This window comes from Odontesthes bonariensis, chromosome 19 (assembly GCF_027942865.1).
Source record: "Odontesthes bonariensis isolate fOdoBon6 chromosome 19, fOdoBon6.hap1, whole genome shotgun sequence".
In the NCBI taxonomy this organism is placed as follows: domain Eukaryota; kingdom Metazoa; phylum Chordata; class Actinopteri; order Atheriniformes; family Atherinopsidae; genus Odontesthes; species Odontesthes bonariensis.
In genome coordinates this window covers 16,779,355-16,851,443 of record NC_134524.1, presented here as the reverse complement: position 1 = coordinate 16,851,443, position 72,089 = coordinate 16,779,355, and the positions used below count along the sequence as shown (strand labels likewise).

At 41.4% G+C, this 72,089-nt stretch overlaps 1 protein-coding gene across 1 annotated transcript; it reads left to right on the top strand.

Annotated features, from left to right (window-relative positions):
- The first annotated feature begins 44,584 nt into the window (after positions 1–44,584).
- On the top strand, positions 44,585–66,672 carry serpinh2 (serine (or cysteine) peptidase inhibitor, clade H, member 2). Its single transcript, XM_075451555.1, has 5 exons — positions 44,585–44,663; positions 45,272–45,903; positions 50,616–50,708; positions 51,286–51,518; positions 62,801–66,672. The coding sequence occupies exons 2-5, from the start codon at positions 45,279–45,281 to the stop codon at positions 63,104–63,106; spliced, it is 1,257 nt and encodes a 418-aa protein (XP_075307670.1). The 5' UTR covers positions 44,585–44,663; positions 45,272–45,278; the 3' UTR covers positions 63,107–66,672.
- The last annotated feature ends 5,417 nt before the right edge of the window (positions 66,673–72,089 follow it).

Sequence of the window (72,089 nt, the reverse complement as noted above, 5' to 3'; positions counted from 1 at the left end):
GCGCCTTCTACAACACCTTGCTCAGACGGAGACCTCGGCAATAATAGTCACAAAAGACTATATTCTCTTCCATTCATTCTGGTACAAACCTCCTTGATCGTTCAGTTCTCCGTCTGCCTCTCAGAGTGTCAGCAACGATGTCTCAGCAGCTGCGCTCATTAATTCCCGAATGTGCCGCAGGTAAAAGTGCTCACTGGAACTGTTGTGGGAAACCACAGGCATGCATGTACAGTGAACACAGGTACACAAAGCTTTTAAAAACTCTCAAAGAAACAAGGAAAAGAAATATCTCCCCTTTAAAGTGTTTAAGTAATACGATTACAATAAGTAGTGCCTTGGTTAAGTAGTTTTCTAATTGGAATAAGATGGATGACATGGCTTTTGGAGGTGAGCACAAAATGCAACCTAAGCCATTACATACCGTCGACTTGAAAATCTTCACCAGACTACACAGAGAAAGTAATACACTCAAAACATGCTTAGACACTCTCATCCTCAGGTACACATACGCACCACCATCCACACCCAGGAGGAAGTGGTTGTGAATTCACCATGTGTCCAGTAAGTGCTGATAATGAAGCTGTCTGTGGTGATCAATAGAGATCAGCTCTCGTCACTTCTTGCTGGTCTGGCCCTCACTGCCTCCCTCACCGGTCTTATCTCAGTCCTCCCTCTCCATTCTCCTCTGCCGCTTCTGGCTTCTCTACTGATTTGTGGATGCTCTATCATGCCTCACTCTCCTCCTCCAATCTCCAGCAACACCATCATCCTAGAAATTTGTGCGTCTGCGAGGCTTAAACGGAGAGCTCATGTCAGGGTATTGCCTTTTGAGCTGCCCACACAGGCCTGAAAAATGAGCACATTATGCCAAGAGTTAACTTGATTTTTATGTATTCATATTTGATGTCACAAAACATCTAAAAGAAGTGTTGGGATGGGGGCAATAAAAAGAAACTAAAAACAGCAAGAGGAACATTTTGCAACTAAGTTAACGGACATCAGGTCAGTCAAATGATTTGGTATAAAAAGAGCACCTCAAAGAGGCAAAGTCTCTCACAAGTAAAAATGGGCAAAAAAAATCAGGAATCTGAAAAAAACTGTCTAAAAATTATGGAGCAATATCAGGGTAATGTTCCTCTAAGTAACATTGTGAAGACCTTGAATATTACATCATCTACTGTACAAAATATGATCAAAAAAGTCTTGTAGGCGACAATTTAGGAGAAATCTCTGCGCAAGAGATGTGGCTGAAAGTCAATATAGGATGCACATGACCTTTGGGCACACTGTGTTACAAGCAGGCAGAATTTTGTCATGGAAACTAATGCATGCTCTCAGGAACACTTTCAGAAAGCATAGTCCGTGAACACAGTTAATTGTGCCATCCACAATTGTAGGTTAAGGCTCTATCGTGCAAAGAAGAAGCTACGCGTGAACATGATCCACAAAAGCTGCTGTCATCTCTTGGCCAAAGCTAATTTTCAATGGACTGAAAAAAAGAAAAAAACTGTTGGATGAATCGAAATTTGGCATATTTTTGGGGAACCGCCATGTCCTCCAGACCAAAGAGCGGAGGCACCATCCAGCTTATTATCAACCTAGGCATGTAGAGTCTGAGATGTTGATCTTGCAAGATTGTCAGCTGTCTTGAATGCTTTTCACTTATTAATAATCTTTCTCACTTGAATGGTGGACTAAATTGTTCGGAAATGACCTCCTCAACCTTCACAGACTGATGGGCAGCAACAATTACTTCTATAAGATCATTGCTGCCTTCTTTCCGCCTTGGCATTGTGTTAACACACACAGACCAGAAAACTGCCAGAACTTCAGCTTTTATAGACGTGCTAATACTTGCTGATGATCAGCTAATCAAGTGCATTTCATTAGCAGCCCTAAGCTGCTACTTACCTGGTTTATTCCAATGGAAGCAGCAAAGATGTACTTAGTTTTTCACACACTGCCTCACCATTTTGGCTTAGTTTTTGTTAAATAAATAGTGATACAATGAATCCATCCTATCCCAGCAGTCATCGGGCGAGAGGCGGGGTACACCCTGGACAGGCCTAGTGATACAATGTGATATGTAATTTGTTGTTGTTCATCTGAGGTTGTATTTACATAATTCTAAGACCTGGTAAGAATCAGATGCTGTTTTTTTTATTACGTTCTGATAGATTAAACCTTGGAATTGGAGGGAGGTTTATTTTCTATTCACATGATTGTCAATATATAGATAATCTTCCATTTTTTAGTTTGTTTTGTGTTTAGTCTGCTGCACAGATATCACACCAAACCAAAACTCCATTAACAAGGTACTCTCTGAACCACAACCCTACTGATCTGTTACTATTGATATTTCAAAACTGTTGCAGAGCATCACATTAATAATGCTGTCGTGTTTACAAGTGTGACCAGCAAATCTTAAACAAGCCTGATTAAAATCGATGCCATCAGTACCCAGAAAGGACAGTCAGTTCTGGGCTCTAATGTCAAGCAGCTGCACTCTTACATCTGTTTCCTTAATCTTTCTTCCTCTCTCCTCCTCTTCATGCTCTCTGCACCAACCCTCTCAGCACTCAGTAAAGATCGTGGCTGATTGCTGTGGTTGATGACTGTGAGGAGAGATGGAAGATGATCGGGTGCGGCAGAGAAATGACGGGGTGTTGTTTGCCCCTCGTGAAAATTCAGGATATTTCCTGGTGTTTGGTTTTTCTGATGTTCACACGAAGGCAGCTGCAAAAGGGATGAAAGTGAGCGAAACTTTAGAGAGAAAAAGAGAAGCAGAGTGTAACAACAGAGGAGAAATTAACTGAGATGAAACCGAGAGTAATAACAACTGCCGACTCTGAAATAGTTGGAGATGGTTTTAGAGGCTGGGGGTGTGTTTGGCTGCTGCTTTCGGTGTGTTTCTACTTGAAGCAATCAGTGCTATTTTGTGGACGACATTTTTGCTGCTAGGATTGCTGCTGTGTAGGTGGTTGTTATTAGTGATGTCTTAGAAGAAGAACGCTCAGTTCCTGTCGTCGTAGGAAGTGTAATTCTTCTTCCTGGATTTATAATTGGGGAAATCTTTGTTCATGATGTCGTATCATGTACTTGTAGTTGACAGTCTTTTCTTTTTCATGAATGTCTTAGCTGTTGATATTTGTTTTCAGTCGAGTGACTATTGCCAAAATGGTGCTTATTGTTGCTGCTGTTTCTATTTGTCATCCATGTTGATCCAGTCTGCAGCCTGCTCGCTCTGTGCCCCAGAGTTAACAGATAGGCCTGAGATGGATGCCCACTGGTCTTTTGTTGAGAAAAAAAATACAGACCTTCACTAATGCGCCCCCCCCCCCCGAAGGTTTTTCTGTTTCTCCCTTTTTTTACTGTCTCCCTCTGTCCTCTCAGTCTTTCTGCTGCTGTGATTTGTGGTGGCAGACGGTGATAGGGGAGGAGGTAACTCCAGGGTAGACTTCTATTAAAGGAGGGGAAGAGATGGAAAGAGAGGCGGGGAGGGACACAGGGCACAGCGCTTGGTAAATAAAGGGATGTGAGTTGGGGAGCAGCAGTTTGTCAAGCCAGACACACTGTGCCAGCATGTGTGTACATGAGCGTGTTTGTGCCTGGGTTTGTGTATCTGGGCGCAAACGTGCTAAGTCAGTAAATCTGCATCATGTGTATGGGTGCGGTGTGTGTGTTTGTTAGTTTGTGCACATGAAGCATAACTGACATGCTCTGCAGTGAATCTGCTCACAGATGGACTGTTGCAAACACACAACAGACCTCATTCATATTAATGAGCCAAATCTTTACAATTAAAATTTAACGCCAACAATTTGTGACACAAGGCCCAGTGTACATCAAAGTGCACAATTAGTGAAGAAATGGGTATGGATGAGTTTTTAGGGAAGACACAGATGGGTGACGAATTAAAGGCAAATCCATCATGAAGCGTCTTTGTCAGGTGTTGGCCCACGTGCAGCTTTCAAAACAGTTTCAATGCTCCTTGTCATGTTCTCTCTGCAGTTGCACTGCAGTTTCTTTGGAGGGATGAAGAGCATTCCTCCAGAAGATATTGTGCTCATTTGGCTTTTTACTGATGGTTGCGGGATGCACAACTAATTCCACAAGTGCCCAGGCGTTTTGGGATGCATATAGAATATAACAGGAATGTATAAGTCATATAATACAAGTAAAAACACAAGTAAAAACACTTACTCAAACACTAAATTTAAGATTTAGTGTTTTATGGTGCTATATCTATCTTAACTATTATTATAAAACAACTTTTTTCTTTTGTTGTTGTGTTTCAGATTTGCAATTCATATGATCAATTTATTTAATAAAATGTAATAGCTTGGATTAAATTATTCAACAAAATATCAAGCAGCTCAGTGTTGCTTTTCACAAACCAACTGTAGTATTAAAATATTGCAAATGAGATAATCCATCACTAAAAACAGCTTTTGTGGTTACATTGTAGCACTGACTTGTTTTAAAGAACATAAAAATGATCTGCAATGTCTATAAGTTAGTTTAACATTGTTATCACACACAAAGAGTGAGAGATGAGTTTTTAAAAAAAAGAGGGAAGAGGAGGGAATGGAAGGATATACCTTACCTTGAAAAGGATACTATGCATGTCTGAAGCCTACACCAGCCTATAGAAACCATGAATTCTGTTCAGGAAAAAAAAGGCTGGGAGATTTAGTCGCACATGTTTGACCCCCATTCAAACCCAGACTCAAATGAAAAGTCTACACGTCAAAAGGAAAAAAAGACATTGTATCATAGGCAATGTATGACAGTGCTAAAAGTAGTTAGCATCTTCTTAGCAGCTTCTAGTTCTACAGTGAGGAACCTTGGAGTTATTTTTGACCAGAACTTATCATTTGACTCGCATATAAAACAGGTTTCTAGGACTGCCTTCTTTCACCTTCGTAATATTGTTAAAATCAGGAACATCCTGTCTCAGAGTGATGCAGAAAAACTAATTCATGCATTTGTTACTTCAAGATTGGACTACTGTAATTCTTTATTATTGGGCTGTCCCACATATTCTCTGAAAAGCCTTCAGTTGATCCAAAATGCTGCAGCCAGAGTTTTGATGAGAACTAGCAGGAGAGATCATATTTCTCCAGTTTTAGCTTCTCTTCATTGGCTCCCTGTTAAATTCAGAATAGAATTTAAGATTCTTCTCCTTACATATAAAGCTCTTAATGACCGAGCTCCATCATATCTTAAAGATCTCATTGTAAGATATTTTCCTAACAGAGCACTTCGTTCCCAAACTGCAGGTTTACTTGAGGTTCCCAGAGTTTCTAAAAGTAGAATGGGAGGCAGAGCCTTCAGTTATCAGGCCCCTCTATTGTGGAATAAGCTGCCAGTAAATGTCCGGGAAGCAGACACCCTTTCCACTTTTAAGACCAGGCTTAAAACTTTCCTTTTTGATAAAGCTTATAGTTAGGGATGGCTCAGGTGATCCTGAAACATCCCATAGTTAAGCTGCTATAGGCCTAGACTGCTGGGGGGCCTCATCTGTCACACATTTCCTCACTTTACTCTCTTTATGCATATGTGATATTATTATGGTCATTAACTCGTGTTTCCCTGTTCCAACAGATATCCTTTGAATGGTGTTACAGTGCCGCCGTCGCGGTGGCCCCCTGCCCCCCTCCCCCCCCCCCTCTCTTTCTGTCTTCTCAAACCCCAGCTGGTGGAGGCGGATGGCCACCCTTCCTGAGTCTGGTTCTGCCAGAGGTTTCTTCCTGTTAAAAGGGAGTCGTTTCTCTCCACAGTCGCCTCAGGCACGCTCAGGCCGGGAGATTGGACCGAAAAACAAAAAGTTTTCAGTGCAATCTGTTGGTTTTCTTAGCTAGGAAATTGTTTTTGAATTGGCTCTATATGAACGAATTGGATTATTTTATGAATTATGATTATTATTAATTAATTGAATTCCAATTGGCTTGAATTGGACTTACTATCTAAGTGCCTTGAGATGACATTTGTTGTATTTGGCGCTATATAAATAAAAATGAATTGAATTGAATCTTCTGTGTGCCCTTTGTTAAGAGTCATAGGCTGATCCACCATTGATGATTTAAGATTTGCTTTATTTCACTAATGCAAACTTTTGCTGTGTACACTCTCTGCTAGAGTTTCATGTTTGTTGTATGGGAACAAACTGGACAGAAATTGGGTTTTCAAATTTGTGACATACTAACTCAGGTTTACCTGGTATATGTTTGAATATATGATTTCAAGGGAGTGCACAGACATCAAAACCTTGGTTGATGATGTGTAGGTCGCAGGTTTTTAAAGAATTTCATCAGTATGGTTACAAGCACTGTTGAGTCCAGCTACAGTTTCGGCTTGACTTGGACAGTTAATTGGACCGCCGTCTTTGTCCCAGTATACATGCAAACATGGACTGAGTCATTGAGGTATGTCTGATGACACAATGCAGTGGCCTTTGTGAAAAAACACTATAGACATTGCTGTGCTTCTAACTTTCTCTGTGGGTGATCATCATATATGTAAGTGTAACTGAATTCCCTGGAAAGCCGTTGTCTTTCAGTCACTTGAATTGTAATTTTGTCAAATAATGCTGTGGATATAGAATCAGGATTTGCAGTCTGGAAATGCTTTGCTGAGATCAAATACCATAAATAACTATTAGTGTTCGAAGAACTTAATATTGATATTTCATTCACACACACAGGCACAATTATACTCCCATCCGAATTACACATTAATTCATTGTTACTTTGCAGCTTTCTTTTCTATTCAAATCCCTATTCACTGTAATGGTTTGTCAATTTAATGTTTTGGCTCTTTTATGCTATCATAATGCTACTGCTATGGTTAATGCTGCCACTGAATAGTATTGATTTCTAACCCCAACCAAGGGATGAAAATGACAAACTTTTGTTTTATTGTGTTTTCACATAAGCTAAGTGACTGGAAAAATGGCATCCATTTGTAAATATAATCTATTTCAGTCCTAAGCATGATGGGTTTTTTTTCCTAACCCTAACCAAATAGTTTGGATTTCTATCACTAGCCAAGTGTGGTTATTGCACAAAGCCAACCAGGAAGTGAGAAAAAGGTTCTGGTGAGATGTTGTTTTGTTTTGTTTTGTTTTTGACTGAATGTACCTCAGAAGAGGAAAAAAAAGGATAGCCTTGAACACACATCGTGAATGTATGAATGACTCAAAGCGCTGCCATCCCACCCTCCCTCATGCCTTGTCATGCTGATGTTGTGGCTTCTTAAAGGAAACACTTGAGAATTACAACTGCTCTGATGTGGAAATTATCATATGAGTGGTGTTTCCCACCTGCTGCTTGTACAAGTGCCTGGTAACTTATGGTGATATTAGCATCACTAATACTGAGTAGCAAACAGCAGAAGAGTCACTAAATTAGTGCTTAACTTGTTGTGTTTAGATCCCCATAACCTTTATAAATAATTTTGCAAGAATTAATTCAATTAGCTACCAAAAAGTGACAGAATAATGTAGAAATGAGGATAAGTGACCTAATGACCTCCAATAACGTCACAGTTTAGCATGGTTGGTAAATGTACATTATATTATGTTAGCACATAAGTCGCAGTGGCAAGAAACACGGACTTTTGCTTGCAGTTTGCGGATTTGTTGCCAAACTTGTTGTGATTTATTTTTTTTTTTTCTAGCACTTTAAATTTTGGAGTTATTGTGGTCCACAGACCATATCCAGCCCTATTTACGTATAGGTTGTGCATCTTTTTGTGTGTGCGTGTGTACGTAGTTAAAGTTTGTGTGCAGTTTTAGTACATTTCCCTGCTTGTTTCCTTAAGCCCTCAGCTACATGTCACTCAATCGCCATTTCTCCGCATCTCTATGCAACAAAAATAAACTGTCAGGAAGTTGCTCAGATTAAGGAATATGAACTGAAATTATATTGTGTGTGAGTGCATGTGTGCGTGTGTGTGTGTGAGATTGTGTAAGCGTCCCACCTGTGTATGTTCTTCCCATCGTGTCACACTGCAGTACGCTTATGCAGCTATTTGGCAAATGCAGCTCCAGTGTCAAAACACACGCACACACACACATATGCACGCCTGATACAGAGTCCAATATCAGTGTAAATGAGACGAGAGGACCACTCTTACTCTGCGCACAGCACTCCGTGTCACTGTCACTGCAGAAGGAGAGAAAGTAAGGAAGTAAAGTCAACAGGATAGAAAAGGGAAAATAAGGAGTGTAGGATAGAAGCAGAGAGAAAAGGTAGGGCAGAGGAGTGGATACTGCTCATTGCCATTGTTATTTCCCCCAGAAGAAAATGGCTACCTCCATTAAGTCACTAATGGTCCCTGAATCTGCCACGGTAGTGTCGAAGAGAGGCACCAAAATGTCTGAGCTGGGGGGTGATGCAGAGAAGAGGTGAAATTATGGAGTGAGTGATGGAGAAGAAAAGAAACAGGGTAAGACAGGAAAGGAAAAAAGAGGTAAAAAAGGAAGCAGCAGAAAAGTAAGTGAATAAAGGATGAAGAGAAGGTAAATGGGGAAAATAAATAGTGTAGAGTGAAGGATGGCACTACTGGTGAACTGAGTGACCATCCGTGTAACGTGCATTTTCCATAATAACAACTTCCGAACATGGCTTCTTTTCCTTGGTGCCATTACCAACACCAGCTTCTAATTCATCATGTGGCACTCGCTGCCACTGGAGCATGACATGAATGGACATGCATGGTACATCTAGGCACATGAGATCAGATTCAGACGCATCCTCAGTCACACCTCTAGTCAGAACCACTGAGGCGCTCTATGGACGGACATGAAAATGCATTTTTTAGACAGAGTACAGGCAAATTCACTGCCAAAAATGCACACACTGGTTGTAAACGCATGCATCACGATCATGGGGTACCTATTAGAAGAGGCAGCTGTGTCACTAAAGATTACTCTTGAAGATGAAGCAGCATAGGCAAAAAAAAAAAAAGTTAAGGCTGACTTGCATGAGCTCGGCCAAGTTTTGTGCACTCAAGTGCTCACAAGCTCACCTGTGTGTGTGCGTCTCCCCAACGTATCCTCAAACTAATCTCCTCCCTCCATGGCTCAATGAACACTGCTATCACACAGCCCATCCTCAAGCCAATCACTGCAGAGATCTGCTTATTGAGGAGTGGGCAAATGCCATAGCTCATTGTTTGGTTTGAATTTGAATTTTAAAACATGTCGCCCATTACATTTTCCATTATTTAATAAATTATTCATTAAATCCACAAAGGAGCAAGGGTGCTCGGATGCTGAGCAAACACTTGGACAGTCCTGAACACAGTTTCTCCTAAATAACCTCCAAGTATATGAGCCCCTGCCTTGTCCACAAGTGTCTCCCATAAGGACACTCAGATGAAGGAGAAGGAGGGGGGAGGAGAGTTTTTTGACAGGAGAGAGGGCAGCCACAGACAAAGAGACACTAAAAGGGAAGGTACCAGAAGCAGAAGGGGAATTCAGAGAGGGGTGGCAGATGGAGGATGATGAGAACAGGGGTGCTTGGGAAAGGCAGAAGGAAGGAGGGGAGAAGAAACGGAGAGGAAAGGAGACACAAAAAGGACGAAAGACAGACGGCAAGACAGAGGGCAAACTGAGTTAAAGCAAGCAGGGCAATCAGTAGCATCTGTGATCAATAATATGCACCCAGTGTTAGATCAGAAGAACAGAGCACCAGCCATAGTCAAACATTGGATATGTTGCATCACTGGCACCCATGGTAAAATATTAGCAGGCTATTGTGCCCAAGTAATAAAAGAAACCACTTATATTCACATGTCTTGTTTTCTCATCCATCTCTCTGAGTCTCTGTGCTGCCAAAGTAAATAAAAGATGTAATGAGAAATCTTACAATGTTGTGAAAAGGAGCTATTGTGCACTTATATTACAAATTGTGAATAGTAAAAGGTCCTTGCTGTCTCACTGTATTCAAGACAAAGTTTGAGCTAGAACAAATAGACACTTGAATGAAATAAAAGATAGGACAAGAGAGCATGAGGGTATTGAAAAAGCAACAAATGACCTTCTCCAAGTTTCATCTCTTCTCTGTCTTTCTCATTCTCTGCCTCTGCCTTGCCATCTCCCTCTTCCCCACTCACTCACCCACTAATGGTTATTTACCTTGTTGGAAAGGGCTTCGCTTTCTCACCGGAGACATCGACAACAGGGCGTGAGCGAAAGCAGGGCAGCCTCGGAAAAAAAACAAGGAGGATGAAAAGGGGAGAAGGAGCGGGATAAGAGAACGAAAAATATATCATTGATGTCAGTCTCCCCGGCGACACCGACTCTGCCTCCATCTCTTCCCTCACAGCTGTAATGGAAGTGAAGGTTTGGGTACAGACAGAGAGGGGGGAGAAGAAAGAATTACGTGTCAATATTTGTTCCCACTGGCTGCCTGGGTAAAACAGATACATTACATGCTTAAGGTCTTTTTTCTCTTAAGCCAATTCAAGAGCTCTACCTCTGTTTGGGATCAGGGGGACTTTAGGGGGTCACCTAGGAATAAGCAGACATGGCAAGAGAGTGAACAAGGCGACTAAGGAAAAAGTATGAGTGTATGAGAGAGTGCGAGAGGATGACTAATGCTGGCAAACAGTAATTTTAAGGCCACAGAACAAGAAGAAGCTGAGAGTGGACATTTTTTCCATAGCAAGTCTTTGGAATACAAACAGTGAGTCAAATCATTGCTCAGGGTCCCTACTCCTCCATTTCATTGACTACAGGCTGTATCATCAGCATGAGCAGTTATTACTCTTGAGACACAGGCTGTCCCTCACCTGGAAATTGTATGAGCTGAAGGAATAATTTATCTATTTATTCATTTATTTTCATTAAGTGTTTATTATGGAGAGTACCAATGACAAGAATGTATGCTTCACTGCATGCTGAACTGAAATAAACAGAGGGAATGCAACTCCAAGAATCTGATTTCTGTAGTTCCAACCCCAGTAGCAAAGTTTGCTATGTTCCATTTTTTTTGTTGTGGTTGACAATACATCATCACCAGTAAGCTGTCCTTGTAAAACAGAATTACTACATTATTTAAAATTTTTCTTGCCATTATTCCTTACCTTCAACCACTTCACCCAAACAGTAATTTGTTAAGCTATTGCACGATTCTGTCTATCTTGTTGAGAACAAGCCACACAAACGTGTAGCTTCTGCATTGGACAGTTTACAGAGGAAAGAGCATAACACAGTTACAGGTTCAAAAACTAGTAGCTGATTCATTTCATATAAAAAGAGTAAAAACTGAAGTTAAAAACTTTTCTCACAGTTTCTCATAGTTCAATATGACCCAAAGTGGTTTCCTCTCAACTGAACCTACAACCATCAGGAGGGAAATATAACCTACATGATTGTTTCTGTGTCAAAGTAGATGTCATTCTCGAATGCTTCCTTCAAGAAGCTACAAAACCCTATAAGGAAGCAGGATGGTATTATCAAACCCTAATAGAAGAGCAGCGGAGTTACGTCGCTATAATAAGGTAAAAGATTACGGCCAAGTCTTTAAAAAAGACAAATGACAACGTAACTTTTGACTTTCTTCTCTTTCATTAATATGGTAGATCTCCCATAGTCGATCCCCTATCCCACAGGTCGAGACCCCCTAGTGGCCTGGTGAACTTCCGTTGTGTTTTGGAGTTTGCAGCGCGCTTCTCTCTTGCACGTGTTTTGGAGTTTGCAGCGCGCTTCTCTCTTGCACGTGTTTTGGGGTTTGCAGCGCGTGTGCTCCGGTCGTTTTTGTTATTGCCACATTTTTCTCTTGCAGCGTTTTACTGTTGGATTTGTTCCAGCGTTTGCAGCGCGTTTGCACGTGTCGGCCACCGTACTAATGCATTCAAGTATGTTGCTGTGTTCTAAGGTCCACAGAGTGTAGCAAAGTTTGCAAAGTGTGAAAGGTAATTTTCAAGTAGCTATCCACCCAGTGCTTCCAGAGTTTGAATGCCACAGATGTAGCAGAACAAAGTGAGAGAGCAAGCAATAAACTTACTGCTTCGGGCTTGTTGAATCCCTTCTCATCATTTAAAACAACATAGTGCAGGACAAAACTGGATAATTCCCTTCTGTGTATAACCAATTGACAGCCTCACTGTGTCACTTTCAGTATTTCATTGTGTTAATACTTCCTGCACAGTAAGAGACACCAAAGTCTCCCTGCCAGACTTTATATGTCGGGATTGATGGCAAGCGAGACACAAAGGAAATTAATTGTCCAGAGGAAAATCCTTCTTTCCTTTCCAACACTATTTTTAAAGTGTCCTTATAAACATCACTTAGAATTCAAAATCGCGCTATCGAACAGAACTTGAAGACTTTGGAACATTGAAGGAGACATATGTTGTTAAGGTCATCCAGAGTTGAACAGCAGGAGCAGTAGCAACAGCAGCCAATGAACACTTTAATTGCATGTCCCTCTCAAACCGAGCAAACATTTAAAAGGGTAGTTAAAGTTATCTCAAGCAAAAGACAACTCCAGGCAAAGTAATAAGATAGGTTGGGAGACCTTTCTGTACATTAGGTTCATTAAAGGAAACTGATATCATATTCTGTTGGACCCTTGTTCAGTTTTATCTTACAACCACCTTCTCGTCAATCAGAGGCTTTTCTTGAAGTCAAATTTTGAGATTCAAATCAAGCCACAATGATGTTGATTGTCAGTGACGTTGATTGGCAATAAGGCAACAATAATCATGTAGTGACAAAAGAATTTGATTGTTACATTAGAATTGTATTCATTCAGCATAATCAGAATTAAGGTTAATTACAGCTGTGCCTAGAAATTAGCACACATTCAGACCAAATGGTTGGAAATACATTTTTTAGTTAGCATCATAATAATTCCCTTTTTGCTCAAGACTTGAGTGCTCCTTTGCAATAATTTGCAATAATTTCCAAAGCTCTCCACGCTCTTCATACCATTATGTTTGCACTGTCTTTACTTTATAAAATCCATCTAAAAAAAACTTTCAAGCTAACACACGAATCATTTCACAAGATCAATCCAATCAAAGGTTTTGGTATATGTTTAATCGGTTTAATTCCATCTATTTTCCACGAGGACATCTTGTTTGTTTCATATTCTTTTCTTTTTCTAACGATTGAACAGATTGCTGTGGAAATTCCTAAACGATAACTTGATAGCAATGGGGCTGCAAATTCTGAGGCTCATCTAGCTGGTCAGCATGAAGGCCCATTATGTTTCTATTGTTGGGGTGAAACACTGACTAGTGCAAACAGGGCCAAAATTCAACATGTGGAAAGTTATGAGATTGTGCTGTAGTTGTGAACTTTTGCTGAAGTGCAATAGCACAGATGTCACTTTCCCAGTTGATGGTAATTCTGATGCTGTTACAGACAGACCTTTTTATGTCTATACCCAGTGAAAGGTGAACTTAAGGGCTTCCTGAAATTACACCTTCAGTATGAGACAGAGTAATTGGTCATGGTCATGCAGAACTGCTGTTTGTGGCACACAGCCCTGAAATACCCTCTTTCTAGGGCAGGGTGCCCTTTTTTAAATCATGTAACCTTCACAATGTGAGAGGTGACTGGTTGTGATATCCACTGTACTCACTTTAAAACGCTCACTTCAAAACATGCCCCAGGGGCTTCGTTTGAGTATCGACAGAACTTCCCAGCCAACATTTGACCTTTAAACCTCAAATGGTTTTTCCTCACATTTTGCTGTTGCATATGCACGTTTTCCCAAAGGATGTGGATTGTAGATAGGGAATAGCGTTTTGGATTGTTTTCATTTAGATTTTGCTCTGCTCCCTGTCCAGTTCAAAACCTGTTCTATAAACTACCATATTTGAAATAAGACAAATCTAACCTCACATGATCAGTTTGGAAGTTTTTATTTGCTGAGAATCCCTGTAGAATGTTTCATTTGTCGTTTCCATGTGTTATTTACACTTTCTCCTACTTCATTTGTTCATGTTATATTTTGTTTTTGTCCAAGGAGATTGCATTTGTTCTAGATAATCATAAAATAAAAAAAGATTTTACACCAAGTACAGAGAGTTACATGCCTGCATGGAAGCTTATACATTTGTTCAAAATTGTACTTTCATAGTGGATGGAAGCTGTAATCGTAAAAGATAATCTTTTTTTTTTTCTGTGAAGGAAGCAGATTGACCTCTGCAACCCTTCCCGGAATTTTAGATACAATAACTTTTATTTTTGGCTTATCACCTCTGTCCTAAAGAGATTTGCACACCACTTCGCCCATGCAGACATATGATTTCAATCTCACTCCATACTCTGATAGGGATCATGCCAAAAGAAAGAAAAGAGAATAAAGTACACTTAATATCCCAGCATGCTGCAGTAATCACAAAACACTATGAGATACACACTTGCAAAAAAAAAAAGCAATCATCACAAGGAGAAAAATAAACTGGTTCTCATAAGTAAGGATTCGAAGGTGTTTATTACAGCCCTGCAAGTAGGAAAATCAATTTATAACATCCACGGCTGGATCTGTATGCTTATTTGTTTCGGAGTGTTAGCATGATGCATTCCTTCAAATTCTGTGAGACAAACATCCACTTCCTCCTTGAGGGCTGAATGGACGATCTACACTGAAACTACAAAAATAGCTACCCTTCACATCCCAGAAAGAGTTCATGAGACGGACACATGGAGGACACGTGGATATGGAAAAGCAGAGACGAATGCAATGCCAGGAGATTTTCAAATACAGAATTAAGTGCATTCCTTTGGTTAAAACGTATTTATGTTTGGTAGAAGCTTTGTACTGCCATACATAGCTGACACACATGTGATTAAGTCTGAGGAAGAAGTGTTGGAGACCCAATAAGCTGTTTTCAGGATGCACCTCAAGTGCAAAGCAATGAGAATGGGTTTAAAGAGTCATCTCATGAAAATGGCTCATGTGTCCTGTCACCCTGACTGGCATGTTTGTTTGGGTTTTTTTTCAGTTCTTTGAGGGAATATTTTGTGATTTATGCTTCAAAGATGTATTGCTGACACACAAAAATGAGAAATGGCATTACAAAGCCACATCTCTTTCCAAGTTACTGGGCCCAGTAACAGACGTGACTATTTCCACATGAACTACAGGAGTGGCTCAAGATGTCTGTCATATGCAAAGGTCTTGAGTCTCCCTCAGTTATTTCATTTTGCTTCCAAGGAGCCATACTTTTTTATAATCTTCTAAAGTGGTCCTAAACAATAGTTTTCAAAGCATGTCTTAAAGGGATACAAGGTAGTATAGCGGCAGTATAGCGATCTCTACTGGTCAACCTGAAATTCTACACTGTCGTAAAAATGCCCACCGTCCTCCCCCTCATCCCCCCCCCCCCCCCCCCCCCCCCCCGATTCACAAGTGTAGACTGCCCACGTAAGATACTATAATCAGAGATTTTCTAAAGAGAGAACTCAAGATAATATGCTATAATACTGTTGCTGGAGGAAGTGGCCGGGGACAGGGACATCTGGGTTTCTCTGTTCAAGCTGCTGCCCCCGCGATCCGGACAAGCGGAAGATGATGGATGGATGGATGGATGGATGGATGGATGGATGGATGGATGGACTGTTGCTGATCTTGAATGGGATTCTTCCCTCATCATGGTGTATTTGTGGAGTGATTCCTTTGTATTAGCAGACACTTACAAAAGTTACATCTTAGACAGATGCGCGCAGGCACTACCAACATACACGCCGCAATAAACGCAGACTAGCTCTACACTATTCCGATTACAATCATAATCCGAACAAATGAATCCATTTTCATGTGTAGATAACAATTCTTATTCGGATCAAAACGCTATTCTTATTCTAATCAGGTCAGTCCGTGTATTTCTGAAGCTAGGCTATGCTTCGAACTCAAGAGGAATTAGAGCACGATCATCAGAAGGGCCAGGCTAACCTGTCTCTTTACGATCTAAAACGCAGATCACTATGGTAGATGAACAAGATCACGCTCGGAGAAATTTCACAAAGATGGGAAGTGCCAACATCGAACGTTTCATATTCAGTCTGTGAAAGGCAGAATATTGGTGTTGGCTCTTCAACGCAAGCGAACACATAGCTACAACTACAACTAGCATACAGTACCTAGCTAAGTGCCGTAAACACAAACGACTCTTCTCGCACATCGCAAGACTTCAGAAGCGGGTCGCTCCTGGCAAAGTTACATTTGGGATTCTTAGCATACAGACCCCTGTTGGGAGCGAGACAGGCTTCATTCGCTTACTATTGACTTGTTTAACCTTTGGTAAACTCCTGAAGGCTATAATTTTAGGTGAAAATGCTACCTAGTGCCCCTTTAAGGTCTTTCACAGTTTTCCTTTGGACATTGGCTGATTTTTCACTCATTTTCAGTGCAGTGCCTGTATCTGACGTTTTTCAGAGGAATAGGTCTGTCCTACCTGTCCCTGAAACAAAATTTCAGATACTGGAGAAATGGAGGACAAAAAAAGTGTCAGGCCTAAAATCTATTAACAAGAGATAAACAGTATCTGTGAGTGATATCATTAAGTGATTAGAAACATTCAGCAAAGACCTGAAAAAGGACCTGAGAGCTGCATCTGAACCTTTAATTGATCCGTTTACTGTTCACTAAAGCCTCATCAGAAATTATCTCCATGGAAGGGTCTGTCGAGAAGCCATTCTTATAGAAAGGAAACGGGGAGAAAAGGCTGAGATGTGCCAAATGACGCAAGAACTAGACTAAAAATCAGTAGCAACAGTTCTGGTGATGAATCCTCCCCAGCGTTAGAATTTGCACTAACTCTGTTTTTGCCTTATCAACTGTACCTTCATCTATGTTTGCACATTTTGATAAGTCGCTGCATCCATTTCCCTTTTTTAACAAAATATAAAGAAATGAGCTCAAGACTTTTGTACAGCACTCAGTTAATTACTGAAGGAATAGTCCCTCGAAAAACTTTTTTTTTTCTTTTAAACGTATTCCATCATCAAAGATATTTACCTCAACACTTTGAAATGAATAATTCATACCATAGGAAACAGATGAGAAAATGTCATTAAAATTTGGGTGAAATGACCCTTTAATTTCGGGTCATTTTCTTTCGGTTTCCTAACTAATTGATTGTCAGGATTGCTACAAAGTTCAGTTGCCTCGTGACAAATGACTGATCACATGACTAAGATAAATTTGCGACAACAAAGAGTTATTGAAACATATTGCCTGTAGAATAACACTGATTGGCAGGCTTATTTAAAAGCTCAGGTGCGTGGTGCTCGTGTTCTTAATGAATGGGTCCGAGAGGTGTCAGATGCCCATCAGGGTACAAAGGAGGGGTGACAGGGCTGGGCTGTCCCATCAGTCATAGTGCGGTAGGGGGTCAGAGGTGACCCTGGCACCCCATCTGGTTCAGAACCCACTGAAAGAGGAGTTGAGGGGAGGGAGTGTCTGCTTAAAGGGGTCATGTTGATGATGACGGTCGTGGCATCAGGCACGCTTACTACTTATGAAGATAGATATAGACATATGAACCCCCAAGCAAGATCACAAATCTGTAGGCAGGTGCATGCGAACACATGCTTCATTTGCAGGGTGTAACAAGAACAATCCACGCATGCAGACACACAGACACATTCTCTCCCAGAGGGTTTGGGTCGGGGGTGCTCTGTCACTCGATGCACCTCGATTGTAACAGATGGACGCACACACGCTCGTGCACACTTCCACACACATTCTTGTGTCCCAGTGAGGCTGGCAGGGTCCTGACCTGTATGATCAGGCCTGCAGACCAGGCAGGCATATGGGCCAGGAACCCCGGGGGCAGTGAGAGAGACAAAGAGCTGATTGGCACCGTTAGAGGATAAACACACATAGTTTACCCAGCTTTTAAGTCTTGGACTGAAGTTCATACATCTGTTTTTGTAAAGCAAATACCTCTTTTTCAAGATGAGTTATTTTCTTCTTCTTCTGACACTATCAACCTCTTGTTTGTTTATAGACAATTATTGCTCTTTTTAAAAGAAAAACATTTCCAGCATAATCTGATGATTATTCATGCAAGAGCTTGAGGAAGCAGGTGCAAATGGAAGTTGGCATTGACAGCTTGGCCTAGGAAGGACAAACATGGGTAGGCATGGCTGGTTCCAAATGAACATGGGTTGGCTCACATGCTGGAAACTGTGTAATTTATTTTCCACATCAGTAAGCCGAATTCCTCTGTCCTTTTTTTTTTTTTTTTTTTATGTAGTCAGCTTGTTTCTTCTCGTAAGGCAGAAAAAAACCTTCTTGTGTCTCTTTCCTAAAGACCATAGAACATCTATCTATCTAGCATTTATAAATCCTCTGAAACTCATCTGTTAATGTGTCCCCGCCCACATCTCCACCCATCAGAAGCTGACACCAGCCTTGAGCTGGTGTCAGCTTCAGAGTTTTGTGAATTTAGATTTACATTTACATATCCAATCTATTATTATTATTATGACTGCATGGCCAATAAAGCTCAGTTAAAGAAATGAAAACATACATCCTCAAACCAAAGAGAAAGTAATTATACAAGGCTGCATGTATGGAAGTATAGAAAGTATCATACTGGTAATGTATTCACATTCTATACTTTGTACTTTTAAGGTGCTGACTGAGCTGCTGGTGAGCTTGGCACTCCCAAATGTAGTCCAGCTCCTGGGATGAGTGGCACACAGCAGAAGCACGGCCAAGCTAGAAGCGGTGGCACTCGGTAAGCCGTGCAAGTTGAATAAAGCTTGCTTTCTGCAGAAGCCGCTAGCTCCTGGAGTGCTGGGATACTCGGGAGCTAGCAGAGTGAAGTCTCAGCCAGGAGATGTGAATTTCTGGTGAGATTGCACAGCTTGCAGATCTGTGGCTCCTTGCTCAGCTATGCCTCTGCTATGTACCAAGAGATCTGCTAGCTCCCTGATTTACCCAGTTGCTTTTCCGTGAATAGCTCTGGTTTGACAGGAGCAACCTTCTCACTGGCTTGCCAAGGGCTTCAGCTCCTTGCTTGGCCTTGCATCTTTTGTGTTCTCTACTTAGCTTGCATTAACTTCTCCTCAGCTTAGTAGCTTCTAATTTCATGTTCGTCGGACAGCCCCAAGCCGCAACCTGTTTTGGCAATGATTCCTTCAAATATTTTAGGTAGCACATTCAGCCTAACTTTGCCTCTATGAGATATTCTGAGCAAATATCTTTTGGACATGTTAAAAACTTTAAACACTTCATCTTCAGCAGAGTGATGGCTTTAAACATTTAATGGAACAATACAGTTTAATCAGTCCTTGAAAGAATTGGGTCTAATCTATAAAGCAGTGCATATGATTCATACTTGTACTTTTCATGCACAAAAAGCCCAAAAATAGCATGGCCCAGAAAATCTGATTTATGAATGTGTGTACACGCACGTCATCAGACAGTGTCCCCTTCATAGAACAGAGTCCAATTAGAATTGTTGACATGTAAATCAGCAAGATATTCCATCCTCAACACCCCACATTTACCCCTTCATGTACAATGCAAAGCACGTCATGAACAATAATGCAGATACAGAAAAATGATTTTGTAATCCTTATGGTGAATCATAGCAACAACCAAGAGTAAGACCAAGAAAATAAACCTTCCTAAGTTACTTATGACTGCTCCAACACCTGTTACCACTCAATTCTGCAATTCATGTTGTCCATTAGCAATCCCTGTTCATACATTGAGCATTGTTTTCCTTCATGCATGACCAAAATAATGGGATGATGTGTGGTATCCTGGGAACCCTGTGGTATCATTGGGAAATGGGAATTTAATAAGTTAATACTGTTTATTTACTGTTTTGTTCACTTGTGACCTGACTAGAGAAGGCTGTATGTAGGACCAGGGGCAATCTCCAGTGTGCTCTGTGCATCTCACAGCACAGTCGTGTTCACTGCAGCAATTTCAAGCTCTGTTCCACAATTCTGCAATGAGAACCTATGCTTTTTTGGATTTCTGCAGCTGATGATGATTGGTTTGGTGTTTCTGGCCTTCCAAAGAATCATGACAAAAATGGTAGGAACAGTGGAAGAGGGTCCATTATGAGGGTAGGAGAAGGCATTCATTTGTTATTTTTCTTTTAGTTTCTTTGAATGAAATGCTCGAAGATGGAAGTAAACAACTTAGTAGTACAGGGAAACTAATCATAGTAGACATTTAAGTTTTGACTTAAGATTGCCAGGGTCAAAATGTCAGTTATGAAACAAGCCTTTCATTTCTTATGTAGCTGTTTACTGTCCACTTGAAGATGGCTTAAACTGACTCTTAAACTGGATGCTTTGATAGCTGTGGAGCTATTTGGTTTTCATCCCATTTATTTCATTTTTACCTTCATCCAGTAAAAGGTGTCTTGGATTTGTTTTCTTCAACCCTAGAATGGAGCTCAGCTGTATGATTATAATGAAAGACTGGTATGCCTTACCTAGCAGCTAGGTAGTGTCAGCTTCGGTAACAACATTCTACATTGGTGAAAGCATGGTCATGAATGATGACATGCGTAAAAATGAGCTTTGTCATATTTAAGAATGTATTTAAGCATTAGTCATCCCGTTCTCTGTTACAGTTCTGTTCACTATGCGAACACCTTTAGATTCCTGGCTTAAAGGTTAACTTAATAGTTACTTTTTGATATAGCAGAAAACAAAACTTTGCTATTTGACAATAAAATGACAATTAAATAGAGAAAAAGATCATGCTTCCTCTGTAAGTGTTTTAATCTGAGATCCTATCTCCTATGCCATATGCACATGTGTGTTTGTGTATACAAGTTCTTCCCGTGCAGTCAAATGAATGAACAAAGTAGCAGATTTTCCTCCAGTTCTTTAGTTTATAATGAGGAGAGATAAGAGTCAACAACAGTGTGGCTCTTCCAAGCTGTTGTGGAACTCAAAGTCTGGTTTTTGCTCTGTTTGAGTTTCAGTTGGTTGACCTGAGACTCCAGTGCAGCAACCAGCAGTTCTTTAAAGCTGTATATTTTATCTAAAAGAATTATTTTTTTATACGTTTCAGGTTTCTTGAATAATGTATCTCAAGGACTCAGGTAGTAAAGTTGAGTGCCACTTGTTCAAGAGGAGAAACCTCCAGGGGTCTCCAGCCAGTCTATATGTACAGTAAGTACAATGCAACATTGATGGAGTTATCATTAAATGAGGCAGCTTGGACACTTGTTTTAGTTGGGTTAAGTCTTCACATTTTAAGGTACAGGGCTACTCCACACACATCAGTCCTCCCATTTTCTTGTTGTGTCCATTCTTTCTGCTTTCATTCCCAAGCGTCTCCTGCCTTGAGTGTTTTTAGAGAATGAACCTCCTCTGCGTTCCACTGATTCCACATCAGTAACCTTCACCCGTGATTTCTCCTCTCTTATCAGTAGAGATTAGTCCGTCTAGTCTCTGTTTGTCTCACACATATACTGTATGCAAAGACACACTTATCACTGCAGCCAATCAGGTAGAGTTCCAATCTCTTCCCTCCCCACTTACTTCCAACTCCGAGTGTTTGCACGCATACAGAAGCACAAACACATTTGACTTTTAATGTTGCTCGCTGACACACCCACAGAACTGCAGATGAGCACAAGAACAAATCCCCAGCTGCCAGCTATAAATGAAGATGTAACCACTCCTGGCCGCCATGTACCTTCAGCAGTGCCACTTAGTCCTGCCACAGGATCTAATGTGGATGGACACTCAGTGATGGAGAAAGACATGCAGTAACAAACACATCTACTCCAGCTAACAGTGACTGACACCGTAAAAAGCTCTGTTTTTAACACGCTGTTACCCACACAAACGGGCCCAACAAAAAGGAAATATAACAAACACAAAATTCATTAAATGAACAGTTAAAACCACACTGTTTTCAGATAATTCCGGTGATTTAGGACATTCCAAGTGCCTCATACATGATACACCCATCCTATATACACTATATAAAGACTATCCATTTTCTAAATTAATGTAACAAGTATGTGATTAGCTTATTCAAAAATCCAGCAAAAATGTGACTAAGGTCAAAAACTGCAAGTTGATGTGAAATAAGATATTCTGTTTGGATATTTAGCAAAGAAAATAAATTTATATATATATATTGATGCAATGTTGCCCATTACATAAATATTCCTTCTTTAAAGACCTTAAGTGTCCTAAAGTGACTAATTAATTCACTATAAAGGCTCTTAGTAAAGTTTATTACAAACATAAAATTTTACCCATAAGACTGATGTTGTTCTTGGATAAAATAGTGTCCTTAGTAATGCGGGCAGCTATTTGAGGCTGTATCTGGGCGCTGCGGTGCTTTAGGCTATAAAACTACCAGGAAATCACTGCAGAAAATCGTGTCTTATTGACAGGATCAATAACTTTCCATCTTTGTTTTCAAGGTCAGGGTCCAGGGTGCTGATGTACAGTTGATGCGTAAACACATGAAACATGCATGTGCTGCTTTTCACTTTTTTAAATGATGGTACAATGACTTTGTAGGTGTCTCAAACTTCAGACAATTTAGCTTCAGTTTAGCTTTGATAATTCCCTTAATATTTGTGCACTGTGGTATATTTAATGTTTCCGTCTGTAGTAACAAAATAAAGACATTTGATGGAAAATTCTGTTATTTTTCAATGTGCTGCCCTTGCATCTGAGTTTAAAATATTAATAGGCATAAAGTTATTTTTTATGCCCATCCCTACAGTAGGTATTTGATCGATATACAGAAAATGAGTTAGAAAATGGAAAAAAGAGAAAATAGCAACAACCAGAGAAGAGTGAGCCTTGGCAACTCTTTTAGTGTGACCTCAGTAAACATTCTCACAACGTTCTATAGTAACAATCCCAACCGGTCAGGTGCAAATAGAAGCACCTTTACTCTACTATGGATGATTTCATTTATCTTTTTTTGTTCTTTATTTAACCAGAAGGTCCCATTGAGATGCACAATCTGTTATTCTCCTTGTCAAGATGGTAGCCTAAAACTAAAAACAGTGCAGCACTATAATTTAAAACACCACAAGGGTTGAAAGTGACAGTTAAAGATATACAAGCCACAGCACACATTTGCCCTTTAGCCAAAAAGTTAAAACATTTAAAAAATGTTATGCCTATGAAGATTTTCCATCTTTATACAAGGAAAAATAGGCAGAAAAACTACATTTTTTTTCTTCTTAAATTATAGCAAATCGACAGAATTTGCTGAAAAAAAGCCCAGGTGACCTGTACACAATTTAGAGCAAAGATCATGGAAGTCTTCCATGTACTCAATTATGATAATTAACTCACTGACCCATAACACTTACAACCCAGTCTAATGACAGATAGTGAAAAATCTGCGTTTGTTCACAATGGAAATTGTGGCCGTTTAACAAAAAAGCCGTTTTTTACCTTGTCACACCTACAGTATGAGTGATTAGTGTTAGTAGTCAAAGTACATAGTTAAGGTTACGTTAAGGTTATAAGTAGATAAGTCTACATTTTACAGCATACATGACAGCTACAGAAATGGGCATTTTTTTTTACAATTTGATGTTCACTCCTCGTAATTCCAGTCATGTTAAGTGTTTTTCTGCCCAACAACAGCTTTAGGAAACATTGCTGTCTCAAGGTTCACAAACCATGAACTGTGACACTGACATGCTTTGGACAAGTTGACAAATGTACATATTATACGATTTCTAGTGAGATTGGGCTGGTATTTACATTTCAATTTGTTTTGAAAACACTTCAATTCTCATCTCATACTCCACCCCTACTGTCTGTGAAGATATCATCACTGGCCAATAGCTCTATTTAAATTGAAAGTGTTGCTATTATAGATGAGGATGGGTTGTGGTAGTTCTGTTGTTTGTGTCCCACAGTCCATAATTCCTAATGGCTTCCTGGTACATAAAGAAAACAAAAGAGACTTACGTAAGTCCTTCTGCAATGTCCATGCTCTCTCCCTTCTTCTGTCTGTCACACACTGTCAGCCTCTTTTGTTCCCGGCATCCAATCTCTCTCAGGGTCTGTCACCATTGCCTCCATCTGCAGAGAGCAGTGATCATCGTTCTTGACAGTCAGGCTTTAATAAGCCCACAGTAAACAATTAACACAACAGCAAAAAGACATTTCAATGCAAATCACACCCTGTAATGATAAAGTGCTGCAACAATATCACTGAATACATTTGCCTTTCATTAAGCCTCCCATTCAAGTTTTTTCAGTGCATGCAGGTGCGTGTTCATCTGCATACAAATGACTGAATATGTGTGTTTTCTTAATAGATTTGTTTCCCTTTTGCTATCCTTGTAGAAATGCTATCTGAGTAATGGACGTCCAAAGTAAACCCGAACAAAGTACAAGCGGATGAGGTTGATAGGCTGCACATGAGAAGTGGAACAAGTCAGACTGAAATGGCGACTGGAAGAATTTTAACATAAACAGCTCATTATTTTCAGTGTAAAGACGATTAATATTTCCACTGTATCAAATAGACCTGACAGCTCGTGACAGACAGTGAAACAGGTTGCCCAGAATAGCAAATAACAGCACCAGTTGCACTGCATGTGAAAGCACATCCCGGCTTGAATAGCAATTACACTGTTAAGAACAGGACAAAGATTTACAGGCAGAAGGAATTAAGTCGTATTAGTCCATCTGTCATTTACGCGTTGTCAGACTCTAGAGAACATCTTCTCTCTGTTGGCAAATTGGAATGGTGAGCCGCTCCATATGCATCACGCTTCGCAGATCCCTCAGTCATGGATGAAATTCTGGACCCCGGCATCAGCAGTGTAATATGATGACTGACAAACATATTAAAGACAGATAAATGGCATTGATCCTTGAATGCACGGACTTTGTGTTAATTGCCCCAAAGTGAGTAATGGCTTTTGGCTAAATCTCAGCTGAAGGTCGTTTGCACGTAAATGACCAAAGTTCCCATGTGAAATGAGAAAAGGCTCTACAGTGGCATTTTTCACTTTTAGTCTTTCCTTTTTCTTTTTTTTTTTTTTTTTACAAGGGGCTTTGGTAAATGGCATAGAATGAAAACGGTGCTGCTGACACTAAATAATTTGTCATCTCTGCTCGGTGACACTGTTGGTTTTATTGCTATAAAACTGAAATATCTTCTCTGTGGTAACAATTCACCAGCTGTTAGGCCAGGTAAAAACCAGACAGCAGGAGAAATGCTTTTTCTGATGAATGCTCCCGTTCTTATCAGTGTTAGTCACTAACAAATATGCCACCTTACTATGACCTGTAATTGTAGAGCCTTCCTTTGAGCCAGTCTCTGTGATGTAGCGGAGAGCAGATGTATCTGCACAAAAGAAAACAAGTTTTCCCCCCACAGAATCTGGTATTTATTGCTGAAAAACTGCCTATATTTCAACCACGTCTGCTTAGTTCAGCCGCAATTCTTTTCATGACATCAAAGCCTTCAGCAATAGTTATTACATAACTGTGATGTGAATAAATATCAGAATAAAAAAAAACAATCACCAACTCAAGACATGCATTTTTCTGTGAAGGGAAAATCCTAAATTTGACACCTCTAAAGTATATCTCATTATTCTCATTAATAGGCTCTAAGGGTCATAGCACACGGTAAACTAACACACATGGTTGTGTGTAACACATCCCCATCTACAGAGCCAGATCCTGAATGGAATGAGTCTGGGTTTTGTCCAAACAAGATTAAACAGAGGAGTGTTGACATGAAATTATGAATTATTTGCAAGATGGGCGTTAGGCTTGCACACATGCAAACACTTTCATAATGACTCAGATGTATAAATCTGCCATGAGCCTTTCAACTTATGTGCATTTGTAGATGTTTAGTCAGTAAGGTATGCCTCGGGAAGGAAATTTTAAAAACAGCGCTGCGATGTGTAATTTACTCATCGATTATCTTGTATTTGATACAGGCAAATACATATATAGGGGAAGTCTGAAATGCTCAGTGAGGTTCATTGTTCATTTGAAGATTTGTATGATATTCCCTTTTGAACCAAGACTGTATTGTCTCCATCTGGATCCTTGAGCCTCCAAATGGATTTTGCATTTTCAAAATTACCACTATGATTCTAGCCCATATTGACTTCATCCCTGTTAGAGCTAAAATGACCCTCTCTCTCCCTTTCTGTCTCTCCTTCTTTCCATTTCATGTTTTCCGTGGCAACTTCATTTTGGGCCTGTTCTCCCATTTTATTTCCCCCCCTCGCTCCCTTTCTCTCTTTCTCCATTCTCTGGAGTAATTGCATTGATAGTGAACAGCGCTGCTAATTAATTATGCAACAGCCGAAAATTGAGGTGAGAGCGAGGGATGAGAGGAGGTTTATGCCAAATGGTCTGCAGCAGAGAGAGGGAAGGGAGAGAAACAGAATGTGTGTCATTTCAATGGGGGAAAAAAAGGAAAAGTCCAGATGGGATGTAAAACAAAAGCAAAAAAATGTTAGAAATGAAAGAAAGTTGGAAGATCAGAGGAGAAGAACGCCACAACTGAGAGGTTGGAACAAAGATCTTTCAAAAAGTGAACATCAACAGCATAGAGGCGGTTCAGTGCTTTCTACACAGTATGATGAGATGAATGCATGCAGATCGATGATGTCAGCACTCCCTACTATTCCCTGATAGAAGGTACAGATGAGTTGGTCATACTTAACATGTGTCCCTGTACTCCAAATGGAACCTCCTATGGACATCTAGATCAGATGTATTCAGTTGGATCAAATTGAAGGCTCTGAATGGTGGCTGAGATCTGACTGTGTCTTGGAAAAAATTTGTTTAGAATCCCTATTTGTCTGATTTGTAGAGTTGGTAGTAGTATAGCTGAAATTTTGATCAGAAAGGAGTCGTTTAATGATTGAAGCTGTTGACTAATTTACAGTCCCAGCAGCAGAAATGGGAATTTGTATTCAGGAAACGTTTATCTTTCTTCCATGCAAAGAAAAGCTTTTGTAAATCTTAAGAAACTAAAATTATATTTCGACGTGTCATATTTTTTTCCTTGAGGAGGAATATGACAAAAAGAAGGAATATTTTCTGGTGATTACTGTCTTTAAATATGTGAGGCCTTGGTAGAGGACCACACTCCATTAGTGCCCCTCAAGCTAAATTTCACAGTAAAATGCTTAAAAAATGCAAAACCATATTTGCAGTTGGTGTCTTTCCAATGGAAAGTGTCTTTGGTTGTTGTCCTTTGAAAATGTTTTGGAATAACCTATTTTTTAAAGCGTGCATACCCCCTGGGCTGTTTGCAAGGACTAATGACCTATAATTAAGTTTCAAGAGTAGGCAAACTCTAATGGCCATGAGAGCAAGTGCATGGGAAGTGTCAAAATGTTGTTCCACCCTTGTTCCACTAACTTTGGCCCATTTAAAAAAAAATTGTATTTATTTTTTTTATAAACATTTACAAACTGCCCCTACTATGTGCTTTTAAGTAAGCAACTACCAAAGGTTCCTTGTACTTGGGGAAATAATTCAACGTATTAAATGAACAGGTGTGCTTTATCCTACATCACCATTATGAATGCACCCACTGAAAGATGTTTCAACATTCACTCAGTCACATGATTTATAAACAGTAGTGATGCTAGTTGCCGTGCCACTCCTGAGGTTAAAGTCAAGGCAGCAACACTGAACCAAAATAAAAGCAGTATAATGTTAGCCTGGAAAACCAGCGCCAACTGCTGGACGGCAAAATGTTTTGCCTGCGGTTGGGTCTGGCCTCGATCCACTTGTCATTTTGAAAATACTGCCCTGAATCTGGCAGATGGCAACTAAACCAATCACAACGCAGAGATGTGTTTTGAATCAACGCGGGCGGGCCAGAGGGTTCTGGTGCGGGGTTTTGAGGGAGTGACGACAGAGCAGTGCGACGTTGGGCAGTGGAAGCGAACATAGACAAGCGAAAGCACAACAAGAAAGATGGCGGCGGCAATGGAACAGTGCTCGTTTGATTCAGCCTTGGCACACAGCCATTATAACGAACAGCCTTGCCACTCTGTATTAAGCCCCATTGTACCGGCTTTTTGGCTGCAGTTCCACCAGAATTCCACTGGGAGCGTCGGTGGAGACCAGAATGAATGGGGCCCTATGGAGCTAGATGCTACAAATGGTCAGTTTCACCTAAGTCTCCTCAAGAGCGCTCAGATTTGAATGTAGTTTCTGAGAGCTCAACATGGGTTTCAAGTAAAAAATCTACTGAACGAGTACATATATCGCTTTGATTTCTTACTGGTTGGCTTCTTGTTGTCCACAACGCGCTAGCATTGTGCTAATGACAGCTGGTCGACCCGCTATGTATGACGTCATATACACTTCAAATCCTTTTTTTAAGCAAATGAGTGGCTCTAAAAATCTAAAACTCAGCCATGGGTATTTTCTAAACACCCTTTTTCGAAAACAACATTCGAATTACTAGAGAAAAAATTATATCTTGAGATAAGGGCACGAAAGGGCGTATAGCTCCATAGGACTCCATTCATTCTGGTCTCCAAAATTGGGCGCCCCACGTGGAAAGAGGGTGGAACTGCAACCAAAATCGCCTCGTTGGAAACCGGAAATGCACCGTGAGTGGCGTATCTGTCCTATTATAGAATCTGTGCTTGGCATCAGTTTTGGAAGAGTCCCCTCCCACCAAAGCTTTCTGTCCCGCTTACTACGTCACAGTCAGTTGCGCTGATTGGTCAGAGCGTTGGCCTATAGGCACAGACGCGGTTTGAAAGACAACGGGTTGTGCTCATCAACAATGTTCCGTTGTATCCATTGATCGGTGCCAGACTAAATTAGACATCCAATCCATTTAGGCTGGTTTATCAGGCTAGTATAATGTCATTCCTTTGTGAGATTTGACACAAAAGACAAGAAACTATCCTGTTACCAATTGCAAACACATTTTCACATTTAACACACGTCTTTGTTTTGCTATAATGTAACCAGAGTATAGTTGCCAAAAGTATCTTGAATTAAGAGCCACGCTGAGACAATCCGAGAAATTCATCCCATTTCTGCAGACTGATAGAAGCTAACTAGATGTTCATACTGATGCTCAGTTTTGTGGCTTGTCAGTTGACAGCAGAAAAGTCAAACAAGTAAGTAAAACAAGGCTCTGCTTGACTAACTTTATTCAGTAAAGACGTTCTTGTGTCATATGGTTTTTATCAGCACTTTCAATGGTAAAGTTCACATGAAACAGTATAGAAAGTGAACAGAAGTTAGTGGAGGTGCCGCACTCTGAAGAAGCTCACTTTGCTCTGAGTGATCAGCTCCAGTGTTGCCAACTATTTCCAATGCAAAGTAGCTGAAGCCTGCCCAAAAAAGAAATTGCTAAATGTCATCATCTACAAATTGCTCATACCGTATATGTTGTATATTGATACAGTCAAACTCCCAATACAGCTGCTTTAATTCACATTTTTTCCTGTTTCTATCATCAAATTGCATCAACTGCAGTCTAGTTTAATTTTTATTATTATTATTACAATTATTATTATTATTGTTTTAAGTCATTTTAAGTTTAACACAAGTCATTTGTACAGGTGCGAGCAGGCAAAGCTTACTGTTTCACAGTAGATAGAGAGACAGATAACCTTATTCATCCCCATTTGAATTAATTAGTTAATTAAAAGGCTGTAGCAGCAATTTAGCATAAATGACAAAAACAAGTGTGAGAAAGTATTAAAGCATATAGAGATGTTTACTTACAATGAATAGAAATTAAAAAGCACTCTGAATAGATACCGCAAGGTAGATATTGTTTCGAGTATCTGTTTGTAGTGGCTTATTGGTAGTGTTGTGGTACAAGATATGACAATGAATTTGATCCATTGTGGACTTGACAGAGATATTAAGGCTGCTTGCTGACTTTGCAGAAACGCAACTGATTTAGAGAAACATTTTTTTTTTTCCGTCCGATGCTGCACCGGAGATACTGAGAAAACAAAATATTACAAATTATTAGTTTAAAAAGAGTACTGACAACTCGTCGGTGACAACTAAGCAATTCCAACTGCTGATTAAGATTTTGAGGCATATTTTAAAGCTTAGAAACAAGTGACGGTTTTGACAACCGCTCATTTCCTTTTCAAAGCCAAGGATAAACCATCAGGTTCAGCTTTGGTGTGCAGTATTTAACCAATGTCTTGAAAGAGTCTTAATTTAACTGTGTTTCTTAGATCGGCAGCCTTGTCATGCTTAGTTTATTTTATCACTATAGGCCTGGTTTGCTTTATTTTTAGATTTCATTCCTCCAAAGCAGTTTTGTAAAAATAGCTGTACCATCATGTTATATTTTGAGAGACTACCTGCTCAGTATTATTGAAAAAGATTGTGTCTTTCATAAGTCAACGTCAACTATTTTAAAATAAAGTTGGGCCTCATCTAAAACTATCAAGTGCTAAATCTGTTTCAGAAATATTTTGTGCCTGTAAACCTAGTAAAGTCGAGCTTTTCTCCTACATGTCTAATATTTTATTTTCCAATGTGTCACTTCCCCTCTGCTTTTTTGATGTCATATTATTCAAATTGATACATAGTATCAGTATTATAATACAATGTGCCATCCACCTCATTTGGTTCACTGCACTGCTTTACATCTAACCTAACAGTTTTCTCCATATAGACTCTTCCTCTTCCACTTCCCTTCAAATCCCTAAAGCTCCCATCCTCTCCCTCCCTCTGTCTTCTCCATCTCTGCCGCCCTCTCCAGCTGAAGTGCTGGCTCGACTAATTAAAAGCCTTAATCAGGATTCATAATTAGGTCTAATCAGTGCCTTTTACATCATTCTCTTGCATGCCTCCTTCGCTGGTGGTGTGGGCCGAGATGCTTATGAAATAATTTAGGCAACTTAATGTGTCCAAATGTGGAGCCGGGAGTATAGCTTCTGTGAAAAGGAAAGAGATGACCAGACATTTGATTGCTTCCCCTTCCTCACGCCTCCCCCCTCTGATTATCTGCCTTACACACTTTTCTCCTTTTTCTTTCCCTTTCTAAGGTCTTTTTTTTCTGTATGTATGTTTATGGTGTCCTCATGGTAAAAATTGGGGTAATAAACCACTCAACCTTCAGTATTAAAGCTCCCTCTTCTACCTCCAATGCATCCACTTGCTTCATTTTAGCTGAGGCCACAGCACACTACTAAAGCAGCCTCTCTCTGCCTTCTGTCCACCTGAGCTCTCATCTGTTAGAATTAATGTTCAGCACAGTACAGCATAACAACAGACTATTATATTGTTTAATATGCTAAAGGCCTGAGCATAGCTTATACAACAGCCTGCCGGGTAGTTACTGTGTCTATGTGTTGCTCACATCATTTCAGCAAAGTAGGAATCTGCTCTCACTGCAAAGGAGCTGCTCCTTTTGAATTTCACTGGTATGTATCATCAGAGCTCATAGAGTTCCAACCGTGCAGAACGTTTTTCTTGTGCCTGTGTGTCAACCTCCACCTGTCTGAAAAAGAAATTAAGTGAAAAAAAATTTGAATCGCCTTCATATAAAAAACAGAAAACAGCAGGAGTGTAAGAAAAAGCTGCATAGAACAGACTTCAGTATAGTGCTTATTCTTCCATCTTTGTCTGTGCTGTCAGAACCAGACCATTTAAAAAATACACGCCAGGTGCCCAAGTACGTGATCACGCTGTGGTACACACACATAATTACAATTATGGTGACAGTGATTTTCCTGCAAGCCATACAGAAATTTGTCAAAAATATGACTTGCATTGTTCTTTATGAGCTCTTAGGCATATAATGGAGTGGTTACCTTGACGACCGTAAATCAAACCAGGTAGTGCAAAAGGACGAGGGTTACTGAGAGAGAAGAAAAACTAGAATTAGTGTAATTTTCTAAAGAGGTTTCTTGATTATCACAGGGTGTCATGTGACGTCCTGCAAGGTTGTCCGGGTCATGTTTATGCTTTATAAAGAAGGGTAAGTATGGTTAGAGTGCAATTATGTCTTTCCATTTGAAAGATTCTTGATGGGAGGTAGTCAACCATACACCATTTCTAATGGAGATTAAACTTAAAGAAAGCAACACTAAGAATATGAAACACATGACAGTGGAAGGCCTTCAAAACGTAGAGCTAAGTGGACTTTCAAGTAAGCTGAACAGATTGTTATATGATTTATAAAAGGGGTTGTCACATATTTTATGGAGCGGAATTAATCAATCTACTGTTTGGAGATTAGCCTTCAACTTAAGTTTTCCCAACACTTTGAATCTGTATAGTTCTGCATCATTACTGATAACAATATTTCCCTAAACCTAACAAAGAATTTGTGGCTCCTAAACTTAATTACAGGGGTAGTTCTTTTTTTATTATTATTTCTGGCATAAAATACGTTCATCTACTCACTGATAACAGTTTGGTGAAAGATTACTCGAGATCCGGTATATCCACATAACGGGAGTGAACAGGGCATAGACAACACAGCCTCTAAATAAGGCCTTATCTGTCTTTATGTCACCAATACTTTAGGCCGAATGAATGAATGAACGCGTACTATCGCACTGTTAGCTCATAGCTGCCGTGTTGTTGTTATCCGGGGCTATCGGGGGGCTAAAGGGTGTCACGCCCATGGACTTGTGTTTTTTAATATCATGTTTTAAGTTACGTTTTTGTGTTCAGTTCATGTCTTGGTTTTTAGTTTTGCCATGGTTTTTCCCTTCACTTCCCTCACCCAGGTAATTAGTTCATTCCCCTCACCAGTCCATTGTCTCCAGCTGCACTCACTCTCCAATCACTCCCAGCCCTCTATTTAGTCTCTTGTCTCCCCTGTCTGTTTGTTGGTTCCTTGTCTATCTACCTGACCTGTTTGGCTTCCATGCACGACTCACAACTTCCCTCACCTCTCCAATTTTTCATTCCAGTGCCCCAGCCACAGTGTCCAGAGACCCAGCACCCCCAGCCACAGTGTCCAGAGACCCATCACCCCCAATCGTCCAGGAGCTGGCCCCAGCCGTCCAGGAGCTGGCCCCAGCCACAGAGGCCTCAGGACCTGACCCCAAACCCGACCCAGAACCTGACCAAGAGGCCGCAGGGCCTGACCCCGAGCCTGACCAAGGGGCCTCAGGGCCTGACCAAGAGGCCATAGGGCCTGACCACGAGCCTGACAAAGAGGCTACAGGGGCCGACAAAGCCTCAGAGCCCATGGGGCCCCGGCCATGGACTCACCTCTTCGGGCCCCTCCCTCCCACCCCCAGACGTTTGGGATGTCTGGGATCCATCCCTTGAAGGGGGGGCTCCCCTCCCGCCGGATGTCCGGCCGACCGTGGGATGGTCCCCGGCTCCTCCTCCCGCCACGCAGACGGAAGTCTGGGTGCCAACCGGACCACCGCCTGCTGCCATGTCGTCAGGGGTCCGGGCGTCCGCCGGACCACCGTCTCCTGCCGCCGCGCCAACGGAGGTCTGGGCGTCCATCGGACCTCCTGCCGCCGCGCCAACGGAAGTCTGGGTGCCAACCAGACCACCGCCTGCTGCCACGTCGTCGGGGGTCCGGGCGTCTGCCGGACCACCGCCTGCTGCCACGTCATCGGGGGTCCGGGCGTCCGCCGGACCACCGCCTGCTGCCACGTCATCGGGGGTCTGGGTGTCCGCCAGACCACCGCCTGTTCCTGCCACGCCGTCTGGGAGTCCGCCAGACCACTGCCTGTTCCTTTCACGCCGCCTGCGGTCTGGGCGTCCGCCAGACCACTGCCTCCTGCTGCCCGAAGCCGGTACCACATGCCCGTTTCTGGTCCCCCGCCTGACCGGCTTCGAGCCCCTCCCTTGGGCCGTCTGGGAACCGCCCCTTGAGGGGGGGGCTCTGTCACACCCATGGACTTGTGTTTTTTAATATCATGTTTTAAGTTACGTTTTTGTGTTCAGTTCATGTCTTGGTTTTTAGTTTTGCCATGGTTTTTCCCTTCACTTCCCTCACCCAGGTAATTAGTTCATTCCCCTCACCAGTCCATTGTCTCCAGCTGCACTCACTCTCCAATCACTCCCAGCCCTCTATTTAGTCTCTTGTCTACCCTGTCTGTTCGTTGGTTCCTTGTCTATCTACCTGACCTGTTTGGCTTCCATGCATGATTCCTGTTTGTTCCATGTTCCTCGACCCTTCCCAAGTTAAGTATTTATTCCATGCCATGCTTAGTTCTTTGTTTATTTTTCCACAGTTAAGTCTTTTGAATCCAGCGTTGCTGCGCTTTTTGTTTGCATTTAGTTTTTGTTAATAAATCACCCTTTATGTTTTGAAAAATCTGCATCCGTGTCCTCCCTCCACACCACAACCTGACAAAGGGAGCTTTCTACACACGCGTCTAGTGGGATGACTTAATCGCCGTGCGCCGCCGATAGCCCCGGATGACAACTAGCTTGAGCTAACAGTGCAGTAGTTCACATTCGTTGAACATTTTCTCAGTATCTCCAGTGAGACCCGACCCCTGCAGAAGCAGCAGAGAATGGATGGATGGATAATTTAAACATTGGTTTAAAATGCAATACTCGACCTTCCTCTGAGCTATGTTTGCTTTGTGGCAATGCTGTTTTTGTTCTACCACTGGTGTTTCATTTGAGTTTTTAATAAAATGGTAAATAGAACATGTGAAATTAGAACTGGATGAAGGACAGCACTGGGACACTTGAGGCAAAAAAGATGAATCAGACCTTATCAGAAAGACATCTGGTGTGACATCTGTCACAGCTTGGTTGAATAGTTGCATTCAAAAATTTTAAATAAAAGAGGTTCTCTCCTAAATGCATGCAATCATGCACAAGTCTTAAACTGCGCTATGACATTTTTTTTATTTTTTTTTTTTTTTTAGGTTTAATAAGTGGATGTCTGTGGCACAAATACTGAAATCAGTTGAAACGAGAGAGCCAGCCTCCATCTCATCAGCCTCATTTCAGCACATGCCCACATTGCCAATAACTGCTTCCTCTTTATTTTGCATGGACATTAAACCGAGACCAATAAAGCCAGCTACTTACTTAGCAGTGTTTTGTTTTAATATTCCACAAGGAACTAGCAATCTTGCACTCGTTAATCCCGAAAGAAAAGGTAATGTTAAACCTACAGTATACTGCATGTCCAATAAACAGTTTGATCTCAAAGTTGAGTCTGTGGAGATCTATACAAACATGTATGGCTGAACAGTGCTCCTTTTAAAGTCCTGTGAGTCTTTTCCTGCTTGTTGTGGCAGAAGGGTTGAGACATTAACTGAATCTCCAGATTGGCATCATAACACACTGCCATTCAACATTTTTAAAAATTTAAATGTGCTTTTAATAAATGCATGAAGCTGCACCTGTGGCCACTTTGGAATTAAAGTGAAGTAAAATTTACAAGTCTCTTGGTGTACATCTAGAGTCCGCAGTGCATAAGCCCGAGACTAATGTAATTTTGATGAATGCCAACTGAATTAATCATTTTCTTCCCAAATGCAAACACTTTCACTAAATGCCATAAAATGACATTTATTCATGGCAAAATCACATCATCAAAGTGTTGGTTGTTCTTTAGAGAAAGTAAGGGCCGCAGTAGAACAATGAAATAAAGGTCCAAAAGTTGTGTCGTGGATAAACCCACAAAAAAAGTATTTCTTTTGGTTTGAAAGGCTTCATTTGATCCACAAATCCATAATTAATTGATGTCATATTGAAGGTGCAAGGTGGTCTGGCAGCCTTGATGTGATGTGCACACACATGTTCGGTGTAGCTGCCTGAGCTGTCATTTTCAGGGGTATTAGAGGCCCTACAACACGGTGGGCCATTAACAGCAGAATAATATCACAACTTGACCCCTTGACATTTATAGCAGCTTATTTCTCCTTGCTGATAGATGCGGGCTCTGCATATGGCACTCTGCACTAGAAATGAACCGACACAGTGGGAGAGGAAGGCAAAATCCCTCCATCTTAAGTCTTGCTGGAGCGAATGGTAGTGCAGCTTAGGAAAGGTGGGGGTAGTAGCACACAAAGAGACAGAGGAGCTTGGGATGATGGGATCATGAGAATGGAGATTTTTCCTCTTTTACAAGACTGCAGTTACATCCCCATCTCAAACCTGACTTTCTAAACCCATCGTGAAAGGGCTGCGCTCAACCAAATGAGAGAGCACTTGTTGATTTCATAGCAGAGCTGTTGTAATATCTTATTCTTCCCATTCATTTTTTGTCCCTTTTTTCCTACTCTTTCTTTTCTCATCTGTGATTCCTTTGACATTACTCATCTGCTTGGTGTTCCAGAGATTCCCCAGTGTAGCACGCCCTCTACCCTGCACCTAAGGCAGAATAATTAACAAAACAGCGACACTTTCCAACTGTTGCATCTCCCCGTTACTCAGATCTCTTCCATCACCACGTATTTTTCCTTTTTTACCCTTCCCCTTTCGGCCTTGCTTCCCCTTTCCCACATCATGTCAGTCTTTGTCCCTTGAACAGCATGCCCCGAAGCAGTGGTAGAACCAGTTTCCCATGAGGCTCAGCCTGATCAACAGTCTACATCTACCTGACTTCATCTCTTCCACCCCTCCCTTGCCCTGAAATTTTCCACCCATTTCCCCTCAATCCATCTACCTCCCAACACCCGCAAATGACTCAATGCCCACCTGCCCTGCAGCCATCATCTATCAGTCAATCTCAATCCCACACACACTCACACACACAAAGGATGTCTGTGTGCTCCATGGGATACACGTGTACAGTAACCACTGCGAAGAACTAAAATGGCAGCTTTAGCCCTTAGGGACAGGCTGAACTTTTGTGTGCAGGTTTGTGTATGTGCGTGCACGTGCTCAAGGTGTCCATGCACATGTAAATGCAGTTATCTCTATAAATATGTATGGTAATGCACAGAGAGAGGTTGTGAATAAAACATGCAACAGGCGATGGTACTCTGTATGGATGTTAATCTCTGAGGCCCTTACCAGGCTGTGATTGCTTGGACTTCACAATATCCTGTTCAAATGTCACTGCTTTCTGCTGGTTATGCTAAAGTGAACATGTGTGATGTGGCTGTTCTTTATGATAGGAATTACATTACGATAACAATGACTTTTGAAAATATAGCATGCATACTCAATGTAAGGGAATGGTAATGGCCTTAGTAATACTGGTAATATAATTTAAATAGTGGCCATAAAAAGTTTGCTGTAAAGTTTCATTATATAATTAAATGGTACCCATAAGTTCCAATATGTAATAAAACTATACAACTTTGAGAACATTTTTATGCAGTGCAAATGCTGGATTCTGTGCACATCGCTCATTTTGATAGACTTGTGAATTCTCATAACCTGCTTATAGTGGCCTAGATAAGCTTCTCTCCCAGTTATGAAAAACCCCATTTACATATCAGGGAAATATCTATAGATACTATTGTCAGTATGCTGTACTTTTTGGTTTGGTGGTAATATTTGGTAGTTTTAGTTGCTCACAGAGGAAATCACGGTAAGGTTTTGCCCCTATATACCATCTCAGTTGAGTTTACCACTTTGGTCCAGATTAGAATTTTGTCATTATCATAGACAACTAGATGGAACTCCAAAAACTGATGTCCAAGGTCCAGAGGAACAGGTTAGTGTTAACTTACCCTGTGAAATATATCAATAGGGAAAATATGGACCAGCTAAAACTCTTGCACATACATTTGTACTGATATGAAACTAGAAAAAAGTTAGACCAAAACTGGACTTTTGATATGCATGTAGTTTGACCAAAATCTTACAAAATCAAACTTCTGAAATACGGTCTAACACACCCAGATAATGTGGTTTAGGGTCCAATCACGTCTCCATGTCCCCCCCTCAAGTAACTCAAATGGAGCTAGGTGCTTTGCACATGACCCACAGTTCCCATTTGGTACACAGAAGAAGAAGAATCTGGAAACAACAAAAAATAAGCACAAGTGATAGTGTGCATCTTTTTGTTAAAAAAGTTAAGCATAAGTGTATTTTAATACAGCCAAGTTCCAAATAAAGCTGCTCTTATTAACATATTTTTCTGTTTCTTTGGTCAAAGGGCTAAACGTGTCAGAAATCTAAAAAAATATCAGCCCATTAACACCAAGTGTCAACTCATGGTCGCTGAATGCATTTTCAGACTGTTGCTCTGCTCTAATAAAATTATTTCCGCATGGGAATAAGAGTTAGCTACGTGCAGTGCAACAAGCTTGGGGGGCAGAGTAAGTGTTTTTCTGAAACATTATTCTAAAAAAAGACTGTAAAACAGAGGCAGCTAGCATTCTGTGCCCATGCTTCAACTCAACTGTCTGACGTATGGCCCCTTCATTATTTTAACTCTGTCAGTGTGGCCCTATGGAAAAAAAAAAACTTTCCCACTGTGCGGCTGATATTTGTGGAGCTGAATGAAATGTACCATCAGCTATGCAATGAAATGCAGTTTACAGACAGTCATGTTTCCTGTCAGAGTGGAGTATAATTATTTAGACAATCTGCTGACATTTCCCCTTCATTCATCATCTGGACAAACTTTCATTTTTCCAGATGAGCTGGTTTATAACCAGATGCATGCTAAACTAATCAAAGTCCCCTCTTCTGCTGTCCTTTTTTTTAAAATTCTAATTAGCAAATGTTAGGATAGGGTTTCGGAATTGCCAGCAATGCAGCTTTGGAGTCAGGGTCTGGCACAATGACATGTCGGTAAGTGGAGGAGTCGGGTGATCCTGTTGTGGAAAATCCTCTCTATGACCTGAGCCACTGCTGCAAAATATGGCAAATATTATACCTGCTTAATATCATCTGTCAGCGTTGGCATTTACCTAAGCAATACTGCATGGATGCATAACCTCACAGAGGTGCAGCGGTATCAGAGACTTAACCACGTAATGGTGTTTTATTCAATGTCTTTACGTTGGGACCTACAGCTTGTATTTCTGGGGGAAAAAGGAAAACAAATTCATACAAGTTGGACTAAATTCCATTCGTACTTTTGTTATGTGACACGTCATTCTCCAAGGCATTCTTTTTGACTTTCTGTAGAGAGCCAAATGGAAAAAAACACCTTGACAGGCTTGTCTGCATCTCAACTTGTAGAAATCTCTTAAGACACTGCAGACAGTTTGATGATATTTTCCCCCGTCGGCAGTTAAAAAGTCCAAGGTCCTCCTGAAAACAGAAACAGTTCAAATTAGGAGTCTGGAACAGAACAATGTTGAATGTCAACGACCATTTACCTTCAACTGACACTTCAGTTTTCCATTAAGAAGTCAGAGTCTTATCTGCCTCCATCTATGTGGCCATTAAACTCCCAAAAAATTTCTATTTCTTCAACGGGACATTTTATCCAGAGTTTTTTCCTCTTGCTGTTACAAGAACACCTCGTATTAATGCAACATGTCGGAGCACCATTCATCACTTTTGTGATCACATTTAGTTTGCATGAAAATTACAAAGTTAATTAAAATCATGACAAGAGTGGAAACACAAACTGCAGGTCATTGAAAAATAGAGAAAACGCTCTGTAGTGTAGGGGGATTGGGAATGCGGGCTGGAGAATACTCCCTGTAGACCCAAATGAGACAGTGTAATGAGTTGCCAGGCTTTGATAGTTTTCCCAAATCAGTAACACACGCATCCAGACAGAGTCTTACTAATACATTCTGCTGTAGACATTTTCTCAGCTTGCATGCTTGCATCCGTCCTTCCCTCGTCCCTCTCCCAGCCTCGTCTCCGTCTCTGTCTCTGTTCAAGCCTATCAGACATGACAGTACCAGCTGGCTGCTGGCAAACTCTCAGAAAGAGGATATAAGCTGTTGTGAGTGTGAGTTTGTACATGGGGTGCGTGTGTGTGCGTGGGTAAAGACGTCAACACATCTGTCTTCTGAGGGTGTGTGTCCACATTTCTGACAGCGTGCTGGTGTGTGTGTGTGGTTTCACGTGAAGCACATTATGCGCAGGTTTGTGTGTGCTCACTGCGATGCGCCAAAAAGCGGACATGTTGATTTAATGTCATGGTGTCTGAGCCTGAGTGATCTGAGTCACAGGTGTGTGGCGGTTACTTGGGGTGGGGTTCAGAGCAATATTTAATTCCTATAAAGATAGCTGTCAACACTTGCTTGAAGCAGCTGTGTACTCTTGTGGGTGCTTGGCATTTGCCTCTCTGTCTGACTCACTGAGCACATTAAAAGCCACTTATTTGCCTTTCTTGCTGCGTAGATGTGTGCCCGTCGAGCTGTGTACCCTTGCTTTTGTACCTCACTGAAGGTTTGGGTAATTTATAGAAGTGTCTAACGAGAAAAAGGGGTGAGAGACCACATTTTTTTCAACACACACACAAAGAAAATCAAACACCAACCCATCAACCCCCCCCCCCCCCTCTGTCTTGGCAGCTCAGTGCACATTCACAGGGCTTCAGGAAACATTTAAAGCTTATTGGAAACATTCAAGATGAACAGCAGATGTGTCTGTGATTTTGGAACTGTTCGACATGTTCACCCCGACCCCCAAATGCTGCTGCCCCTACTCACCTTTCCTCCGCTGCCCCCGTACTCTTCCCTCCAATGATTAAGTACGCACATTTCCCTCTTTCCATCTGTCCACCCGTACCTCCTGTTGCCTTTGCAAGATTTCCCCGAGATCCAAAATGTGAAAAATAAAATTACATTAGGACACATGCACATTTCCCACTTCCCGAGTCACATCCAAATCATGTATTTTCAAATCTTCTGAGAAGCGAATCAAAACATTTATTTTACCTCTTGCCCTTAGTTTGCACTTTTTAGTATTCATTCCTCAACATTTACATTTTGGACTATTCTTTTCCATCACTCTGCCCTCAATGTAGCTGTTCACTAATCTTGACTTTGAGTAAAAATTAAATTCCTAAGTCCTCAAGATTAGAAGTCGCTGATGTTAAAAAAACAACAACAAAGAGGTCAACATCCTGATGAACTCTGAATAAACCTGTTATGTGTTTCCGTTCTATTTATGGTGAGGATTTGGCAGACAATCTCCAAAATCATGGCTGCAGCTTAGCAGCTCACCCAGACATCAAGTAAGAGTCCTAATTTCAAAGGACCACAATGGAACATGATGAAAGCCAACGTGGTCCCACGGGCCTGACCATACTGGGTCTAAACCACCCCTGCATTCAATGAAACAGGCCAGAGCTGATGACAAGCAGGCAGAGGAGAAATGTGACAAGAACTGGGGCGTCACATGTTACAGGCTGTTTGTTCTGTCCAGACTCCAAAAAATGTGAGACACGGAGGCAATGGGTGAGATTCAGGCACAGTTGTAACAGAAGAAGGCAGTGAGGAGAGATGGGAAATGTGTAGGAGTAGGGGTGAGGGAAGGAGAGGAGGTGGCAAGCGGAGGGGAAATGATCTGACTAAGAGGTGGGACGTGCTGCAGAAGAGGTGGAGACGAGAGGATATTTTCACTAATTCATAGGTCTACTGACATGCCCACTTGGCCAAAAGAAAAAAAAATCCACACATTTTAATATCTAGTATGGCATACATTCACTTTGGCATCTTTTTGATATTCTCATGCAGTGTCACAACATTTATTTCTGTCCAGAGTTGCATTGATCATGTTTTGAGATCTTGTTTTAATGATGGGAGAGCCGTGTGTCTTCTCCAGTACATCCCAAATATTCTCAGTGGGGTTAAGTTCTGTTGCCTGTTATGAGCTCCCCAACATGAGCCTAATGAATTCTGCCACTTTCATTTTGGAATATGCCCCTACCCTAAACTATTGATGGATTAAACTGGTCATTCAGTATAATACAGAAGTCCGTTGACCTCATTTTTTGGGCACATAATGTTTCTGAACTTGGACCTGACCAAGTGAAAGAGCCCCAGTGGTTTTCTGTAGGCTATACAGCTGTTTATCCCAGCTGTTGTCTTTGCATTGTGTGTGTGTGTGGAAGTTTCTTTTTGAAATTGTAATATCAAACATAGTCATGAGTTCTACTGTTGATCTTCTTTCGTTTGATTTCACCAAATGTTTAATTGATCTCCAATCATGATCATCAAAAGATTTTCTCCTTTTAAGATCACCACTGTGCTTCCAGGCTTTAATCATGTGTTGGGGAGTTCTTACCCAAGATTCATTAGTTTCAGAAATCACCTTTGCTGTTTTGGTTGCTTGATGCAGACCATTATTTGACCCTTATGGAAACGGAGTACCATATTTTCCACCACCACAGGATGTGTCCTTTGGTATGGCTCTAACGAGCTACTCACTGCATCAGTTAGTATTAAATAACCAACACATCAATCTCTGCAAAACATTTCCAGGAGGAGGCTTTTACCTGTTTTCTTGATTAAACACAGGTGTTAGCTTTTTCTCTCTCTCCCTCTCTTTCGTCAGGGCGGTTTATCATCACTCACTAATGTGACATCTTCCAGGTGGGAAAGAAGGGGGCAGAAATAGGTGTCTGTAAGTGTGGAGCACCTAAAAGTAGGTAGGAAGCGACGACTTAAACCAAGAAACTGTGGCAAAAGGGTAGGGAGTAAGAATAGAAGATGAACATAATGAAGTAAAAGGGATGCCAATAAAGAGTTGATAGTAGTGTAGAGTGAAATATGTCCTTCTTAAAAGAAGAAATGGAGAGGTTAATGGAACAGAATCAATGCTTTAGACCATGACATCTGGAGTTGGAAAACTGAATCAGGACTCAGGAGAAGGACTGGGTGTTGAAAGTTGGGGGTGAGCAGAGCAGTGTGAAGGTGAGCCCTTTGGATGCAGGGTAGGAGGTTAGATGTGCAGGCAGGCGCACTGCGGTGAAAGTAACACAGTGACAATCCGCTGATTGAGGAGCTTCTCTCATTCCTAACCAATTCCCCAGGGACTCGTTTAACTGCAGCGCAAGCTTTTTTCTTTCTTTTTTTTTTTGTGAGTCACCTGCACTGTAATGTGTGTTACTGCTCGTTACTGACAAGACTCGCTGTGATGCTGTCCCTGGGGGTCTCAGTTGGGGGTCTGTGTCTCTTCCAGTGGGGGTCATAACCCTTGTGGTTGCACACATCGACTCACCACCACATACGTGTATCCTCTGCCTGTCTGGGAGGCCTTGGCGCGGGCCAGTGGTGATGTGCGTGTTTGCATGCCCCAGTGATGCCTGCGGGTTCTTTGACCAACAACACTTCTTTTCTCAGCAAAGAGGTTTAATAATTAGATGATTTGTGTCTCATATCTAAGGAAGGCGGATAAGTAAGTGTCTGGGAGGGAGATGTGCGTGTTTGCAAATAGACAGAGAGTGAGAGGGGCAGCGAGTAGAGCGCTCAGTGTGTGCTTGTGTTTTCTGCTGTGAATGTGTTCCAGATACTGCAGCTGATGGCTATCTATCGGAGAGAGTTCTATTGATTTGGCTGGGGTAAATAATTGGTTGGGTCTACAAGCTGTCATGTTCGGCCTGATTACTGAGCTTTGGTGGTCTCGAACACTTATCTTCCAACATATCCCTCTCTGCTCCATTCCCAGCCTCCTTAGTCCATCTCTACATGTATTGATTAAGACCCTATATGGCCGTTTTCCATCCTGAAATTTGGGCGATAATCCCTGTTCCAAAGCACCATGTTACAAGTTATCTGCTCTCCACTCCTTTGTTTTGTTGTGGGGAAAGGGCAGACACAATTTTGGGAGGAGAATACAGAATGAGGACATTTGGAAGGGTCAGAGCAGATGTAATACAGGCTTGCATGGTCTGCCCTAGTTTTCCTTCACAGTAGGCTACAGTTTCTTCAAAGTGAGGAAGATTGTGATTTTTGGTGTGCCTGGGGAGGGGTCCACTGTAAATCATCTCATAAACTTGAACTCAATCTAAGAGAGGGAGTGTTCTGAACTTGTGTGTTTCTGCCCTCCCTGATTAGCATGCCAAAGTAAGTGTAATCAGATTTAACACCAAATCATAAGTAAAAAGAAAAACATCCTCAGATTGATCAAACCAATCAGACTGCTGGCTCTGTGGGCTGTATCCTGCCCAATGGGAGTGCTGGGTGTCAAGTTTGGGAGGCCCCTGGTAAACATGCAGCCTCCTCTGGGAGGGTTACTGAACTGAAGCGATGAGAAGGCCATTAGCGACCCCGCTTGAGTGGCTTCGAGAACTGCAACCCCCACTGAGCCAAGAACAAGAGGGTTTATTATCCCGGCATACCCACAAAGCTTCCTTTTCAATGTATGGAGAAACGCCTCATTTACTGCAACTGGTTGATTTTTGTTCTTTTTAAAAACCTGTACCAAGACTAACACTGCATCCACATAATCCCTGCCAGACACCAAGGGAACGGCAATAGGGATTTGGTGATATGTAATTATGGCTTTGTAAAGCATAAATGCAGCTATTAAGCCTGCATAAACCAGTTGGAAACAGATACTGGAGTTGACTTAAAGCGACCTCATACGCTTTTCTTTAGCGGAAGGCTTAAATGCATTTTTTTTATCTCTTGGTTTGGACGTTTAGATCAGTCGAACTGCTGTGAAACGCGATGATACGCTGCGCACTGACCATGTTGTTCTTATAAGGGGTTTCGCCTTTTTTTTTATTGTGGCTGCATCTAACGTGGCCAAAGTTTTTTTTCTCAGCTCAACAAGTCCAGTCTTGAAATAAAAAGTTGAGGGGGGCAAAGGTAAACTTCCTCCGTGGGTTGCCACGTCTGAGCCCGACACTTCCTCTGCAGCTCAGCTGGAAGGACCGACGGACGGAGAAAACACTTGAACGTAATTGACGGTAAATTTAAACAAATCGGCCTCTCTCTCTTTTTATCCTCTCTGTTTTGTCGTCAGGAGGCTTTAGGGAAACCAAAACGAAGTGGGTTGAACTAGACAGCAGATGTTCCCCGTCGCTCCTGTCACCGTCTCCTCAGAATCAATGACGCGTTTTATTTTTTTTTTTTTCAAGGCAAGACGGGTGAGCGTGTTTTAGTGTATCTCTTTCACCCACTCCAGTCTGAGAAAGCACTTCTGGCGACTCCATCGGAGCTAATTGTCCCGCAGATTTTTTTTCACAGTGGGTGAGATAATTATCAAGCGGGGAGGAATTTACTAAATCAAGTTTGCCGCTGTGGCTCTGGAGTTTGCTCAAATGGGCGTTTTACTGCAAAGAGGGAACCCTTAGGCTGTTTATAGTGCTCATTTCTCTCAGATATGAACGGTGCAATATCGGCATGGGAAGCTGGTGCAGAAAATCAAGTCAGAGTGTGTGTAAAGAATGGAGCTGCACTCTTTGCTTGCATTTTAATGGGGAGGGATGCATTCTCCTCATTCCTCATGTCATGCACACTCAATCTAGTCCAAACAGATCTTCATCCTGCCTCCTCTTCCTCTGCTCTCCTTTAGGTATACCATGCTGCCCAGACTACTTTTTTGTCTCCTAATTTCTCTGCTGCTGCAAGGCAGCACCACCAACACCACCAAGAACGCTGCACCCCCGGCCAGCCCGTCACCTCGCCCGCCTCCACCTCTGGGTGACCCGAGCTGGGCCCTGGGTCTGCGCCTGTACAAGGCCCTCCGCTCTGACCCGAGCTCGGCAAACACCCTTTTCTCCCCTCTTCTCTTGGCCTGCTCACTCGGAGCACTGGGTGAAGGCTCTGTGGGTACGACCGCCAACCAGATCCAAGAGCTCCTCAAGGTGCCGTCACCCTCCAAAGCAGGACGAGAGGTTGGGGAACTTCTGTCGGGGGCGTTGAAGAGCTTCACCGATGCTAACGGGACGGGCTTTCACTTGCACACGTCCTCAGCTGTGTTTACAAAGCAGACTCCTGCAGTCAGCCAGGCCTATGCAAAGGTGAGCCAAACCAAGTTCAGGCTGAGGCACCAGACACTGGGGAAAGGAGACTCGAAGGCTGACCTAAAGCAGCTCCATGACTGGGCCAAAGCTGCCCTCGGTGTGCTGCAAGGAGCTCCTTTGGAGGCAGAAATCAGGGCTAAAGCTGGAGCTCTGATCCTGGGAAATGCTCTGCACTTTAAAGGTTTGTAGAAACAGCGTAAAAGTATTGTGAAATACTGTGTGTCAGAAAAAAAAAGTCTTACTGTGACCCTAAAACCCCCCCTAAAAAAAACAACTCTTATATGAAATTTTTTTTTTATGGTGAGCATCCAATGGCACAGCTCACCGGATGGAGACCTGTAACAAAGCAGCTCCTTAGGACAGAGGGAGATCAATTGAAATGATCCAAGCTGTCCGTATTTGGATGAGAAAAATCCTGGAATGTGAATCTGGCAGGCATGTGCACCATTTTAGTGTTCACACAGCACTATACCCACTGCATGTTGTGTGCCAGCATGGCCACCTGTGTGCAGGGAGCATGTCTGTGTGTGTGCGCACATGCATCGGACTCCAGCTGGTGAACACAGCAGATAAAGGATGATTCTGGGGTCTATCACTGAGAGCTTATTCATCTTCCATTGGGGGGTGATGTGTCATCTTAAATAATTGAGTAACAAGTGTCCAGACTCTCTCCCTCGGTGTCATGCCGAACATCTGTGCTTGGAGCACTCCAAAGTCTGCAGCGGCACAGCTTGGCTCGGCTCGGTTCTTTGTGGCAGGCTGCAGTGGTGGGAAGTTGTGAGTATTTTGGTACGGATGGAGTCAGTCGGCAGCTCCATCTGTGATTTAACAGTTGAATCCCTGAGACATGTCCATCTAATCCTCATCAGAAGTTTCTTGTTGCAGAATGAGTATATCATTAAATGTAAAATATTCCCTTTTTTTTGGGGGGGGGGGTTCAGTATTTATTCTATTAAACTCTCAATTTATCATGAGTCATAGAAATGGCTTATTTTCCATTTTTCCTGGAATGTTATCGACCATCTCTCTCCGTCTCAGAGCACAGTCATCATTTATATGCCTGCTGACGGAGAGTCGCGTTTCTGTCTGTTTGCAGCCTCCACAAAGGATTACTATGGGTTAAATTTATCCTTCAGGTTCTCTTGTTTTTTTCTGTGGCATTTGTCTCTCTTTTTGCTTTTGTTTATCGCGTGTCTTATCTACCCCTGTCTCCTCCTCTTCCCACATGTCTCCTGTTCGCGTCCTTATCTGTGTCTATCTTCCTCTACTCCCTCTATTCCGCCCGCAGGTATTCTTTTTATTAGACCGATGAAGGCAGTGCAGCTGAAGTGAAAACAGATAGACAGCCCTCACATTTTTTTTTTAAAAAGCAACATATTCTGGCAGACAATGGCGTGATAAGCAATTTAATTAATTTTCTTTGTTTAATGTTTTGACTCTGTTGTGAAATTAGGTTTTCTGCGACCTTAATTGTTTCATTCATTAATTTTGTGGAGGAAATATACAAATTAGATTATTCAGAAGATTGTGTGGCACAAATTAGGTTATAGAAAATTGGATTCCTTCAGTTTTTTATGCACAATTTAGAAGTGGTCGATAGTTTGCTTGTTGCTCCTCCTAGCTGCCTTTGATTTTGTCGTCAATTTTGTGGTTTTTTTCATTTTTATTTCAGGCTCCTAAAGATGTTACAACGTGAGATAATGCATTGTTTTCTGAGACGGTGCCAGAATTTCTTTGGCAATGAGCAGGCGCCTGTTCAGACTGCCCTTTTCTGGTTTTATTCATTCTCCTTCTCTTTAGTTAATTATTTAAGGTGGGGGGGGGCTTAAAATAAAAGCTTTTTGCCATACCCCGTTCCCTTCTCTGTATACAACTTTCAAAGAAGGGGAAGGTCGGAGCCAATTAGTAGTGGAACATGTTTTTTGTGAAGAGACATTAAAAGCCAAAAAAAGGGCTGAATAGAAAGACATAAAATAGGAGCAATGTTTGGATGGGAAGGGGACAAAAAAAAGAATTAGGGTAAAAAAGATGGGGATAAAGTAAAAAGTGAAAACTGAGAAAGGCAAAGAAAGAGAGAGAGTGGCCTGCTGAGCGAGCGGAAGAGCTTGACAGACGTATTGGGGAAGGAGGGAGGAGGGTGTAAAGGCCTGCTTTGGGATTTCCAGTCCACACTGGTTAATTAATTCAGGCTTTGTTTTTGTTTTTAGAGACACACCAGTGATGGAGGAAGAAAATAATATTGTGAAAAGAGCAGGAGCAGGAGCAGGAGGGACAAACTTGCATAGTGCACTGCAACAACAAGGGGAACAACAAGTCCCTGCATATTTAACCTCCAATAACCGCTTCTGAAATACCACACTGCTGGTAATCAAAAGTTGATGAGGGGGGAGAGTGAGCCAGTCGATTGCCTTAAATTTATAGCACGACTTGGGATGTGCGTGATTCAGGGATTTCTGAGCTGTGCGTTCGTGTCACTGTTTCTGACGATGATCTGCCTGCTGCTGCAGTGTTGTCTCATTCAACAAGACAGCGCAGAGCAAGCCCAAAGCAGGCCCAATCAACTGATTCTACAGGTGGCTGAGGTCGTTAAATCTGCTTGATTTGCGACCGCTCTGTGCAGAACGCCGGTCATGATCGTGACATCATTTCAACAACATGGCTGCCACTTCAGGTAACCTTCAGCAAGTTGTTTTTGAATTCCAGTGGGATTGTATTTCTTCCAGGAGGCAGTGGGAATGCCTGTGACATATATTAGCATGTCGTTTGGCTGTGATTTGCGGTGGCTGCTGTCCAAAAGAGCCAGAGTGTTTCTTTTGTTTCCATTGGAAAATGCCACCCCTGCTGGCCACCCCCGATTGGTCTATTAATCCATCGTGAGAAAATTAAATAATGTGAAATTTGAGAATTACCAAAAGGCAACAGCCAGATTTACTCTGTTGTAGGGAGTACCAGTCAGCCTGTGAAAACAGTTGTACATCTTTCCAACTGGACTTTTCCTCGAGTGTGAAAAAAATAGTGATGAGAGATTTAGAAAGCACTCCTACTAAGGAAAACATATTGAAATATTTCAGGCCTCGTTTTTTATCCACTCACTGCTGGGATTGCCATCAAACTTTATAAAAGTGGAATTTATGTTTAGTACAACTAAGTAAATGAATTCAGGAGTCAAAGTTCTCATGAATTCAAACAAAATGTATGTCTTTTCACGGGATCTGTCCTGCACAATGCATCACGAATATCTCACCCAACAAATGAAAAGTTCTGCTGGTTTTTTTGGACAAACATCTGGAACACGTTCAGCTTATGTATCTTTAGGAACTTTGTTTCACTCAAATTGACACACAGAATCATCATTTATTACTACTTCTTTCATGCATCTATGAAAAATGCTAACAATGACACAGTTGGACAGACATTAAATAGTATTTTTGCTCCAACAAGTTGATTGCCAAAGAGCTATTATTCAAAATCGTGGCATATCTCAGCTCGGTGTGCAATGTGTCCTTCAAAAGTGAGAGGGATCTGACCAAGTGGAGGATTAGAGAAGAATTGGCAGGCCTAAAGAAATACGCTATGGCAGATGAATGAAGAGCTTTGGAATGTCCTTCAAGTAGCCTGGAGAACTATATCTGAAGACTACTTAAATGAATTATAAGAAAGCTTTTCTAAGAAAGTTTGTTTAAGAATAAAGCTGGCCGTACCAAATATTGACTTTCAGGCTTGTTATAATTGCACAAACTCTTTTCTCACCTAATATGTGCTTGTATTTGCATTTATATTTCCGCTTGTCTCAGTAAATTCCACCCATTTTAAATGTATAAAGAAATTAAGGGTGCCATTCATCGCCTCCCTTCTTTTGTTTATTTAAAATGTTTAATTTCACCCCAATTCTTTTCATTTCTGCAAAAGATGCCAAGTGAATCCAACCCAGGTCGGCTCAGGAGAAGCAGACAAACTCAGGTTGTTTTTCAAAACTGAAACCCGTACAATAGATGCTAACAGTGTTAGCAGCTCTCCCTTCATCACACTGAGACATCTGCTGCCGTGAGTTATGGATGTGAAAGAAATGTTTTTTTTTTTCTTTCCATTCTCTTCCCACTGACAGCCAAAAGTGGTACAGAACTTAGTCTTATTTGTCTCTTGAAAGCGTGACAACTTTTGATTGGCGCTTCAGATCAGATCAATAATCAACAATATGAACAAAAGATGCCGCTGCACACTTTCTTCAGTCGGTGCGTTTGATAAGAAAACCTCAAACTTTCACGTTGGCAATGAGGCATTTCAGTTTTATTATTTGACCTCTTTGTTCCTGAGCATTGTGTGTTGAGAGTAGGGATTTTTCCAAACGATTAATCATTAATGACCATCATCATTAGTTCGAGCCAAAGCCAGCCTTAGATGTCCTTCACAAAGAGTAAAATGGGCACAAAGTCATAATCTGTCGACCTCCGTGCTTCATCCAATGTTCCCCACGATATTGAATGGACCAGCAGCTTTGAGAATGTGTTGTGAGGTTATTACGACAGTAATTCCACTGCTTTCAGCCCTTCTTAAACTGACAGCTGTCAGGGGGGTTAGCAGGGCCAAGTAGGACGTGTTGAACGGTGAATGGTTCATGGCGGCCTTCAGGACAGTATAACTGCTTTAGTCGAGCACTCCAACTCAGCAGCTTTGTGAGGAGCTTACATTTTTAAATGTGCAGTGCATACTCCAAGATTCAAGCTCAGTGTAAGGTGGGGTCACCGATTGGGGCTTAAATGCTTTTTATAGATGTGGTATTGCTTAGCTTTATCCCCACTTTTTCAGCTTTTTCACCCCTTTCAATCACTGATTATTGTCCCACAGCTTGTCCTCATCAATCTCTCTGTATTTAAAATGTTTCCGTGTGTTCAGGGCTGTGGGAGAGAGCTTTCAGTGAGGAGAGCAACGATCCCCGCGTCTTCTTGGGAAGGAAATATACCAAAGTGGTGATGATGCACAGAGCAGGTAAAAAAACAAACACAGTCTGTTTCTGTTGTGTTCCTGCTGGCAAATAAATGCAGTGGAAAAAAAAGGACTCTGAAAATGCGTGAACATCTGTAAGTTCCAATCTGCTTCCCTCTTATTAATCACTGTCTACCTCATGGTTTATTTAGCAGGCTTTTCGTCGTTTATGTAATGTCTTCAGACAACAAAGCAGAGGGAATTTTTGCAATGAAAGCAGTGAAAGTTGTTGGAGAGAGGCATTATTTTCATTTTAAAGTTACTTATGATGCCATTTTCAATTCAGGAGAAACTTTGTTGCAGGGATGTGTTGTCATTTCACAGCAGTTTGCACTCTCTTTAAGTCTGAAGTTAAACATGGACTGTTGTTTCCTGCTTGAGTTGAGTTCATTTGGGCAGTGAGCACTCGAGCGACGCAGGATGATTGCTGTGACACAGCTGAAAAAACAGAGAACCAGCTTACAAGAACTGCTGTGGAGAACCACTACACTGAAGCACTAAAAAAGTCAAATGCCCCTCTCCTTGACACTCTGATCTTTCCTAAAGTCTGTGTCTACTCCCCTGCTGTCTCATCCTACAGGTTTGTACCGTTTCCATGAAGACACTGACAGCATGGTACAAATTCTGGAGGCACCTCTGTGGGGAGGTAAGGCCAGCCTTGTGCTCCTGCTGCCCTTTCATGTTGAAAATCTGGCCAGGTTGAACAAGCTGCTGACCCTGGAGCTGCTGTCAAAGTGGCTGCAGAAGACTAGTCTTACCAGTGTGGCCATCTCGATGCCTAAGGCAAACATCACAAACACGCTCAGTCTGCAGGTTAGTAGAGCAAATAACATCTTTTGAGAGATTTACTGAAAAACTTTGAGAACTTGAGCATTATGTGTGAGTCTTATCTTAGAAATATGTGCGTGAGTGTGTGCATTTTCTTCCAGATAAACACCAAATCAGAAAATGTAGGGATCATATAGACCATGCTGAAAACAACAAACAAAAATGTAGTGATTCTTACATATACTTTGACTTTTTCATCTTTGTAGATAGTATGAATCCAGTATGTTCAATGTTTTGTCTCTTCAACTTCTTTTCATTTGTTGATATACAGCCATTGTTGCATTTCAGGCCTGCAACACATTCCAAAAGAGTTGGGATTGGGTGTATTTTAAGGCTCGTAATGAGGTTAAAAAAAAAAAAAAAAAAGAATAAATAATGATGTTAATGATGTGACCAGGGGATGTCATTAAGTGTTTGTAATTATTATTCGGTACAAAAGCAGTATCAACGCGTCTTCGAGGGGCAAAGAGGATCCCTAATCTCAGATTTGTGTGAGAATTATGGAAACGTTTGAAAACAGTGTTCCTCAAAGAAATATCAGAAGAGGTTTTCATCTTTCTTTCTCTATATTTGATAACTTCATAAAATGATTAAAGGAATTGAAACTTCAGAGAGAAAGGGGCAAAAATCCCTCAAACAGCATTGCATCAAGACCTGTCATTCATTAGTTGCTAATATAAGCGCACGGGCTAGGGACTGCGATGCTGAGTAACATCCACAAATGCCCCAAAAACTTTACAGTGCGAAAAGGTTAACCTTGTCCAGAGGTGACGTTACCTTCTCTGGTCTCAGAGGCATCTGGGACAGACCATCCCGCAGTGGAAACATGTATTTGGTCAGATCAATCAGCATTCAAGATCTTTTTTTTTGGAGGAAATGGACACTGTGTGACAAAAGATGAAAAAGGACTGTCCAGCCTGTTACCTGAGACGCAAAACTGGATGTATAGCAAAAATAAAATGCAATCCACAACCCTAAACTAGAGACATCCGGGGTTCATACTGTTTCCAATGCAATAAAAGCAGGAATCACTGTATTTTTTTTTTCTATTTTCATTTTCCATAACTTTCCAGTTTTTTTCTGCTTTGCAATTGTACGCCTTCATTATCATCTTAAACTCGAGTGATCATTTCAGTAATAGATCCAACTTGTCCCTGGTGCAGTTCATGCATTCCAGTATTGCTGGTCTTTATTAATGTTTTTTCCTCTGTGATGTTTGTTACCAGGGACAGAGATGATATCTGACTCAATGGTCATCTAGAGGAGATCAGTTTAGCTCTAAACCTCAGCTTTAAAATGTATCCGTGTTCATGTGGATGTAGCCTGAATGTGCAGGGGAGAGGCCATCGCTGACTTTTTCTATACTGGGATTTGACAAAGTGGATCCTGTCCAGCCTCAGTTTCATTTAGCTTTTTCATTCATTTCTTGTATCCACACATTTTCACCTCTCCTTGTACACTTTCTTATAACAATCCAGTCGTCATTCTCACTGATTCGCCTCCTCCTTCATCCACCTCCTTTTGCTTTTCCATATCTCTTCTTTTTTCTTCTCTGCTTCTGTTCAGATCAGTTTCTGTTGCTGATAAACCTTTTCTTCCCTGATAAGAGGTTTTTTTTTCTCTATTCATACATAAATCGTCTTCCTCCTCACTTGCTTTGATCAGGTCATCTCTCTTTGTCCTTGTGCCTTGCTGCTCTGCCTTCACGTTGTGCTATGTTACTTGGTTGTCATTTCTTTATATTTTTACCCCACATGCAGTCCGTGACCTCTGTTCCTTGTCTGGTTTCCTGTCTGCTACTTGTACTGCCACTTTTAGATGTCTGAGTAACTACAGCACAAACCTGGCGTGCCCCTTTGAGATCAGTGCAGATTCTGACTCAGTTGAAATCAAATGTCACTCAATTCCCACTCTTCTTCCTCCCTTGAGGAGCTGCACACATAACATCTCACAGCTTTTACCAGTGAAATAAACCCTGGATTCCAGAATGCTATGAGGTTCCTGAGGATGACCATAACCTGTGCCCCCTCGGTGGGGTCCCAGATGCCATCCCACAGAGCTGCTTTTGCAGGAGCACAAAGGTTATGACTTAGCCCAGCTGGTAGTCTGGCACTCTGCTCCAGTCTCCACCAAAGCCAGCAGGTAGCTTGTCTAAGTCAGAAGATAAGGGACCAAAAGCATCGCCAGGCAGACAGGCAGCAGCTTAGTGGCAGCTAATGCTAATGTGAGTGCATGGAGTTCATTAAGGCTCATACAGACCAAGGAGGAGGCTGTGTTGGACTGTTAACTTGGGGATTTGAGCACTGTTGGGCTGATGGAAGAATATCTGAAAAGGCCACTTCCTGTTACAGGGGCAAGAGAACACACAAGTTGATAGATCCATGCTGGGAGAAACCCTGATGAGAATATCCTGCTGTCGTTGTCATTGTAGAAAGAATTTCATGGTTTTACAGATTATCTTCCTTTATTTCTTCAGGACTTTAAGCATTGTTTGTGTGAAAACTGGAGAAACAGCATACAGACAGTCGTCATGTTACTTTTTTGTCATGTAAATTGGTGACAGTTGATAAAACCACAGTTTTATCGTAACAATAAACTGGAGTTAATTTCTATCTTACAATATTACAAAATACACAGGCTAAAACACCCTATCAAATTTTAAGAGTAACAATTTGAATCATTCTTAGAATCAATTCTTTACAATTTTTGAAAACAAAAAAAAAAACACAAATGGCTTCAGGACAAGTCCTGCGTACACTTTGAAGAAGCCAATCCTTTAGCATCCTTCTCTTTTCTTCACTCATTTGTACAAGTAGCTCTGAGCCTGAAAGTCAGGAGAAATACACTCGTACAAAAACACATAATGACAGAAAAAGTAGAAAAAAAAACTAAACACAAGATAAAAAAAATAGATAAAGATTGCAGGCTAGTTCATTTGCTTTACTTAATATTGTAGCAAGGAATCATCAAGCCACAGAGTAATTTACTCTGACACTGCACCCAAACGACCAATGACCTGATAATCCAAAAATATTTCAACCTAGCTAGTTTTTTTTTACTTTAGCTCAGCAGCTAGCTTGATTTAACAGACAAAAGATGAAAGTTTGAGATGAACATTAGCAATCAGTATTTTGTTATAACCTTTCATCATCCTGTCACTCGGATATCTGTCTCTTTATGTCTGCATTGGCTCATCTTGCTTTACAGCTTAACTGATGTTAATCATTTGGGCGGTAAAGTCTTATTTCTGTGGCACTGTCAGTCTTCTTGGAGATGGACATGAACACAGCGGCTGGCAGAGTTGGGAGGAAGGGAACTTTTTTTGCGAACGGTCAAAAATTTAAGGAACTGTGTTTTTAAATGACAGCATTAAAAGAAAAAGAAAAAAACGCAGCCTGAGTTCTCCAGTTCGCATTGATGCCTTCTTACCTAAATTTACACTCTTAAGAGCTCATTTTCCATTCTCATCCTCATATGGTGTTGTTTTTAAATGCCCTCCCTGCCTCTAAAATGTTCATCACGTTCAGTCTAAACACAACCAGAAGTATGCTGAACAGGAGCTGGTGATACAACAGATGTAGATGAGCCAGAAAGGTTGAGTAAGCAGAAAAGAAAGATTGAGAAGTTAGTTGGACCTGACAGATACAGAAGGCATGCCAGTAAAACCCATTTCCTCAGGGCTGGGTACACTGACTGGAACCTATTACCATGTCCTCTCCATACGTATGTCATAACCTCATCATGGACTAATGAAATCCACTTTGCCCTCTTTCTAGTTTGACAAACATCTCTGTAGAGCTGCGCTGCCATGTTATTCTACCAGCCATGCCCTGAAGAACAAGCTTTTGACATTAACATTGTCAGGACGCTCTGGGGAGAAGGCTGTAATCTAGTACTAAAGCTTGGAACAACTCCTTTTGACACGGCTATGGCTCCGCCTGAGAAAGAGCAGAAAACACGCTGTTGCACAAATCCTCTTTTGTTCTGCAAGAGGGCTTGCCAGACCGAAGAAAGAAGTTCACTTTTGTAAATGGTTGAAAGTAGTTGTACAGTGTTTCTATTACGTAATCAAATTATGAATAAGAACATCTCTCTTTTGGGCCCTGATTGTCTGACGCATAACAAGCTGTCTTCCTTTGTTTGCTCTCTCAAAGGAATAAGCACATTTAAGGAATCTCTATGAGAGGGACAAAACCCTGAATGAGGCCTCTGCCCACTCCGATCTCCTCGGCCTATGCAGCCCCTCTGGCCAGTGACAGCCTGCCATGTGTTCTCTGATGGTCATTTTTCCAAATGGGTCAGGCAAATAATTGCTCATCACCGTGCGTTAATACTGTTTACCACTCTGTCTGTCAGTGCTTGGGATGGCCACAGACTCCTGAGATTAGAGAGCAGCATCTGGACAAACAGATGATCATAGTAGTGTGTGTGTGTGTGTGTGTGGGTGGGGGGTAGCCTCAAACACTTGTGTCCAGCGTGCATGGCACGTAGGTACAAACGAAATCATGCACTTTAGAATCATGTTAAGAGAATTTGCCACATCCATTGAACCCACTTCCCCCTTCACCTCTGTCCTTTCTGTCATATCAGTCGCAGGGATCTAAATCCTTTTTTGTAGGTCTCACATGTGCCTCTAACACTCTATCTCCGAGCAAGTGTACCTCAGCCCTGCTGACCTAAATACAAGTGACATTCGGCAGGAAAGTGAGCCGGAGAGGTGGAGGAGGACGGAGGGGGGGGTCAATGATTGCTTGGGGACAAGGTGGAAAGTGTAAAAAAGAACTATGAATAGCCTCAGAATTTTTTTCTTGCTTTCCATCTCTTGTAGTGTTTTCCTCCAAAGGGCACATTGTGTTGGGTCTGTAGCCAGAGACGAAGAACCCTCTTAACAAGCCCGGACCAGAGGTCACCGATTAACCACCTTCTCTCTCTGATCCTCTGCTGACCAGGCGACACACACACACACACACACACACACTAATAGCCAGACTTGAGCTCAGCTCTGGCTGTATCTCCAGTTGGTGACTAAGACAGATGAGCATGCACCAGAGAGCTCACTCAATCATGGCTAATGAGGTCAAAAGGGCATCAAATATTTACAAGAGCGCACTCTGCGGTGTACAGTGTCAAGGGGCAGCTGTTTTAACATAGCTACCATAGCCCCGCATCACATGAATTAATCAGATGTGTTTCATAGCCGTTTGTTTAACATCTCACTAAAAGCCCGGGTTTCTTTTTTGCATCTGTATTTTTTTGTGAAATGGCATAAAAAGCTGTCCATGTGCGTACGCAAATGAGCGAATGAGACACACCAGCATATTGACCATGGAAAAGAGGTAAAAGCCCATGTAAATAAACAAGTAGGACAAAAGCTGATGAGGCTCAATAAAGGGATGGAGAGGCTTTGAAGTCTTCAGGGAGCTGACTGCGTAAGAGAAAGAGAGGTTTTTTGTTTATTCCTTTTTTTCTCTCTCTTGAGCCTGCATCAAATATGTCCATGAAATGGAGCTGTGATGATGCCACTGCATGCTTGAAACCACCCACACAGAGTGTTAAGGGCAGCAGTGAATTAAGCAGAACATGTCTATTTGTTTAAGGTGCCAGCAGCTTAAAATAATAATTTTTATGACTGTTATGGCTAAACCAGAGGGAACATGAGGTTTAAGCTGCACGAGAAGAGGAGGTGAGGGCAATTTTCACCCCTAGTCTGTCATCATGATGGGGCTGATTATAATCTTGATGTAGGCGCCAGGATCGATTGGACCTATTTGTTCCAGTCTGGGTCAGTTGGTTTTCACGATGATAAGAAACTGTCATTCTGTAGCGCTAGCTTATTAAAACAAAGCATGGAGCATGTAAGGAGGAAGGAGGGGAGGGAGGAGACCTGACCCCCAATCGTTGGGCTTGTGTTTGAATCCAACCTTTACACTGCTTTAATACTTTATTGCTTAATGATGGATGCTCTAGGCTAAAGTGTTCAATTCAGGCATGTGCATTTTCAGTTACAAATACTGTTGATTATTCAGTCATTTGATGATATTGTGTCAGTATTACAACAAAATGTTTCATACGCTGTGTGCCCCCCGGTGCTTGACTCATAAAACACATAAAACCATGTGACTGGTCTCTGTGGACTTACGACATGCTGGCCGTACTCGCCAGAGTTTGCACTGGTGCTCCTGAGATCCACGCAGATCTTTTATGAATACACCATTCGTATTAGTGTTAGTAGTATTAGTACTAAGATCACACCTTTTACCAATCCTGGCAATAGAGAAATTGATGTTGGCATCACACGTAGGTTTGCACAGACTTCAAATTGTGATCTTGATTGCTCTGAAGACCCTGAACTCTAACTTCATGGTATTTTACCCTCAAGCAGTGGGATGAGGCTCCAAATCGTATCTGTCTACTTTTACTCCTCACAGACAAATGATAAAATGATCCTACCACTGCGAGTAAAAAAAATAAAAAACCGCGTTTCAAATGAGTATCAATATTAAAACACATCTTGATTATCAATATAGTGATAATAGTGTAATTCGTTTGCTATAATAATACTGCCGGATTTTGTAGGGGATCAGATTTAAGCACAATGCTGGCTAATTAATCTGCAGATTTTGCATTCAGTGGTACGATTTAGTTACTCACAGTAAGGTCTGTCTTCTCTCTCCTTTTCTTTTCTTCATCTCTTCCTTTTCCTCTAAATTTTGCCATTTTTAGCTTAACCAAACTACAAACAACAACAAATTATGAGTTTCTCTCTGACTTCTCCCCTCCTGCTGGGCCTGAAGCAGCTGTCAGACACACCGTCTCACTTCCTCATTTATACAGCCATTATCAAAGCACATGCGGGATAGAAACAGTAATTTGTTGAAGATTATGTCTTTGAAACCATCAAAATCCCTGGTAAGTATTAGTTTGTTGCCCGAGGGTTTTTAATGATCAATCCACTATTATTGTGAGGAAACTGACATCATCCTTGGAACATCCTCAGACCAGAGTAGAATTTAGAACTAGTTTTTCTTTGACTACTGTGACTCTGTGGATGTTAAATTAGCTGGTAGGTTGTCAACATTTACCGTAAATTACTGTAGTAATCACCGTTTAAAGACGACAAATCTCCATGAAGCTGTAGACACCGATCAATGAAAAGTCATTTTTAATGCTGTGATTTTCTCGGCTGGTGGAATTATTCTAGTTTGAATGTCTGTGGTGAAAGTGCAACAATTTTAGGGTTCTAAAACTGAACTAATGCGTTGCACTATAACACTATAACATACAGTTGCTTGTAAAATGAGCAACAAAATATGTTTAATTTAGACATGGGCACCTTTATGGTATGTAAAACGCCAAAGTCATTCTTACTGGCTGACTTATTGTTGGTCATAACCAAGCCTTTATTCATCTGTCTGACGATTTTCAACTTCAGCTTTGTTTACCTGCGTTTTGTCCTGAAAGGATAGAAGCTTAATGAATACATTTAACAAGTTGGTGTAACACGCAATAGCATTTCAGCATGATAAAAACTTTATCATCCATGACAAAAATAATTCATGCTGAGTAAAAGATGAATGAGTGAAGAATATGTTGCCCTTTTAAAAAAGCGTCCGTATTAGCACACTTTCATGTCGCCGATGATTAAAACGAAGGCCTTGTTGGTGTACTTAATATAGGATCTGTACAAAATCTGTATTAAGTATGACCACAGTGACTCTTCCTCTGGCTGAGATTTGGGAGGTTTATCCATGATGACACTGTTGCCGTGTGAGCACTTATTAACACCTGTCGCTTTGCACATGTACGACACAAAAGGCAAGAAGGTCAAGTCAGCTTGTGTTTGTGTCTGGCAGATTAATGCATTCTCCAGGAATGCCTTTACAAATGCGTTTACGGCAGTCAGCATGACTTAAAAACAGGGATGGGGCTGGTCAAATAGCTGGATATAGTTTGAATAAAAAAGCTATAGTAGAATTAAAAAAAAAAATCATTTCTTTCCTCTCGTGGCCTGAAACTGTTTGCAGTTTCAAGACCTGGATACACAAAAAGTGGACTGAGTCTATCCCAGCTGTCATTGAATGAGAGGTGGGGTACACCCTGGACAGGCTTGTATATCCAAGTAAAGAATATTGTGGAACAAAAAGAATCAAATGCACTTTTTCCTGTGCCCCCAGTAATACTTAATACTTCCCTGGTCCTTTAATAGTTAATCAATGGCATAATTATAGAAATATCTTTGTTAAAGAAACATTTCCAGATCAACCTCACTTTTTGTCCCTCTGTTCTGGCTCTTTCTTGGTTGTCTGTGTCATTTGCTATTTAGAGGGATACTTTTATGTTGTTGTTTTTTCAAGTTTAATTGACTTTTCTCAAACAATTGTAGCAAGAATTACCAAGAGATTCTGGTTTTCATGGAAGTCGATTCTTATTTTGTACAGGGACTGTAAAGTTTGAGATCTCGAGGAGATTAACATGGAAACGAAAACCTTTAATTGTACCATTCGTAAATTTTCACTGGCTCCACTCAGAGCAATAAATACAAGATGGAGTTTGTAGGAAGATAACATAAAAAAAGACAATAAAAGACAATCTGACGAAATAGTTGAACAAGTACATGTGGAAACACAGAAATGAACAGGGTGTTTCAGTTTTTGATATTCAGCCTACCTGGCTTCATCCCTGCTTTTTTATTGATGGGATTTAGTTGTTGTAGTTGGTGTGTAGTCTCTTTTCCAGTTCCCACATAGTTTACATGCAGAAGCTTTAAAAAAAAGCACCACTTTGCAGGAGTCTCCCTTTTTGAGCTGTTCTTCTTGTCTCATTTTTCTTTTTCTTTTTCTTGTTTTTCAATGTATTTGTGCCACCACTAGAGCAGCTATGCCTTTTCAGAATCCTCACTGGCTCCTCACAGGTGGAGCCACATCATGTCTTTGCTGCCACAAACTGTCCGCTCAACAGCCCCCACAGGTATACCCAAAATGCTACTTAGTTTGCTCAACCATCAAGGTGAAATAATGCGATGCTGCATGCCTGAGGGTTGATGCCATGCTTCTTCAGGCCTGGTTAGCCATCACACTGCTGTAGGCCAAGTGAGCCCTACACACACACAAACAGAAGAAACCACCAACTGACAATGCCTGTGGCTCTTACTCACAGACAAATAGCTTGTGGAAGCTGTGAGCGAGACATCAGCAGTCCTCCCAGTGCTGTTCCATCTAAGATTCATGTGGTGCGTCGAAGAGAAAGGGCAGCCAAAGAGCACCTCCCAGAGGTTTTTCTCCCCATATAATGTGGTTCCACACCTCTGTGGGGCTCCTCTTACATCCTTTGTCTGTTTCCCATCATGCTGACGCAGGATACGTTTTACACTTCATAGCTTCAAAAAAAAAAATAATAATAATTTTGTGCTTGATCCTCACCTGAAGCACTTCTGCAGGCGGAGTGATTGAATATTAGAGAATGAGGATGGATGGACACGAGTTGGAAACAACTTTAACTCGCTCGCACATTTGTCTCAAGCAAGTGGAGGAACACACCAAGTGTCCGTTTTGTCATTAGACAAGGAGCAAAAATACTTGAAGACCAAGAAGTTGCACGATCGCTGCGCAACACCTAATATTTGTCCAGGAAGAATGAGGTGGGGAGTAAGAATACGGAGTTCGGAACAGAATAGGATGAAGTGAGGCCACGTGAGGCAGATGAGGAATGGGTACAGCAGACAAGTGGCAGAGCAGCAGAGGTAGACAGTGATGCAGTGGTGGAGGGTGGGAGGAAAGAGGAAGAGTGGGGGAATAATGGATGAAGACAATAGAAGTGCATTAGAGCTGGAGGTGGCACGTGTATCCCTGTGAAAGAATGCCCTTTACGTGATGCCTACATCTGTTTATCCCTCAACTTATTTCATATTTAGATATAGAGCCAAAGTCATTTCTTCTTGCATCCACAACTCAGTTTTTTAATCAGAAAAGCAGATGCAGATGTGTGAAAAATGAATCACACTTCTTTTCTATGGATACACAACGAAAAAATAATCTGGTTCACCCTGGGGTGAACTTTCTGGGCGTCCACTCGTGGGAAGATAGACAACTGCCTTAAATGTCTCCTGTTTCAGAATAATCATTTCTCTTTGGAAATGGCCTTATAACCCTTCCCCAGATTGTTCAACAGCAACAATTGCTTTTTGTGTTAATTGTGTTAATACCATTGTGTTAATACACAGCTGAATGCGCCAGACCAGCAAACTGATAAAACCTCTGCTTCCATAGAGGTTAAGTCACCTTGCAGGCGATCAATTAATCGAGTGCATTTGATTAGCAGGACCTGGCTGCTACTTACCCTCTTAATTCCTGTAGAAGCAGTAAGATCGATGTATTCAGTTTTCAGACTCTGCCTGGGTTAGTTTTTGTTCAGATGATAATGACACAGTGTAACTTGTCATATATCGCTCATCTGACATTGTATTTGGCTAATTTTAAGTCCTTGTAAGGACCAGATTATTTACATCCAAATTATTTACTGTTATCTGCCTGTAAAAGATAGTTCTAATAAAGAGTTCAGTCAGCTTTAGTTTGAATAACGCCAGAAAACCCTATTGTAACACTCTCATCTCCTTTGCAACGTCTGGCTGTGGCCTTAAGCAACATCCACACACACGTTCACACCAACACATGCTCTCGTGTGGCCCCTGGAGAAGGCTGTCACTGTGAGTGGCCCTCTGCCATGGGAGGATAAACTACCTGTCATGGCGGCGACTTTCTGTGGAATTCATATCAGAGGCAAAACAAAGGAGGTGCTGAGGTCACGGGGCATCACTCTTAAATTATTCATCCTTTGCATCCTCCTTCCGTCTCCTCTCTGCCTGTCGCCTACTTTGTTCTGCCAGCTCACAACAAGGGCAACTGTCAGCCTCCTTTCCATTTTGAAATTTGAAGATAGAAACTAAATAAACATTATAGCAGAAAATTAAACCCCTTTAGAAAAGTTACTCGTTCACTGGTTAGGAGGGTATTTTCAGTTAACCATGTGGGAAGGTTCAGGAGGGGCAGCACACATCACTTCTGAGTGTCACAGCATCATGAAATTTTAAAATATTCTTTCCCTCCCGCTCATCGTTTGGTCTCCTTGAGTGCATAATTGATCAGTGCCCTGGCAGCTGCTTGTTTGCATATACTTGCAGATCATCTCTGAGCTGGATGGCCTTAGGATTTAAGACAGCCGATTCAAAACACAGTCCATTAATTCCATCCTTCTCTGTTTTCAAATTCCAGAAACAGTTGTTTACTCTGGGCTTGACTGATGCCTGGGACCCAAAGATGGCTGACTTCTCCGGGATGTCAGAAAAGAGCAAAGGCAAACTTCATCTTGCCGGCGTCCTTCACTGGGCTTCCCTGGAGCTGGCGTCTCCGACTGGGAAACAGGATGCAGAGCTCGAGGAAGAACACGTAGAAAAGCCCAAGGTGTTCTACGCTGACCACCCGTTCATCATCTGTGTTAGGGACAACACTACTGGCGCCCTGCTGCTTATGGGAACTCTGGAGTACGCAGAAGGAGAAGCCTTTCATGACGAATTGTAGCATCTCTCCTGACTTCCTGTCTTTTCTTGTCTCTTTTCTTTACACAGACCCTCTCAGAGACTGCTCACTTGTTTCTAAGTGGAGACATTGTCATTCACAGTGGCACACTATCACATCAGAGTACACTGTCATACACTGACACCACATAGTGTTGTGCTGACTGACACTGACACCGCCATACCTGACACTTACACAGAGCAACACCCACACAGCATGTATAAAGAAATGATAATACTGTACCAGACATGACTGAAGTTGACTGATACAGCTAAAATTTGATGGTTTTTCTCCCCACCCACATGTATACACTGATCAAGTCAACACAAAATGACAAACTAAAGCACACTGACCAGCACTAACATGCTGACAAGCAGATGTAGTTAAACTGATACAACTTACAGCACCGTGAACAAAGAATTTTAACAAACAGAAGCTCACAGTGACACCTCCCTGGCATACGAACACTAGATCAGGTGTGTGTGTGTTTGTGTGTCAGGTGGAGACCAACAGATTCAGGGTGACCCTGTAGCCTCTGTCTGAGCTGCCGGAGACCCATGGCAGGGTCCCCAGAGCTGCATCTGAGGAAGACTGATGGATCAGCCAAGTGCTTATTGATGAGCCAGCTGAATGCTAATGACTGTAATGCGTTAGAGCGCTTGTCAACAACGCGGAGAGGACGGGAAATCTTTTAATCTCTTAATGCCATCAGTGATCAATGATGCCATTGGAAACAAAAAATCACTGACATTGTTTCACTAAAATGTAATAACTTGATACTGAAAATGATTACAGGTTGAAAGTTATTGATGGGGACAAAAAACAAAAATAATAATAATCGGTTCCTGGTTTTTGGTGTTTTTCCCTTTTGCCCCAGTATCAATGCCATTACTCGTTCCTTGATACAAAACAATCAAGCCTGAAATTTGAATACATCGCATGTGTGGACTGCCACAGCTCCGTCTTTCCTGACAGCATTGGTCTAAACTGCTATTTTTATTCTTTACTTCTACCCTGAGTTGAATTGGCTGCCACTGAGCCTTAAGGGTGCATGGGAGTAGATTTAAAGCCCTGAACTAGCATCAGTTATTGAGTCTTAGTGGCAAACACACGACAGCCTCGATGTGCCGAGGAAGTGTAGCGGTTACTTTGTCAACAAACTCACCAAATGCTTCCAGGCAACCACGGGCAAAATGTTTCTTCCATTTACACGAATGAATAATTGAGAAAAAAATATATATATATATATGAGTGAAGCAAGGAAAATAGTCCCTCTTTGCCTTTCCTCTTAAAACAGTGTTTGCATCTTGGGATCTCTGCTGTTTTCTGTGTTTTATTTAAAGAACTAGAACATTTCAGTCCATCTGTGCACACACACAAAATATTTCCAGTATCGGACGGTCTTATCCCAGATGTCTCGAAAGCCTCGTAATGCACCCAGAAAAAGAAGCGCCGCTGTGTATTTTTGTGAAAGACAAAATATGAGCGTGAGCTACATCTGTCCTGTTACAATGCGACACTAACAGTCTAGACACACAGCTGGTCTGTCTGATTCACTGCATTCAACTAATATGTGCTCCAGTAACACTCCAGTATTCTAGCTTTCTTCCTAAATTAGCCCCCTTACACCGGTCTGCTCAGCAACAGTGTGCATTGCTGCAGTTGCCTCTCTGCAGTGGCCTCTCGTACAGCACAGACCCGCAAAGGTTACTATACTGCAGGTATAGTCCACAATGAGTAATCCCGTGTGCTCAATTTAGACAAGCCAATGATGGATCTGAGGTTGTCTGCTGTGAGCACATCAATCGTGCTTATTCTAACACCAGCTCCCAATTGACTCGCCTTCACATTTATTCAGGTCAGAACGCTGACAATCGCATGCATCTCTACATCAGCTCACAGGTAGCCAAACATATACTTAGTTACAAGAAAAAGGTAAGAAAAATCAGTTGTCAGTGCAGCCAGCCAACCATTTATCAAGCCTAGAAGAGGGTAGATGTTTTTTTACGAGTATTATGCTCCAAAGGAATCATCTACTGTGTTTTAAAGGGAGCATTGGTGATAGATAACTATGAGATTGCGTTGAATCTGCTTTGGTTTTGATATTTTAGTATGTTCTTTCTTATATTTTTCTATCTATTTCATGAGAGTACGTTGTAGTGTAGCTGGTTTCAGCGTGACATAGAAGGTGAGCAAAACCTCGCATTTCATTTCCTGCACTGAAAAAAAGTCAAATAATACATATATATATATACATACATATATATATGTTTTAAAGAACTTTGAAATATATATAAAAGCATTATTCTGCAGCCCTAGTGACAAAAATATACTTTGTTGCTCTTGTGCAAAATAATAAATTCATAGACCAAAAATTTACACTTTTATTCCATCCAATAGTTCATGGATTATTTTCCATACACACTTTATCTGACTCAGGATCAAGAGGGGACTGGAGCCTATCCTATTAACTATCAAACAAGAGGCTAGGTGCACCTTCGACTGGGCTATACTCAGTCCATCACTGTTCCAGCACAGAGATTTATGATACAAACAATGATACGCTCACACACACTGGCAATTTAGAATTGCCAATTAACCGAGCATGCTTTTTCTTTAGGATTGTGGGAGGAGGCCACCCAGGCACGGGTAGAGCATGGAGACTCCACACAGAAAGACTCGAGTTGAGATTTTGTACTGGGGACCTTCTTGCTGTGAGTGAACAGTGCAAACTGCCAAAACACACATATATAAAAAATATAAAGATGAAGGAACACAAAGAGTACCAAAATGATTCTGTAGTGAAACTAACAAAAGGCTGATGAAAAATAAAAAAAGTACAACTGGAAGTAACTTGGATGGCAAATGAAAAGTTTACCCAATTTTCATGTGTCGTGTACCTTTAAAATTAGGAAAAGGTCCACAGTAATTAACTTCAGGACAGTTTCTGTGCCTTCCAGTTTACTTACAGCTGTGCCTTTGAACGTAGAAACAAGACCCCTATTTCTGTGTGCACGGTACCAACAGTCGCAACCAAAGTGCTTTAAAATGCACACAGAGCTTACACAACATGCAAGTTTGTGTCTGTCTTTGTTTACCTCAGAGGACCACGCAGCTATTGATTTTTTAATTGGGTAGTTTGTACTCCTCTCTGATGCTTTTTATCTAACTAAACCTTGTCACTCTGCACAATTGTTGCAACATTTAAGAGAAAGATTCCATCTGATTAACACGAAATCATTCCTAAGCCAACTGGATAGTTTAAGAAAGATAGAAATTTCAATGTGGCTTTGAATGGGCTTTTGGAGAAAGTGTTTAAAGATTAAATAGAATAAATATATGAATAGACACTGTTTGTGTCTATTCATAGCATGTTCTGTCCTAAGGCACTCTTTAGCAACAGGAAGCAGCAGTCTTTTGTACAGTAATCCAGGTTAACTGCATTATGAGTGCTCTGTGAAGACTTGATATTGCCACCAAATGTAAAGTCTCCCTTAAGTCTCTCCCATAAAAAAAAAAGGTTTTAAGGGAATTTAATGTTTAATCATTGGTTTTAAATAAAATATAACGTTGAAGTGGGACCGTGAACTTCCTGTCTTCTCTGCTGCCTCGTGTGATGGGTTCACCTCTTGGTCAAGTCAAGTGGTGGAGAAGAGAGTGAGACAGCGAAAGAGCACTCAGAGCAGAGTCATCCCAATTACAGTACAGTACTTACCCTTAAGAGAGAATCGTACAAGTAACTCAACTGGGGGTCAACACGCTGATAGAGATGCTGGAGGGGCCCCTCCATTTTCGCCTTGCTGCTGTCAAAAGCTTGAGATGGGTAATGAGAAAGATGCAGGCGCGCGATACGTGGAAGCAGATTTTTCTTGTGCTCGACTGTAGAGATGACTCACTGACATTCGGAAAAGTGACACAGATAACCAGCTGCTTCAGACCATTTATATTCACATTTAAACCCACGGCACAAGGGGCCTAAGAGAACAGGTGCTTCGCTTTGACTTTTTTCTCCAGGAAGGTGCCTTTTCTGAGCTGAACATTTAACAAAATGCAAACGAGAATAAATTGAAATATTGAAAAAGAAAACAGCCACCTTTGGCTTTGATCAAAGCTCTGCGAGCTCTAATCTTACTCGAGGAGAGTTTTTCAACATAACTTGCTGCAGTCTTTCCTCCTGTGTTCTGAATACATTCACAGAGAAGCTGACCACCCGTTCGAAATCTTCGGTCAACCTCGTCTCAGACAAGATTCACAGGGTTGAGGTTGAGTGACTGACTTGGCCTTGACATGACTGATGTTACACCTTGCGTCTGTTTCTTCTCTAAAGAGTTTTTGCACAGCCTAAAGTCGTGCTCGGGGTCATTATCTTGCTGTAGGACAAATTTAGGACCCTCATATAAGTCTCTGGAGGTACAACAGAATACTGAAAGATGGAGTGATATCCATGTTTGCCATGGGCAGTTTGCCTTGGATTTTGTAAAGGAAACCCAAATCACTGACCCCTCCTCACACACAATGAGGAATCATGGTTTCACCTGTCGGATTTTGCCGAGGAGTGTCTCATAAAGCTGAATGGTACCTGACAGACAGTTTACGTGTCTGTCGTGCAGACTAACGCCAAGAAACTTTTCCTGTGCAGAGGAAGTTAACCTGGGCCTCCCACTTCAGGTCAGACTGTGTTCCAATGAGGTGATGGAGAGTGAGTACCCTCTGAACTGCACCTACTGATAAAAAGTCTTTTTGGCAATTTGCTCTGTAAGTTTATGCTTCATGTCTCAAAATTTTAACTGGCTGTCTTGTTACTTTGGGAAGTTTCCTCTGCTTCTTTATTGCTTTTGAAGAATGTTTGAAAATCACGTTTGGGAGTCTTTTTCTTTTCTTTTTTTCTAACAATTTCTCATTGACTTGGAAAAAAAAAGAAAGAAAAAAAGCTTCTGTAGAACAGCAACATCAGAGCAGCGTTGTCGTCTGGCCTTGAACCTTTTGAAGCCGTTAAATCATTTTCTAAGTGAAAATTCAAACAAAACCTAGCTATTAGACCTCAAAAGATGCTTGAGAGCGAACAGTTATGTTAGCTAATTTGAGGAGTCACAGATATGGTGCCGCTAACACTGCAGCTGCTGTTGCTTCCCTGTGTTACGTTAACCCGATTGTGGCATATGTGTGACAGACAAACTATTGTTAATTCTGTTGCTATTGATAAACATGAGGGCAAATATGGGCGTTTACAGTGAAAGCCTTTTAGATTCCTCAGAGGCTGAGAATGAAAGGTTGAGGTCGAGGGCTTTAAATTTTCCAGAAAACCCTGGGGTTTTAGAGAGCTCGAATTGTAAATTGTTAAGTGTGTTTTAATACATTTGACACTGCCGTATGTCATTTAAAAAGACTTACATGCAAACTATCATTGTTGCACTTTTGAAGAGAACTACATATATATATATGAATAAGGTTAATATTAGGGGGTTGTTATATTTGTTAGGAACCACTTTAATAAGAGTGATCACCTTTGGAGAGTCCACAAAGCAATTATGGATGCTAAATATCACAGACAGTTTTCTCTGCCATTGTTTTCTTCTTCACCAGCAGATAGTTAATATGCCCGAAGCAGACACTCTGCTGCAGCCCATATTAATGTAATTGATCATTGTCAACTTTTGTGTTTCCCTTTAACGTCCAACCACGTATTGTAGCGTGCCGTTTCTTGTCTGGTCTTCTTTACAGCACAGGCACAGGTTTTTCATTAGTAACATTTTCTGTTTTTCTCCCCAATAATCTGTCTCCTTTATTGCACACAGTCCTTAGAAAGTGACATCTTCCAAAACTGAATCAAAGTTTCAATAAAGCCTGGACTGCTGCAGGCTTTGACAAGCAAGGTGGATGGAGTGGAAGAGTACAGAAAGAGACTGAAGGAGGATATATCAGTTCTAGTGAGATAAATAGTTAATGAAGCTGTTGACTCCACCATTTTATTACTTTTGTCTTAGAATTTTCCCCTGCTTGCAGCTCTTTCCGTCCACAAATTATTCATCGTGGGCCCCACATCCCCCAGCTGTCAATCCCAGAATAAGGAATTGGTAGTAGTTAGTTTGTCAGGAGCTCAGGTGCATGTATTCTTTGAAAGATCCTGACAAAACTATCAAAACTATCAAAATACTATAGAATTGTTGCTGCTCTGTTTAAAAGAAATGGACAAAGCTAAGACTGTGACGACTCTGAAGTCGGACAAGACGGTTTCATACTTCTATTTAACCTTTATCAGTTGATCAAACTTTCATCTCCCCTGTCTTATGAAGCTGAAAAGCCTCAACCTTTCTAATCCTGTAGAGGTTCGTCCTTTTAAATAATAATACTGAGCAGACATGTGAATGTACAGTACATATACCTAAAAAGGAATTAGTTATGAGCAATGCATCGCAAAGCAGTTTGAGAGTATTACTTTTTGAGTGTCTTTATTTCAATAATGCATTAAAGATTTATTTTAGGTGTTCTGGAAAAGAGTTTCATTGTATGACTGCACACAGGTAAAATCCATGCATTTTCTTTATATTTTATCCTATAAAACAGAAGACAGGGTAGATAATTCTAATATATAAAACATAAGTAATTGTGAAAATTGGTGTCCTTCAACAGATCGCTGTATTTCAAACATCTGTTAAATTGTTATGTGTGTGTGACAGAGAAACTGTAGTCTAATGCATTAAGAAGAAATCCTTGACTATCTACTATGAACTTGTAAAATCATTGACTCGGTAATGGAAACCTTTTCAGGAGTGGAGAAAAGGGTGGTCAAGGCTTCCGCACTGCCAAGCCTGACACTCCGCAGGCTGGAACAATATGATCGAGACTGCAGATGAGCAGTAAAGTGGAATAGCACTCAGTTCAACACATCTGTTTCTGTGTGTTCCACCTCAGTCAGATGAGTGTTTGTGAACATGGACAGTTCTCAGAAGACGGAAAAAAAAAAAGCCTTCCTTGAGCTTCTCGGGTGGTGAGTGGCAGTTCACTTTTGAGAACCACCGAATTCTCAGAACCAAAGATGTTTTTTTTTTTTTTTTTTATGTTCAGAAAAAGTTGGTGAGACGAGAAAAAAAAGAAAAGAAAAATAAACTCACACTGACTTTTAACGCATTTCTGAATATTTCCAAGACCTTCAGTGGGAAATGGTCTCAGTTTAGTCCCCTATTAAGGTGTGGGATTTAACAATAGTGCCCTGACTCAAGTGTAAGAGATCACTATGAGACCTGTAGTCCTTTTTTACTTCTCTACTTCGTTCCCAACTGTGAATGGTTAAGGCGCAGTTAAAACACATGGTTATGGTTAGAATAGATATACGTGGTTATGATTATAAAAATCTAAAAAGTTAGGACGTACACGTTGTGATGTTCATGAATGGCAGTTACAGTCATTTCACGTGGATAGAAGGGAAATATTTAAAATCTTTATGAGTGATTATTGGCGAACATGTGTCAGCACTGATTTTTTTCAGTGTAATGTTTCAGTGCCTTTTTCTTTTGGTCATTTATGTGTTATGATGCCCTCAAAGAGTTACATATTAATGTTGTCTTTAAAGTACATTTCATAGCCTGTACTTTTTAATTATTACCTGAGCAGATATATAGATATATTTATAAGGACCTCTGCTGTTAGCAGTCTTTTAAAATAAGTATTCAGTGCCTCCACAACAAGCTGAACAAGTCACCACTTCTCTGTAATATGAACTCAGCAATAATGTCTTGAAACCCATGTATTTGATCTTTGCTTGGCTTATTGATCAAACTATTCTAACAGGTTTCATCCTCATCTCTTAACCTGTTGATCTTTTCAGATCATGTTTAGAAGTTTGTTAAGAGCCAAAAGCATGGAAAAAGCTTCCCTACTGAAATGCATGGAAAGGACAAACATAGCACAACAAATCTTGGTAATGACTCACCTCACCGTGCTGGTATTTGTCTCTTTCACTTGTACTTGTAGTCCACTTGTGCAAACATATTTCAGTGCATAATACCAGATTTGAAGAAAGTGGACACCAGGCTGAGATTGTTGCCATCTGCTCAGTGAACCTGCACACTCACTGTCCTTTCATCAATGGAATTGATAGAATTAATTACCAGTCTCTGCCTGGGAGCACATTGCTGGCATTTACATGTAGTGACCCATAATCTTTTTTTCTGCACCAATGTGTGTGTGTGTGTGTGTGTGTGTGTGTGTGTGTGTGTGTGTGATTGTGTACACAATTCACCCTTGAAAAGAGCAGCTGCTGAGCATTGGGCAGTAATCAACCACACACTGCATACTGGCAAATACACATTTTGCTGTACCTGCCTGTTGGCATTATTCGACGAGACAGCTCCCTGTATAATCTGCACAGTGATATCGTTTGGATAAAATTAGAGGGAGGCTTAGCTGCCACCTGCTTCTGTGTTTAGATTGCTGCTCAGGAATGGGGCCCAGGTGCATTCGGGGGTGTCGGGCTTCATAGAGTGAGACCACATTCTTCTCCAATTATCTTGTACATTGTTATAATTGGGGGATACATGTATTTGGGTGTAATTGTATAAACCTTCCCTGCCATATCGCCACGGTGAGGCAGGCTGCAAAGTAACACCATCACACAGGATAACCTCTCTCCTTAGTCATTAAACACGCAAAGCTGTTATTAGTTCTGTGGATCATTCCAAGGGTAACCAGGGACGTGTGCATCATGATAAAAAATAAAATAAAATTAAAAACACAAAACTGTGCAACTTCATTGAGAACTCTTCCATCGTAACCATGGCAACAGGAGGAGCCCTCTACGCCCTCACAGGTACGGCTGACCCCCCACCCAGACATAGCAGTACGGTAGCAGTAGAAAATAACTGAACCCCTGAGAGACGTGTTCTGGAGCCCTTAATGAAAGAGTTGTGCCCCATTGAGCCCTATAATGAATGTTCTGACATTGAAAATCCCAGGAGGTGTAGCTTAATTCCTGTGAGTAGGTTCAAGG

Coding starts and splice junctions, on each gene's coding strand:
- serpinh2 (XM_075451555.1), top strand. CDS start 45,279: ATGCTGCCCAGACTACTTTTTTGTCTCCTAATTTCTCTGCTGCTGCAA. Junction 45,904..50,615: donor AAATGCTCTGCACTTTAAAG/GTTTGTAGAAAC, acceptor CCGTGTGTTCAG/GGCTGTGGGAGAGAGCTTTC. Junction 50,709..51,285: donor GGTGATGATGCACAGAGCAG/GTAAAAAAACAA, acceptor CTCATCCTACAG/GTTTGTACCGTTTCCATGAA.